Below are 55,168 nucleotides of genomic sequence, written 5' to 3' on the forward strand. Positions count from 1 at the left end.
TATTTAGCCCCTGAAAGGACACCTCTACCTGTTATTTTAACAGGTTGTGGAGTCATCGTTCTGAATCCACCTTCAACAAAAGCTCCTGGTGCCAGGTATACGTGACGTATAGTTTCGTTTATATGTAGTTGACGACCAAGATAATGCACCCCTGGGCCGTAGAATAAAACACCTGGATCATTTGCATCAGGCACATTCTCTTCTGGAGGATCAGCAAAAATTAGTAATTTATCTACAATGTCCGATTTAATACTACCGTAGTCGTAGTCGAATTCCACAGACATCATCTTAGTATTTTCTCGAATAGTAAAAACAGCGGTTTTGCTGTTAGCTTTATGACAGTTAATCCCATATTGTTTCGGGCGGACTATACACCGTGTAAAATCTTTCGGAGCTAAGACAACTGCTTTAACTTGGGATCCTGTAAATGCAAAGGATGTCCAAGATACGGTTCTGTTTGGTTTGACCGATCTATCCTGGCCCATGCGATTGTTTGATCGGCTGATGTAAACAAATGAGTTTATCGATGGTTGACGGTCTTGCTGGAGATGGACCTGGAATTTCTCAGACGGTTCTACTCCTTCTGGTGATGGATAAATTATCAAATCACATCCGCTATAGCCGATTAATAAAACAATGGTTATTAAATAAAACACCATCTTGACTCTGTATCTCATTCTATTTTGATATTATTTATCTTGGGGATCAAAGTTCAAATATGATCGATAACAGTAAACCACACATTAATACGACTAGTAGATAAAAATTATTTAAAACTTCATACCCCATTTGTACCATATACATGAGTATGCTACTTTTCTGCAGCAGCTTGGCCAGCGAAGACGAGCATACACCATACAGTGTACTACGAGAGGTATTTTGTCCGACCTGCGGTACTACGGTCTACTTCCCTGCACTGGCCTAGAACATTGTTTCCTATTACCCGAGGGGGGATGGATGGCCGAATGGTTAGCACATGCGCGCTGTATCATAAAGCCTGTCATTGAGTCAACTGGTATGGTTTCGAATCCCGGTTGTACGTGACAAGGAGTATGATCGCCTGTCCAACCTCGTGGGTTTTCTCCAGGTCCTCCCACTGCTAAAGACCCCTACGCGCAAGCATATGTTAGTCCCGAAATGACCTAGTTTGTGTTTAATGGACGTTAAACCCCATTTCTCTCTCTCTCTCTCCCTATTACCCGAAGTCGGTCATTGGAAATTATCAATACATAACATTACACATTGAAATATTTTTAGCTACGTATAATCTCCAAATAAGAAATAGTATCAGATGTTCCAGCTCAGTGCTCATTCGGTGCTCATTCATACTAATATTAAATTCTTAAAACAAGGCTAGTAATATAATTATGTTTAAAACCAGATTAATAAAATATATTGTCCAAAATCATCGATCTCAGACACTGGGTTTATAACTCTTTAAGAACAGATACATGTGATAAAACAATCCAAGTCCAGTGTAATCAAACTTCTCTTCTTCAAGTAAAGATCCTACGAATCCTACCAATTATCGCCCGATGGCTTTAACTAGCTGCATTTGCAAAACCATGGAGACATTGATCAATCGAAGGCTTGTTTGGTACCTTGAGTCCCAACAACCTCATTACAGATCTCAAATGTGGATTTCGGTCCCAAAGGAGCACCCTTGATCATCTCGTTAGATTTAAAACGTTTGTCAGGGATGCTTTCATCCAGAAACAACATTTAGTTGCTATATTTTTCGATCTGGAAAAAGCTTATGATATGGAAATATGGTATTATGCGCGACCTGCATAACCTCGGTCTGCGGGGTCGCTTACCTATCTTCATTAAAAACTTCTTAGAAGATAGGTCGTTTAAGGTACGCTTGGGATCAATTTTCTCTGACCATTTCCCCAAGAAATGGGAGTCCCTCAGGCAGGGAAGTATATTATCGTGCCTTAAAGGTGGATTCGACGGCTTTCTTTATGTTGATGACTTTCAGATGTGTTACGGATCGACAAGTATGCAGACAACCGAACGTCTGTTGCAGCTTTGCTTGAATTCATTTTCAACGATGGGCAACTGACAATGGATTTCGAAAGACTGTGTGCATGCACTTCTGTCAAAGAAGAGGTTTACATCCTGATCCGGAACTTACGCTGGATTGTAGTCCCATTCCAGTTGTAGATGAAACGAAATTTTTGGGTTTGACATTTGATAAGAAATTACCATTTATCCCTCATATTAAAACTCTGAAGAAGATATGTCTGAAAGCCCTCAACATATTGAGAGTCTTATCAAACACTAACTGGGTGGGGGGGGGCAGACCGTAAGGTCTTGCTCAGATTATATCGAACACTGATAAGATCTTACCTCGATCATGGGTGTATTGTGTATTTGTGTATCGGTCAGCCCACGAGTCTTATCTCAAAGAGCTTGACACCATACACAACCAAGGACTTAGAATCATTTTAGGGGTATTCCGAACATCTCCAGTGCACAGTTTATTCGTCGACGCTCACGAGCCATCATTGCACGACATACGTGATAAACTTGCACTGCAGTATGCTACAAAAATTGCATCACTGCCTCATATTTCATTTAACACCATATTTGGACCCTATCAGGAACATCTATATTTACTGAGAACTAATGTTATTTCATCATTTGGTATTCGCATTCAACCCCTTTTGTCTCCGGCTGGTATCCGTCATGACAGTATTGCGAATACCTCTTTCTTTGAGACACCGCCATGGTCTATTTTTGGGTTTGACATTTGATAAGAAATTACCATTTATCCCTCATATTAAAACTCTGAAGAAGATATGTCTGAAAGCCCTCAACATATTGTACCGCAGTGTTTCAGTCTCTCTTTAAAGACCGCAGTGTTTCAGTCTCTCTTTAAAGACTAAATATGGTGATTATGCTCCAATTTATACAGATGGTTCTAAAGATGGCGATCGGGTAGCTTCGGCTACTGTCACACCATCTGAGACCATTTCTGTTCGACTTCCTCCTGCTGCTTCTATATTTACTGCTGAACTCATCTTTCAGGCTTTGGAGTTCATTAAATCCTCTTCATCTTTCAAACACATTACATTTGCTGATTCTTTGTCCTCTTTACAGGCAATAAACAATAAGCAGCTTGTACACCACCCTTTAGTAGCAGACATTTATCGTCTGCTCCTATCACACGAGTTTAACGGCAAGGACTCCGTCCTTTGTTGGCTCCCCCGTTATGTTGATATTAAAGGGAATGATCAAGCAGACTAAGCTGCCAAGTCTGCTTCAGATCTTTCCATATCACAATTTCTTTTACCTTTCACAGATTTTAAAACGCCCATTAATTTTTTCTATATATGACCGCTGGGAACTGTCTTAGGATCTTGCAGACACAAACAAACTTCATCACATCAAGCCGCTCTTAGGAGACCGGCCAAGCTTCTATAGAACCAACAGGAGGGATGAAGTTGTATTGTGTCGCTCATGCATTGGTCATACCTTTTTAACTCATATTTTCATTTTGAAACGAGAGCCTCAACCAGAGTGTGTTCACTGTCATGTTCCCTTGACAATAAAACACAGCTTGATTGAGTGCAATCATCTCAAGTATATTAGATCTAAATATTACCGTTGCCAGTCAGCACGTCAGCTATTTGCTCAACCGGAGTTACATAAATTGTTAGCATTTTTAAAAGAGACAAACTTTTTTATTCAAAATTTTAATTGTATATATTTATCATATATTGTTTTTTAAATATTTATATACATGTATGTAAAGGAATTGATATATTTATTTTTAATGAAATTTTCTATATTTGTTTTTATTTACATATATGAATAAATCTCTGTGGTATTGTTTTAATTTGTCTCGTTAAATTCACCATATGTTTGGCGCAATATAGCCCGATTGGAGCTGATGTGTCATTAAACAACATTTCATATAATTGCTCTTCTTATCTTTGTAAATCGTTATATAATGTAGCTCAAGGGAATATCCTTGGAAATCAATTCGGTCAATTTTAATCAATTTAGATCACGATAAAATATAATACAAGACAAGGTTATTAAAGTAGACGCAATAGGTTTCAGATCCCCAATAAAACTGTATTTATGATGTGGTTAATACTACATGTACTTCTATTGACCCTTTATAATATGCTAAACTGTTCACGCCAAGAATTAGCTCTTCCAGTGTGCAAAATTGCGAGTCTCGTAAAGGTAGCAGCCCCCCCCCCCCCCCACACACACACACACCACACCCGAAGACTAGGAATTTTACATTATTATGTTATAGAATAACTTAAATAGATTACAGTGAAAATACTTATCACCATGACTTCAACTCGTACAAAGCGAAAGTGGCGCAAATATTGTTTTGGTCAGAAGCAAAGAATACGATGTTTTCTGTTTTGACTCAGTAAGCCACTGTCTCCCACTGTTAAAACTGTTGCGAACAAGCGCATTGTTTAAATAAAGATATACCAAGCCAGTCTTGGGTCGTGTTGTGTGTGAAGGAAACACCACACACAATCACCACCCCTCCCAACCGACCCGTACACATATTCGCAATTATTGTAACTAAGTCAGTCTAAGCGATACAAAACTAAAAGTGGTGTCAAAGATTCAATACATGTCTCACATTTATCTATATGGCGAATCCAATTAATATACTATCAAGGGTAGGTCAAGCACAACATATTGGAGACTTTTGGAAAGCGTAACTGTATGGCGTATCCGTACTAAATTTGTTTGTGACGTCATCAATGTGTGTATATTTCTCATACGTGGTACGGCACACGAATTAGACCCTGAAATGTTGTGCCATAGCGGTTGTACGAATTTATGTGTATCCTAGAACACGAAGGTTAAAAATATTTGATGTGATTTTAACCATAATAAAGACTGGAATTTAATCATTATTTTTGATTTCGATTCCAGTAATTTGTAGGCTAGGCACTTGACTAGTCCTGATGATGATCTGGGTAGATAACTGCCATCATGCTGTTATAGAACTGAGCTCAGCTCAGCTACTCGGCGCGAAAATCTGCCCAAACTCTAAAACTACATTGACGCATGGTGATACATGTACCTGGTGCCACAATTCCATTATAGACGCCTGTCCTATATATTGACTATTAGGTGTGGGGCATGACCAGCATAGCACTTTATTTCAGTTCGGTTGATGACACCAGTAATGTACACATAGTTACACTAGATGATATTTAGGTCAATTAATGTACGTTTACAACCGGTAATAATACAGTTTTGACCTAGGTGGTGCAATATCTCACCTGAATGGTTCACATATAGCCTACAGACCAATAGTATTAGAACAGAGTTTCACATACCCATGGGCAACATTTAAAAATACCCTAAAACTATATCAGTAAGCCTGTACAATGTGTACACGGGATCTCGGGTTTGCATGCCCTTCGAACGACTACACCACTGACAAGGGGGAACCACGCAAAGATTCCGACGAGCACTCTCGGCCAACACCGGGATCGCACAGGGGACCTCCAGGTAAGCAAACCAACATCTTACTCACTTAACCACCGCGGTTCTCCAGTTTTTCGGGTAACCAATTATACAATCAATAACCTGGTACAACTAGTTTGGTGTTTAACAGAAGAATATTGCCACCTGCAATCTGACAAAAGAGCATTGCCACCAGCAATTTAATTTATATTTTAATAACAGACACGGCATACTTATGGCGATATTGATAATGGAAACTAACAGCTAGGTAAATAATGATTCAGTATTTAATAAATGAATGGGTGTGTATTTCAATGAACATACGTTTTACACACCACATCTTATTGTATAATTTGGAGTTGGCGTGCATTGTTCATCCATTGCTATCCAGTGAAAGGGTAAATTTGAAGTTTGACATATAAGCTAACTATCTTAAGGTAATGTGGATTATTTAATTATAATATATAAACATAAATGAATAGGATTTAACGTTCTACTGTTCTTAACCGACTTGGCTAAGGACGAAGGACGTGAAGAAAATTTTGCACTGCAGTGGCACTACTGCCTACTCTTGTTTTGAATTGCAACTGTCAATGGTTATTTTACTTGCTCGCTAATGTGTACACGGCGGAACCTCGGACTTTTCTCCCATGTGAACGACTATATTTTGACCATTGTCAGGCCATCCGATCCGTCCTACCCCACTGACAAGGAGGAACCACGCCGGAAAATCCCGATGAACTGTCACCGGGATCGAACTCGAGACCTCCAAATCGCCAAAGTCTTATAGAAAAAAGTTGTTTAGTATGGCTGTCTCAAACCATGCGACTCATCAATATCATTTGATTTTTTTTCTTTTCCCAGATGAAAGTTTTTGTGATGGTGGTAATTTTAGCGTTGTTTGTAACATGTCTATGTACGACAAGAAGAAATTGGAGGGTTTATTTAAGGAAGAGACCGCGAATACCTGTTTCAAAATACACCGAACTGCACAGACATCGGGTCCAACAGGATACACTAAATGAATTTGTAAAACAACTGATTTATTGGAAGGATTTAGACTAAAGCATAAGTAAGTAAATGAGAGTAAATCCAGGGGTAAATAAATGGAAATTGGCTCCTCGGGCGAAAGGTATTCTCAAACATCAACAAATCATGTTTTAGAAAAATAAATTGGGCTTATTTTGTGTTTCAGAAATTTGATTTTGTCAAGACACAAGCCTGTGAACTAATGGTCGATACAGGTTTCGTAAGATATAATAAATGGTTAAAATTCTCCTAGTATGTAATTTAAAAAGAATTGAAATGATTGTTATGTATCAATTCTAATAAATATTATGTACCCAATTTATTAACTATTCGGTACCAATTCTAATAACTATTATGTACCAAATTTAATAACTATTCAGTACCAATTCTATTAACTATTATGGTCCAAATTTAATGACTATTACATACCAATTCTAATGACTATTACGTTCGAATTCTAATGACTATTATGAACCAATTCTAATAACTAGTGTGTACATATTTTAATAAGTATTATGTACCAAATCTAATGATTATTATGTTCCAATTCTAATAACCATTATGTACCAAATCTAAGGACTAATATGTACCAAATCTAAGGACTAATATGTACCAATTCTAATAACTATTGTGTACCAAATCTAATGATTATTATGTACCAATTCTGATAACCATTATGTACCAAATCTAATGATTATTATGCACCAATTCTAATAACTATTCTGTACCAAATCTAATGATTATTACGTACCAATTCTGATAACCATTATGTACCAAATCTATTGATTATTATGATTGTATCAATTCTAATAACTATTATACAGCAATTCTAATAACTATTATGTACCAATTCTAATTACTATAATGATTAATATGTACCAATTTTATTATTACTATTACATACCAATGACTGTATGTATTCAATCTGATGTACCAAATCTAATGCCCTTTATGTACCAACTATAATGACCATTATGTACCAAAAATGTGTATGTAAATAAACAGAATATTACAAACATTTAATTTCTTATTTCTTATACGTTTTATTATTTTGATTAAAGCTGGTGATCGTCAATAAACAGAATATTACAAACATTTAATTTCTTATTTCTTATACGTTTTATTATTTTGATTAAAGCTGGTGATCGTCATTGTGGTGATTTTAAATCCATTGCTAATCTATAAAAGCTTAAACTGTCAGTCCCAAGATGGATCATTTTCGTATTGTATTTACAAAGGTATGACGAATTAAAAATCTGTAAGCATTCTGCATCTCCTGCATATGATATAAACGGAGTATGGTTAGAATAAGTCAGTGCCAAAATCTTTCGATGGACCACCCGTATTCTTCCCTAAAGATAAGAGCTACAGTGACTTGGCCCGAGAGAGGCCGTGGTGATACCCCCCCCCCCCCTCTGTCAGTGGTGCAGAACAGAGGGTCTGACAGGGGACAACGTATAGTCCTTCGGATGGCACGAAAAACCGAGGTCCCGTCTATACAATTGGCATTGGTGTGCACGTAAAACAACACTTCACAAGTCTAGCTGGAATACGAAGTAAGAGTAGGCTCTAGCGGCGCTGCCCGGGCTCAATGACCCTCATAGCACACACTGTATGCCCGTGTTTATTAGCCGGGGGTCACGGTGACTACGTGGGTAATACGCTGAATCGTTAGTGTTCGATCCCTGCATTGGCCGAGAATGTTCATCCAGATTTTCCGGCGTGATTACCCAAGGTCCCGTGTACACTTTGGCGTGCACGTAAAAGACCCCTCTACAGTTGGAATTCAATATAAGAGTAGGCCGTAGTGCCGCTGTCCGGGCAAAATTCCCCTCATAGCACACTGTATGACGTATGCCCGTCTTCATTAGCTCAGTTCGAAGCAGACCAATAGGACGTTAAACCCCATTTCATTTCTTTATTAGCACAGTCGATGCAGAAAGGTAGGGCGTTAAACCCCGTTTCACTTATCTTCATTTCTCTAACTGGTGTATATGAAATAATTATAGATTTATTTATCGGTATATTAAATCCTATCGACAAAAAATACCTAATACTATCACATGACTTGATATTATTTTTAACAGTTATCAGATGATCTTGACCTTTATCGTAACTTCGATCCTGTTAAAACTCTGGCCATCAACACAAACGTAAAGGATATTATTTGAGTTACTGTTAATTATGTAAGTATGATACGGGAATAATCCTCAACACGTACACGTTTAATCACAATTCCTTGGTAAATTACCATGTGCTAGGCATACATGTATGTACGAATGATTAACTCAGAAGATAAGCTAGCGAGTGCAGGATTTACATGTACCCTTATAGGCTTGTCGGACTGTTGTTCAGCTCTGAACACAAGTCTTCTTACACTCGTTCACAGGAACTGACACGCGAACGTCCAAGGACAGACAACATTGGTGTCAGTCATTATCGCATATGTGATAGAACTGGTTAAACACGTTCCAAATATACTTTTAACACAGAGATCATTGCTACGGTAGATGCGTGATGGAGATTTCAAGAAACGGAAGTGACAAACGCAGACGGAAAACACGAGTCATCCTTCTGTATAACTATATAACTGACCGAAGTGACGAGTGATAACACATGCACGGGCGAAAATCTGCTCACTAATAATTTCTACAAAGACCAAACGTTGTTATATGAGACTGTGGGAGGATATCTGACAATTCAAAAAAATAATTGACCGTCACTATATAAGAGAAAAAGAGAAAAATAGAAAAAGTCCGTGCATTTCCATGTTTTTATTAAGTATAGAATGAATAAAAACAAGGGAATGTACGGTATAAGTGTATTATTATCAGCTTGTAGAAGCTTGTTATCATCAATAGGTAGAAGTTTGTTGTCATCAGTAGGTAGAAGTTTGTTACTATAAGTTGGTAGAAGTTTATGATAATCAGCTTGTAGAAATGTGTTATTATTGTAGAAGTTTATTATTATCAGTTGGTAGAAGTTTGTTATTAGCAGCGTGTAGAAGTTAGTTATTATCAGTTGGTATAAGTTTGTTATTATAAAGTTAATAGAAGTTTGTTATTATCAGTTGGTAGAAGTTTGTTATTATCAGTAGGTAAAAGTTGTTATAATCAGCTGGTAGAAGTTTGTTATTATCAGTTTGTATAAGTTTGTTATTATCAGTTGGTATAGGTGTATTATTATAAAGTTTATAGAATGTTGTTATCAGTTGGCGTGAAGTTTGTTATCATCAGTTGGTAAAAGTTTGTTATTATCAGCTTGTATAAGTTTGTTATTATCGGTTGGTATAGGTTTGTTATTTTAAAGTTAATAGAAGTGTATCATCAGATGGGGAAAGTTTGGTGTTATCAGTTGGTAAATGTTTGTTATTGGTATAAGTTTATTATCATTAGTAGGTATACGTTTGTTATTATCATTTGGTAGAAGTTTGTTATTATCAATTGATATACGTCTGTTGTCGTCAGTTGGTAGAAGTTTGTTATTATCAGTAGTTAGAACTTTGTTATTACCAGCCTGTAGTAGTTATCAGTTTGTAAAAATTGATGTAAGTTTGTTATTATCATTCGGTATACGTCTGTTATTATCAGTTAGTAGAAATTAATTATTATTGGTTAGTAGAAATTATCAGTATGTATAAGATTGTTATTACCAGTTGAAAGAAGACAGTTATTGTCAGTTGGTATAAGTTTGTTATTATCAGTTGGTATAAGTTTGTTATTATCAGTTGGTATAAGTTTGTTTTTACCAGTTGGTATAGGTTTGCTATTATCAGTAGGTAGAAGTTTGTTATTATAAATTGGTGTTTGTTATTATAAATTGGTGTTTGTTATTATAAATTGGTAGAAGTTTGTTATTATCAGTTGGTAGAAGTTTATTATTGCTGTTTGCGTTCACCTCTTGTCACAGAAGATGATTATTATACCTTGGGTAGAAGTTTATTATTACCAGTTGATGTTCTCCTGTTACAGAAGATGGTCACTATACTCTGGGTAGAAGTTTGTTATTGCGCAGGGATTTGTTATTGTTAATTGTTTCCCCTTGTCTAATACAGAAAGAGGATCATTATGAATCTGGTAGTATTGTATGTTACAAGAAGATGTTCAGTATAATGAATCTGGTAGTATTGTATGTTACAGGAAGATGTTAAATATTATAAATCTGGTATTATTGTATGTTACAGGAAGATGTTCAGTATTATAAATATAGTATTATTGTCTGGTATAATCCACTGTGTTTCCAGTAAACAACCCAACATTCTTCTGGTAGTAGCTGATGATTATGGTTTTCATGATATTGGTTACCATAATTCAGAGATTAAAACACCAACATTAAATAGATTGGCAGGAGAGGGGATTAAACTAGAGAATTACTATGTTCAACCGATCTGTACCCCAACTAGAAGTCAATTATTATCAGGGCGATATCAGGTATTATTCGGGGTAGATTCTATGAAAGAATTAGAAAGGTTGTCCATCATTATAATGTTACACTGTAGAATGAAAATGCATGGTTAATTAATACATTGTTTTACCGCTCATTCTGTCTTTTTTGGGTAATACATCCATTTCGATTGTTATGAATGAGAGAGAGCGAGAGAGAGAGAGAGAGAGAGAGAGAAATGGGGTTTAACGTCCACTCGACACAAACTAGGTCATTTCGGGAATAATGTATGGTTTAATTTTATTTCAATAATTCGTTAGCGCGTAGGATTCTTTAGCAGTGCGAGGAAACCGGAGGACGCGGAGAAAACCCACGAGGTTGGACAGGCGACTCTACTCCTTGTCACGTACAACCGGGGATTCGAAACCACGCCAGCTGACTCATTGACAAACCTTATGATACAGCTGTTATGAATTAACATCGCTATTTTTGAAATATAAGCCCGCTAACAACGGCTGTCGGAATGTATGACTGTGGGATATACACACACAGGTTTACAAAACGGCAGTATAAACAATACACCTAATCATAACACAGTTTTTATGGGAAACAATCACTGGTTTCGACTTATGTCAGGCGCATGGCATAATACTTTCGTAATATAGAAGGCAATGACTCATCCATCTCCTCAGGTAGCGATGTGTTAAAATTCCACATCTGATTGTTGTCAAATATAAACATTGTATGTTGACATTCTTTAAGAACCTTCATAAGCTTCCCGTGTGTAAAGACATTTTATCACCCAATAATACATTCTACAGTAGATATCGCTTGTGTGATATATTTCATAATCTACTGCGATATCTCCTTAGGTCAGTTGAAAAGGAACTACTTTTTTTATTTTCAAAGAACAGTTCATTTCTTATTAAAAGTAACCTTTTTTTTAAATTAAAAATGAACTATTGTTATTCAATTGACCTTGATGGAAACACTGGGTCAATATAAAGGACTTTGCAATGTTTGAATTGCTGTCAAAAAATGATGTATCACTACGCCGAAATGTTCAGTAAAGTGAAATCTACAGCAAAGAATTATATTTATCTATTTGTGCATGTAAGAAGGGATTGGGTGATAAATAAAATCTCCTACTCGTCTTTTTTGATATCAAAAAATATCAACACTCGTTGATAAAGTAAAAAAAAAAACTCGGCAGAGCCTCGTTGTTTGTTACTTTATCAACTTGTGTTGATATTTTTTGATATCAAAAAAGACTGGTAGGAGATTCTCTATATAATTAACAATAGACATGAATACCATGAATATCATGTATATTGACCCCAAGTTTACTAAATGGCATTGTGCTTGATAACGATAAGAGGATACTTGTCGAAACGTCGTGCTTTTAGAATAAAACCAGTAATTGTTTCACATAAAAAATTGTGTTATGTTTATGTGTTTCCCAATCGCTAAATGCCATTCAAAGATTAACCTAATATAGGTTTATAACATGGTATAATATGGTGGTCTCAAATGTTATAATATTTCGAGATACACACAGGTTTACAAAATGGTATAATATAATATTTCGAGATACAAGACGGTATAATATAATTTTTATAGATACACTCAGGTTTACAGTATGGTTTAATATGGTGGTTTCAAACTAATATAATAATATTTCTAGATTCACACAACATGGTATAATATGGTGTTTTCAACCAAATATAATAATATTTCTAGATACACACAGGTTTACAGCATAGTATAATATGGTGGTCTCAACCAAATGGTCTACCATTGGACAGCCCAACTATTGCTGATAAACTAAAAGAAGTAGGTTATTCAACCCATGCTGTAGGTAAATGGCATCTTGGATTTTATAAAAAGGAATATTTACCAACAAGTAGAGGTTTTGATTCATACTTTGGTAAGTTATCAATCAATGATATTGTATTATATCCCGTGGCTCGAGCACCATACGGGCTCCAATGCCCTCTCGGGTTCTTTTTGTCTCTCCATTTGACTAGAAACCACGGATTGTTCTAGACGGACTGTCACTGAGTCACGTGGCGAGGTTTCGATTCCCGACTTGTACCTGAAAGGGGTTCTCTGATTTTCCCCACTGCTAAAGACCCCTAGGCGCAAGCGAAGTATTGAAATGTAATTGAACTATATATGTTGTTATTCCCGAAATTACCTAGTTTGAGTCGAGTGGACATAAAACCCTATGCCTCTGGACACTCGTTATTTTATATTTGTTACGTTTTAATATTGATCTATTAAGCTCAATCAGGTAACAATATGGCGATAATGGCCCAGGTCTCTCTCTCCCTCTCTCTCTCTCATACTTATACATGGAAATTTCTTTTCTGTGTCGTGAAATAAGGCCATAACCTCATTGTCTCTATTATTGATCATCATCCTTTCTGTAGGTTACCTCGGTGGTAGTGAGCAGTACTATTTGCATACTTTATGCGACAACCACCAATATTCGAATTCAACTCTACCCAAGTACTGTGGTTACGACTTGCGAGATAATCTGACGGTAACCAATCAAACTGGTCGATATTCAACACATTTATTTACAGAACGAGCCGTTGATATAGTTAAACAACATGACCAGAATAAGGTACGTTACTGATATAGTTAAACAACATGACCAGAATAAGTAAGTTACTGATAATATAGTTAAAGATAGTTACAGCATGACCAGGGTAAGGTTTGTTACTGGTATAAGTTAAAGGACAATATTGTCAGATATCCTCCCACAATCTCACATAACAACTTGTGGTCTTCAAAGGAATTGTTAGTGAGCAGAAATTCGCCCGTGTAACTGTTATCATTCGTCACTCCAGAGAGTTATATAGAAGGATAACTCGTGTTTTCCTTTTGTGTTTGTCACTTCCTTTTGTAGAAACCGTCATTACTCATCTATCGTAGCAACAATCTCTGTGTTGAAATTATATATGGAACGTGTTTAGCGAGTTCTATCACATATGTGATAATGACTGACACCAATATTGTCCTTTATCCAGAATAAGGTACGTGGTCACTGGTGTTATTAAACACTGAGGCCAGAATCAGGAACGCTACAAATTAAAAGTCGATAACGTAATCTGATCTGACACAATGTGGTCTATGTTTTGTATCAGCAACATTTCAGTTTTAAACCTTTTCTATTTGTTTGATTTGATTAAGTTACAACGGCATGATTACAATAAAGTGCTTATTAAACAGTTGATATGCTTACTTACAAAGCATGATTACATTTGTCAGGTTGATATAATTAAAAGCCACCAAAATAATGAGATTTAACGACCTTTGTACAAGCTGGCCGTATGAAAACCAGTAAAACATGAAACGTATTACTATTTAAATTATTGACAATTCACATGTTGCTATTATTTTGTTTTACTTACAGCCATTGTTCCTGTATTTACCATACCAAGCTGTTCACGCTCCTCTTCAAGTTCCTGATAGTTATATAAAACAATATGATTTTATTCAAGATAAAAATAGACGAATATACGCTGGTAGGTGTTAGATGAAGTTACAAATAATTGTATGTTACGTATCATGCCCGAGAAGCTGTGTTGTCTAAACTGGTTCATGCCGGCAACTTTGGCAGTCTGAATACGAAGAAGAATAAAGACAAACTTGCTGTCCAGTAGTCTCGGTCACCCAGCACCCCCTAGTCTTCAACGTACGGAGGGTTTGGGACCGTTCTCAGTATTTGACGAAACGTTCCATTGCTCATGCGTAACCGGGAGTTTTTTTATGTGGTTGATTATCCAGTATTTTTCGCCAAATCAAGTAAGAGTTGGGCCCCTTCCCACAATAAATCCCATAGCTCTTGCATAACTATAAACAAACATGAATCGTGACGACAAATTAGGAGTGTTGGATATTGAACTGGCAATGGAATCAAATGGATTTTCTAAAATGGCATTCTTAAATTAATTTCATGGGCGTCGACTTCTTGTTTTAGGAATAGTTACCTCCCTTAGACTTTGTTTTTGATAATGTAAACGACCGGATAATCTAGCCAATGACCTATTATTCTCAAATGTTGACAACGCATCCAGACTAATATTCGTAGAATACTTTTCTGGGTGATAGAGACTAGCTTTCCAGCCACGGTTCTCTACTTTCATTACAGAAGTTAATATACAGAAATATCGACGCAACATTTAACCTTAATTATCATTACAGACCGGGGAAGGTACAGCTCAGCGGAGGCTCACGACTAGCCCCGGGATCCATTCACTTGATCTGATATACGTTTGTTGTTTATTGTTTGAAATGTATGTGTGTATTATATCCTATCCTGCTGGTATATTATGTATATTTAAATCAATGCAATGACAGGTATGGTAACTTGTATGGATGAAGGTGTAAAGAATGTTACTGATGCTTTTATGGAAGCCGGTTTATGGAATAATACAGTAATGATTTTCACAACGGGTAAGTTTTAAACAAACAATCTTCAAATTTTATTCTAACAAATAAATTACACTTAAATATTAATGAGATAATTTATTTGTAAATATAACTAATATATCTAAATCTATTTCCACTTCCTGTTGTGAGAGAAAAATGGAGTTTAGCGTCCACTCAACACAGGCTAGGTCATTTGGGGACTAACATATGGTTTAATTTTATTTCAATAATTCGGTTACTCGCCGTGGGAGGAAACCAGAGGACCCGGGGGAAAACCCAGCAGCTTGGACACTCGACCCTATTCCTTTTCACGTACAATCGGGAAATCGGAACCACGCCACTTGACTCAATGGCAGACCTTATGATCTAAAGTGCACGATTAAGGCAGATTTGTATCAAGTGCAATATATAACTAATTCACGATGTATTATGAATGATAAATCGGAGTGATGATTACCAAAAAACACTTATACCGATTAAGATCATTAGAATGTTAAAAGTGGTAACAGGACAAAGAATGGCATGGATTTCACCTTGAGGTCAATAAAGGAAAGGAGTAGTCGTCTGAGAACAATAGGGAAATGTAACTTACAATATGCGGTTACCTCCCCTGACATGTGTAATCGCCAAATTACTCAACTGTGATCATTAACTCCAATCTTATACAGAATGTATATTTTAAATCAATAGATAATGGAGGTCAAGTACATGCAGGTGGTAATAACTGGCCATTACGGGGATGGAAAGGATCATTGTGGGATGGTGGAATGCATGGAGTAGGGTTTGTACATGGTCAAGCATTAAAAAATAAAGGATCTGTGAATGATGCGTTGATCCATGTTTCTGATTGGTATCCTACTTTAGTGAAATTAGGGGGAGGTAATCTAAATGGTACACTACCTTTAGATGGCTTTGATCAATGGGCAACTATCAGGTAAGTCTTCTTAACACCCGATCATCTACAAAAAGTTCTCGGAATCACAATTTTCCGCTATGTTGTCCGTTACTAGGGGCATTTTCCAATATGATGTCTGTTACTAGGCGGATTTCATTCAGGAAACACAGACTTGACTATCATAAAATGTTTAATTAAGGGCGGTTAAATTTCTAAAATTTTGTAACAATTTTGATTCCCAAGAACGCTTGCAGTAGGTGTTTTGTTAATCGTGTGTTACCATTGTACCCCCTATAGTGAAGATGCCCCTGCAGTAAGAAAAGAACTGTTACACAACATTGATCCGATGACGACGCTGGCTGGTAACAGAATGTATCCTGGCACGTTTGATAATAGAATTAGAGCTGCTCTTAGAGTTGGTGACTGGAAAATACTCACCGGTAATCCAGGTAAGCACACTATTCTATTCTCGTACGTATAATGTACTAGACAGGGTGTGCAGACTTTTACTAACAGTACCAGTAATGTCGATGGTGATGTATTTCTTAATTCAGATATACTATCTTACGTATGGTATGCTAGGCAGACAATTTCCCCCATAGCACACTGTAAAACTGAAAAGAGCGACGCGGGAAGTGGCTGGAAAAAAACATCATAGAATATTCACTGCTGATCAGAACGTGTGAGATAAGCTTAGAACTTTTCAGCCAACCCTCGTATGTACCTATTTACACTATAGAAATACTTTTTTATCCAGATATAAAGAAATGGTTTAGAATTCAATGTCATTAGCCCAGTCGGATCAGAACAGTTGGATGTTAAACCACATTTCATTTTATTTATTTGATAATGTCCCAATTACTAAACGCCATTCAAAGAATATTCTTGTTTTATTATAATCCTGCTGTTATCTTTTAATCTGCCATTGTGTGAGTTTAGCGTGGAAATCTGGTAAACATGACATACGGATTGATCTTTAGATTGTTTTGTCTCGCCCAATTCTATATGTCTTAAACTGGTGTGAAATCGTCAGAACGGGGATTTATAGTGTTTGTACATAATGTTATTTTAGGTGAAAACCGGTGGATTTCAGAACTACATCAGAGAGATCGTCAGGACAGGGAATTATAGTTTTTGTACATAATGTCGTTTTAGGTGATAGCCACTGGTTCCCCCCACCACACCTGTGATATCGTCAGGGCGGGGATTTATATTTTCGTACATAATGTTGTTGTAGGTGATAGCCACTGGGTTCCCCCCACCACATCTGTGATATCATCTGGACGGGGATTTATAGTTTGTGTATATAATGTTGTTTTAGGTGACAGCCACTGGGTTCCCCCCACCACATCTGTGATATCATCTGGACGGGGATTTATAGTTTGTGTATATCATGTTGTTTTAGGTGATAGCCACTGGGTTCCACCACCACATCTACAAGTAGACAAGAACCTGACATTACCAAGTACCAACAGTCAAGATCAGAATCTTTGGTTATTTAATATTAAAGATGATCCAAATGAAAGAAGAGAATTATCAGCTCTATATCCTGATATAGTTAAATCCATGTTGGATAGACTGGATTATTACAGTAATACCGCCGTTCCTGTTCGTTATCCTGATCCTGACCCTCAAGCTAATCCAGACTTACACGGCGGTGTCTGGGGTCCTTGGGAATAAAGAACTTTCGAAACAAATCTGTCACTTCAATTTTCTGTATAAGTGTTTTATTTAACTTGGAAACTAAAAGGTACGTTTGTGGAGCCATTATGTCAATCACGTTTTATAAACAGACCCATACCACCTGCTCTAACAGACACGTGGTTGTTTTATGCACGTGTATTTGTGGTTGGGGTCCTTGGGAATAAAGAACTTTCGAAACAAATCTGTCACTTCAATTTTCTGTATAGGTGTTTTATTTAACTTGGAAACTAAAAAGTACGTTTGTGGCGCCATTATGTCAGTCACTTTTTATAAACAAAACCCACACCACGTGCTCTAACAGACACGTGGTTGTGTTATGCACGTGTATTTGTGTGTGTTACGTGTGTTATTTAACTGGGCAAATAGAGAGACCGGTTGTGAAGTTTTTATGAGCACTGTCTGGCCAGATTGTTACGCTCCGTAAAAGTAAACACGTGATTGTATGAACGTCGTTCCACCTTTTTTATAAACCCTGACCGACAGTTCCACTCATAACGCCAAATATGACATCTGAAGTTGCTAATTGAACCCGGAAAATGTTGAACTGTCAGTCGTGTATTTTTGAATCGGCGTCGAAATTCGCCTAGTGTGTCCACTGTCATTCGGCCGAATTTCTATTCGGCCGAATGATTCGCCCGAATCAAACATGTTTGATATATTCGGCCGAATTATATTCGCCTGGTGTGTCCGCTTCGCCGAAGCATTCGGCCGAATATAGAATTCATTAGCCAATCACCACTCATATCGAGAAGTCACGTGATAGATTGAAGCCATTTGACGTGAAAGGTGATGCAATCGACAGGTTGAATCGGGCGAAGCATTCGGCTAGTGTGTCCACCCATTCGGCCGAATAAAATTCGGCACCGATTGATTCGGCCGAACGATTCGGCTAATGTGTCCACTGCTTTAGTCTACTGTCCATTTTGTAATCAACATAACCTATATAATACATTTTCCCAGGTAGGGACTGTTCATCTTTCTTTGTCCAAATATTATGTTTATTTTCCAAAGTGATGGCTTTCAGTTTATGGTCATTTTTCTTTGTGCTTTTTACATACAACGCCCATTTTTGTCAACAAGATCAATATCTGAACTTGATTAATGAACATGATAAGCTTATGTGTAACCCCTTCCCCTGTTCGGAAAATTACCAATGTCAAGGGCAATAACTCTAATAATAATATTACCAGTGTTTCAATGGATTAGTCGATTTATATACAGTATATTTACACATAAATACATTATTACAGAATATAGAACATATAAAATACATAATATAGAAACATTGCTTATTACTATTTGAATAGGCGGAACAGTTTATGAATGTGGGCGTGGAAATAGCACACTACCTTCGATCATCGCCGACTCTCCCAGATCAGTTGGGAAAGGTGAAGATACACTATAACTGCATACAGATCTGAAAACAATCTTAGAAGAAGAGAATCCTAGACGACCCAGCACTAAGCAATGCACATCTCTAACTCTCTAAAATCAGCTGGGCAAGGCCAGGATATACGATGACTGTACATAGATCAGAAAACAATCTTCATAAAAGAGAATCCTAGATGCCTCAGCCCTAAAAAACGCACAACCATACATCATCGTCAACTCCCTACAATCAGCTTGGAAAAGTCAGGATACACGATGAATGCTCATAGATCTAAAAACAACCCCTGAATTTACGGTATTATAATTATATTGTGGCACTTTTTTTTAGATGAATGCGTTTGTCTCGTGTCATATGTTCCTGGAACAGTAGACATCTGGTGATTTCACAATCATAATTCAGGTTGGTGGTTGTCTGATATCTTACATCTAAATCAAAGGAGAATACAGGCAGATAGTGTTCGGCATATTCGAAGTTGTGAACGCAGAAGCAGACAGGATTATCATCAACGTGACCGAATATTTTATAGTCTTGTATTGTATGGTTTGTATTTTTCTGCGTCTTAATTAGTAACATGATACACGATGGCATCCAATTTATTGCCACAACAACATGGCGGCGGGCTAATTACAAAGCGATGAAATTTCAATTCAACATATCTGTGTAAGTACGGAACGGAATTGAGCCATTTTGGACAGATACTCCCTTCAGAGATTGATCTTTCACAATATTGTAGTTCGCAAGGGATTCCTATTACGCTAAAATGACGCAATGGTAATTTAAACTGTGCCCATAGACCCTGTAGTCCGTCTTGTATTTATCAATGTTCTGACTGCACCATTCACATCCGGTCGGATCAATTAGAAGACCTTAATATACCGTTTAGGGATTTCACTGGGTAAACATATTGCATTCATCCATGCATGATATTGTAATAAATTGTCATTAGAGAACGGATTTACAATCGAGACTTGAAAAGAAAGGAACGTAACCAATGTCAGTTTGTTAGTACTGATCGTCACTGTACAATTGAGAAACAGTCCTGAAGATGATTTGGTTGGGTGATTATTTATGTTAAGAGTTTTCGTGACAAATCCTAAAACGCACTCATCACATTTTTGTCGATGTGGGTGGCACTGAAAATATAATTAATAAAAAAAAATATACCAAAGTTAAACAACAAATACCACTGATCATCATCTGTATTTTGTCGGTCAATTTTTATTTGTTCACGGCATAATGTACACTAAAATCTAGTCAAATGGATTAGTTAGATCCCAAAGTAGCAATAGTAAATGATCTCGAGCTTAAAATTTGTCTATCAAAAGACTTTTGAACACCCCTCCCCTCACCCACAAAGAAGATAGTAGAGTCTGTGTCCGGAAACCTGGGTAAGTCATCAATCCACTACTAAAGAATTAGTTACTTTTACTTAGACGTTGGCTAGCTGACTAGGAGATCCCGTGTTCGATCCTGGTGTTTGCCGAGGGAGTTCATCGGGAATTTCCGGAGTGGTTCAGGACGTAGAGTCTGACAAGGGACAACACGGAGGCGTTCGGTGGGACCACCTTAAAGAACTGTATGACATATGTCCGTCTTTATTAGACGTTAAATCCTATTTCATAATTGTGAAGTACTTACCACCATTAGATATAACAGGTAATTTACTCGTTCCACTGAAACAATATAATATGTTAAAGTAACGATTTGCATTTACCTCATAATGCACTATAATCTAAACTAGCTTGATTATTTACCGTCTTTAAAACAAACCCAAAATATCAACGCTAGAAATGTAATACAATATCATTTGTGATCTAAATTTTAATATTGTATTCTGAATTCATATTTTATTTGTAACTCATTTTGGACAAATTATTAAGTGACAGAATAATTGTAAGAGTTAATCCGTAGCAGGGCCCGGTTCCTAGGAAATTCTTAGAGTAAGCACAAAGTCGTGCTTCACTTTTTCTTACGTAAGAAACTTATGAAAATACCGTCCCTGGAAAATTCTCAAGACCATTCTTACGTAAGCACAAGTCAAGTATAAGTCTAAGCACATTGTGACTGGTAAAGTCTACCATAAACTTAGACTACGATGCTCTTTAACGTCATAAAAACAACTTTGGTATGCGAATTACGTCAAAAATTTGTCGTCTGCTTCATTGACGTCATAAATATATGGTTGATTTAGATGCATTTGACATGTCCCCTATACACATATAAAATGTGCCACAAGATAAAAAACGCAGACACATACAAACTAACTGAATAATTGTGAGAGCGGCTGATCTTAAAGTAGCCTGTGTGTTTGTAGAATATTGTTTACTAATTGGCAAATAAATAAAATGGTTTCAGGGTAGAAGCGAAATTTCTATAGCATTCTTAATTTCTTTTGGAGAAGGATTTCTCTGTCTTGTAATTGTCTCTTTGGTATCAAAAGGTGTCGGAAATGCCGTCGAATAACTCTACGGTCAGCCATCTTTTTAAAGCAGAAACAGACTTAAGGTTGGTAAGCAAGCCGTATACCCTGCTTGGGACTTGTGCTTAGATTGACTATGTTTAAGAACGAAGTTCTGCTTAAGTTTTTTCTTGGAACGCATAATAACGTTCTTGTGCTTACAATGAAGTCTACTTAAAATCTAAGCACAAGAACGTTCTTAAGAATTTTCTGGGAACACAAAATAAGGTAAGTTTACTTAAATGCTAAGTCTACTTAAAATCTTCTAGGAATCGGGCCCAGGTGTGGGATTTTTGACATAGTATTATGTAAGATGTAATGGGTTGTACACACTTGTATACTCAGAGTGTCTATATGATATAAGATTTAAGCTTAACACGTATTGTCTAGAGTTAAGATGTGTTACTCTTAATAATTAGTTGTCATTGTTCTGATTACTAATGCTATTAACTATGGCATTATAAAAAACCTAGTTTAGAATCAGGATAGGGAGACCTAGAGGCCCTAGAGAGACCTAGAGGAGAGGAGGGTCTGCCCTCGGTCCCCGGGAGAATGAGGTCTTCTGAGACCTAGTAGGAGCAGCTGTATATAGACTTTATTATATCTAACCACAATGACTTTAATATGTAGAGTTGTACATGTAAATATGTTATCCAGTATTAAAATATCCTTCTAATCAAAAAGAGTTATGTATTCTATCACAGAAAATCCCCCGTCTTGGAGTCAAATGGATTAAAAACAGTCCCATGGTTCATGACAAATACAGATAGTGACCGCCTTGCTGCATAGGAGAGAGCATCAAACGTCGGTGGAATTATGCGTCATTACATCTTTGTAAATACTAAAAGGAATTGAATTATTTTCGTATTGGTAAAACTGCAACTTTTACAATATTGTAGTTGTACGTATTTGTATCAGAAATAAGTTTGATATTGCAAATACTTACATATCATATTCTTGGTCTGTCACTGAAATATAAAATCAATTAACTAAATCTAACTTCATATTAACATTCGACTGCGGGGATTCCCAAAAATGGCCTAGTCGTTCGGGTGGAACAGAAAACTGAGATCATCTTGTATGGACTATAAACGTCTCCTCACATACTAAACTTAGGCTGTCTGTCTACAGTTAGCTCCGCTTGAGAACAGACACTAAGCTATAGTTAACCGAAATTTTATTTAGTCTTTGTTTGTATGCCAGATGTGAAACGGAGTATAACCGTATTACAAGACAATATACTAAGTTTTGGATATGGCGGCCATTCAGGAGAAAGATCTATTCTCGAAGTATGATGTAGATGGATCGCTGTATTTTGAATGGTTTCCTCACTGACTTTGCATACCAAAGCCTATTAAATAACGTTAATCTCCGAATAACCACAGTATTGACAAGACGATCGAGAGAACAAGAGAGAGATATGGCCCTAATCCATGTCACATTGGGAATCGAAACCAAGCTACTTGATTCGATAAAAGGCCTTATGATCCAAGGCGCACGCGTTAACCATTAGACCTCCCACTCCCACACTAGACAAGACGAAGTGAAACTCGAATCCTTTCTGAACGTAGATAAAACAATATTTCCAAATTACCTTTAAGTTTACGTTTTTTCCAAATGGTGAAATACAGCAGAACGCCCACTAGTACTATGATTACTACCAATACCAGACCTACAGCTATACCAACTACTTCTAAATCTGAATTATCATCACCACCACCACCACCTGAATTACAAATACCCTTAAATTAAGTTCACACAAGTAATATCTATACCCTATACTGACGTTATATAACTATTTTATAGAAGCAACACAGACGTTAAAATTATTATAATTTAATATCACTAACAAAGCTACTATAGATAAACTGGGGTCAAATGAAATGGGTTTTAACGTTTTACTGTCCTTCTCCGACTGGGCTGATAAAAACGGGTATACGCCATACAGTGTGCTATGAGAAAAGTTTTACCCGGATAGAGGACAATAGTGGGATAAAACACGGGACATCCAGGTGAACGTGCCAACGTCTTACTCACTGAGCCACCGCAGCTCCCCTACTGTAATAAAATGACTCACCGTTGTAGGACCAAGCGTCGGTTCACTACTGTAAATAAAATCTTAATGTTATTATATCATGGAAAACGGTAATGGCCATCGTAACGCATGGGCATGATGGGCAAGAGGCCGGAGTCCCACGAGCATATGGGCCCTATGGATATGAATGTTGTGACTTGCTGTCAATAAATATATACTATACTAAACTACAATTTAACACCTATGGTTCTACTTGCGACAATTTAACACCCATGGTTCTACTCGCGACAACTGAACATCTATGGTTCTAATTACGACTACTTAACACCTATGGTGAACGTGCCAACGTCTTATCCACCACAGCTCCCCTACTGTAATAAAATTACTCACCACCTGGCTGCGGAACCGTTGTAGTACCAAGCGTCGGGTTCACTAATGTAAATAAAATCTTAATGTTATTATCTCATGGAAAACGGAAAAAAGTAAGTAATGACCGTCGTAACGCGTGGGCACGATGGGCAAGAGCACAGGATCCCACGTGTATATGGGTCCCATGAATATGTATGTTGTGACTTGCTGTCAATAAATATATACTATACTAAACTACAAATAATTTTTTATTGTGGATATTGACATTCGCCTCTGGTTCTACTTGCGACATCTTAACAATCATGGTTCTACTCGCGACAACTGAACATCTATGGTTCTAATTACGACAACTTAACACCTATGGTGAACGTGCCAACGTCTTAGCCACCACAGCTCCCCTACTGTAATAAAATTACTCACCACCTGGCTGCGGAACCGTTGTAGTACCAAGCGTCGGGTTCACTACTGTAAATAAAATCTTAATGTTATTATCTCATGGAAAACGGAAAAAAGTAAGTAATGACCGTCGTAACGCGTGGGCACGATGGGCAAGAGCACAGGATCCCACGTGTATATGGGTCCCATGAATATGTATGTTGTGACTTGCTGTCAATAAATATATACTATACTAAACTACAAATAATTTTTTATTGTGGATATTGACATTCGCCTCTGGTTCTACTTGCGACATCTTAACAATCATGGTTCTACTCGCGACAACTGAACATCTATGGTTCTAATTACGACAACTTAACACCTATGGTGAACGTGCCAACGTCTTAGCCACCACAGCTCCCCTACTGTAATAAAATTACTCACCACCTGGCTGCGGAACCGTTGTAGTACCAAGCGTCGGGTTCACTACTGTAAATAAAATCTTAATGTTATTATCTCATGGAAAACGGAAAAAAGTAAGTGATGACCGTCGTAACGCGTGGGCACGATGGGCAAGAGCACAGGACCCCACGTGTATATGGGTCCCACGAATATGTATGTTGTGACTTGCTGTCAATAAATATATACTATACTAAACTACAAATAATGTTTTATTGTGGATATTGACATTCGCCTCTGATTAAAGGATCTAAACCTCTTAACTCTCAATATTTTCCATGATATTTGAAATTTAAAACACGAATTAGAATTTAATATTGGTCCATTTCAATATTGGTGTCATATCTTGGCGTGAAAATATGGGATCCTAATATCCAATATTCAAGACGCCATGGACATGTTATAATCAGTACACGATTCGTGTATTCTAATGAACAAAGAAGAGCATACCCTACAAGATAATACGGAAGTAATTAGTAATTGTTGATTCACAAACGACAACATAATAATAAAACAGCGTGCAACGTGCAGAATGGACTAAGCAAGGGTAAACGACTGTAATTCAGTTTAGACTGTTCATGTATTTCATCCATCATAATTGATTGGAAATTACTAAATTTAAAAAAAAAATGAATATAAATCACTTTATATACATTCATATTACATTAATATGAGCGTTAAAATCCATCTTAGTCTATTTTTAAATTCCAGCGAATATAGCCATACGCCCTTTAAACGAATGTTGCCACCGTGACCCATTTGTATGATTAAAATACGCATTCTACTTTCTCCCGTTTGAGAGATTTCGGGACAAAAATATATCTCTCTTTACGCCTACATGCCCACCATCTTCATAACATTGCACATACTGTACTTGGTGATATGGGGTTGTGGGTTGTAGATCGGAGTGGTCTAACGCGTGCGCTATAGAGCACAGGGTCGGTCACTGAGTCGAGTGGTGGTCAAAATTGGTCAAAAGAACAGGGTCTGTCACGGAGTCTAGTGGTGTAATTTCGATTCCAAGCTTGTATATGACAAAGTGTAGGATTACCCGTAGGTTTCCTCTCACTCCTAAAGAACTTGCGACAACTGAACGCCTAGTCTCGGTCACCCAGAACCTTCTAGTCTTCGTAGAATATTTTTCTGGATGACAGAGACTACTGAACGCCTGTGGTTCTAATGGGCGTCCTTGGTGAAGGAATTCCCACCACGCGTCGCTAGTAAAAATGCTGTTCCACGTGACCTTATTGATGATATTGACGTTTCAGGATTACATTCCATATTAACGACAAAAACTAACATTTGTCCACACACCAGAGCGTAATGAATGTACAGGAAAACAATGCTATAGGGTAAACAATGAGGTCACGCTGGACCGCATCCTCTATGGTGTCTCCTATGAATTATGCCCCTTTATCACTAGCCAGGACGCCCATTGCGACAACTTAAAACCTATGGTTCTACTCACAACAACTTAACACCTATGTTTCAACTTGCGACAACTTAACACCTATGGTTCTACTCGCGACAACTTAACATATATGGTTCTAACTTAACACCTATGGTTTTACTTGCGACTAATTTAAATTATTACCTGTCGTTGTGGAGTAAACGGTCAAATTGAAACTGAATTGTTCTAGATCACCCACCATACATCTGAATTGTATACCATTTTCCCTGTCTTCCACTAAATATTTTAACGTACTTCTTGAAACGTAGCTACACCGACCATCTGGAGGTGTTATGTCTTCGTAAGTGATATTATAAGCGTCAGGGTACGGAAGCCATGTTTGGTCGGTATCATTTCTCCATTGCCATGTCCAGTCTTGTTGTTTATAGCCAACATTTCCGCTACAAACAATATTCATCACAGAGTTTACCAAGTAAATTTGTTGTTCTGGTAAGACAGCCATCGTCAAGTTTCCAAACACAGGCGCATCTTGATAATAAAAGATAATAGTAGTAATAAGCACAAAAAACGATTTATTATGACAATTCAATTAATCAATCAAATGTGTATTCAGTATTTAAGGCCTCTGGTCCATAGCCCATAGTAGTGCAGTATAATATATCAACTATAAAACATCATTATATTACAACAGATAACTAGTTTTTATGCTGTTAGCCCTAAATATATATTTTGTTACATTATTTACAATGTTTATACAAGTAAGGGTTATTACAATAAGATGAGTCGATCAATGACATAAGATGTGATCTAAGGTATTTATACATTTGACAATGAAATGCAGTTCATCTTCGATAAGCGAGCAGCCTAGATTATCCAGACAATATTTACATGTTCTGTCAGATCTATCTATATTATACCATCCTCCAGTTTCTATTGTTAAGTTGTGGTTCCCACATCTAAATCTGATTAATGCTATTCGATATATATTATCAATTCAACATAACATAATGTCTGCTGATATTATTGACGCTCCGAGTTATCACCAGTTTAAAGGGACAATAACACTCTTGCTAGCTTGAAAGCTCCAGAAAATAAATAATATTTCTATCTAAGTACTAGATGTTTAAGTGTCCTACCTGTTGTGTAAATTATCCATTACATCCTATTTTACTTGTCCAGAGGGTTCGAAAATATTTTTTAAATCGAAGTTTCATTTGAAAAGGTTTACGTTAGACGTTTCAAACCATTATGTTGAATTTTTCAAAATTTTTAAATAAGGTGTGTTAAGATGAAATTTGTATCATCAATTAATTGAAATATTCTAAAATAGTACAATTTGTTGACCAGAATAAAGATTGGGACATATTATTCAGTTACAACAAGAGTGGTATTGAGCCTTTAAGGTAGAGCTAGGTCTACTGATATTTTATGGACGCTCTGGTTTGTTATCAGTTTAACATAAAGCCACTGATACTTATGGACCCTCTGCTTTATTATCAATTTAACATAAAGGCACTGATCTGTATGGCCACCCCGATTTATTAACCATTTAATATAAAGCTAAGTCTACTCGCTCAAATCTGTTATTGGTTTAACTGAAATTGATGGACGCTCCGATTTTTTAAAAATTAATTTAACTCATACTGATGGACGCTCCGATTTTTTAAAAAATAATTTAACTGATATTTATGAACGCTCAAACTTGTTATTAATTTAACTGATATCTATGGACGCTCAACCTTATGATTAATTTAACTGATATTTATGGACGTTCAACCTTATGATTAATTTAACTGTGGATGTTCAACCTTATGATTCGGGGGGGTTGGAGGGCTGAATGGTTAGTGTGCGCGCGCTGTATCATAAAGTCTGTCATTCAGTCGACTGGCGTGGTTTCGAATCCCCGGTTGTACGTGGCAAGGAGTAGGGTCGCCTGTCCAACCTCGTGGGTTTTCTCCGGGTTCTCCGGTTTCCTCCCACTGCTAAAGACCCCTACGCGCAAGCGAATTATGTAAATTAAATTAAACCATATGTTAGTCCCGAAATGACCTAGTTTGTGTCGAGTGGACGTTAAACCCCATCTCTCTCTCTCTCTCTCTCTCTCTCTCTCTCTCAACCTTATGATTAATTTAACTGATATTTATGAACGTTCAACCTTATGATTAATTTAAAGGGCCAATCCCGAGAATAAAAGTGCTTAATTTTGTGTTAAAATCCTCTAAAATCCCCTACCTTAGAGCCGAGCAACTAACTCAATATATGTGATACGTTTTCAAACAATTTAAACCCGTCAGTCTTCATTTACAAATGGAGACCGACGTCCCGAGCTGTATTATACTGTTTTTGGATAAAACCAGACATTTTTTTATATAAAAGGTGAAATTTACCTTTCGTTATCAAGTACAGCACATGGGTCATTTATTGTATAGACCTCTAAAGGAACGGGAATCGAATATTAGGTCACCCAACGAAAAAATTGACCCGAAATCTTAAAAGGGTTACGTGTCCGGATAAGCAGTTTTGACGTTCACGTCCAAACGACTCAATATTTTGAGCTGAGATTTTAAGACAAGGTAAATACGCCATTCCTCTATATTTTGGCGCTTAACTTCTATACGTACTCAGACTTTTATTTTTTAGACGCTGTTCAAATCGGGATAGTCCCTTTAACTGATATTTATGAACGTTCAACCTTATGATTAATTTAACTGATATTTATGAACGTTCAACCTTATTATTAATTTAACTGATATTTATGGACGTTCAAATTTGTTATTAATTAAACAGATATATATTTACCTCTGATTATGACATTGTCTCCACTGGAAGGAGTTTTGACAGCTCCTTGATTGTTAGATCCAGAATTATAACATTCATACGTTCCTTCGTCATTGCAGTTTGGATCTGTAACCTCTAATTGTAAATAGGATGAGGGCAAGTCGTCTCTAATAACTTGTCCAGAAGCATGATATCTAGAGGTTGATATTCCTGAACCATACACTGGTTTCGTTCTACCGAACGAGAGTTCTGCGTATGTTAAAAGTACAGACGGGTTATATTCTCTTTTTCTAATTGCCAGTGTTGTTATATACAGCATATTAAACGTTGGATCAATTGTGCAATTTAATGTCAGTTTTGGGGCTCCAATTGTTAAAGTTTTCGATGGATAAAAATCAAGCTTTGCTCCGTCAGAACCTGGAATATAAAGGGAGGTTATTTATACACATGGAATGCAGAAACAAACAAAACAACCATATACCTCCAATCACAACCAAGAAAAACACCTATACCAAGTTTGAACATTCTACCTCAATTTGAAGCTGAGTAATCGCGTCGCAAAAGGTGTAAGGGACAGACAGACAGAAAAATACAGATCATACCCTGATTAAAGACAAAAACAACCATTCAAATGAGCAACAACAGTCCTCTAAATTTTAAACATAAAGTGTTTATCGATATTGTACATTTTTATGGGAATTCTTTCTTTCGCGATTTTTGACGGCCATTTTTTGGTTTTAATGACTCAATAACCGAAGAAAACAATTTTGAGATAATGAGATAAAACGTTGCTCTCTTTCGATGTAGCTCGCTTAGCAACTGTTTTTGACATTTTTTTATAAAGGGATGTCACTCTATTTCATTTTAAACATACAAATAAAATTGGTATGTCAGAGTGTGTTTTTTTATGCAGGCCTACTTTTTTAATGATTTCCAACTCTATCAATGACTATATTCGAAATTGCATATATTTTTGCTTGATTGATGTCTATTATACAGTCTTGTGATTGTGTAGATATATGCTAGGTAGCGTAATGAGCCAGTTGTTACGCTGATTTGAAAACTGTCATTTGGACGGTGTGATATTTTTCTTCGCCTAACTGTGACGTGTTAAAAATTAGTCTCTGTCCTCACTCCTCAGTCATATCAATATCAGTCCCAATCTGTTTCACAGAGGTATTGCGAAAAGTCTTCTATTGCTCTGTAAAAGATGACTGATTTTAACCTATGACTTCACATCATCAATGGTGCGTGTATTGTAAACACAAGACGTTACTGGTCCAGGCAAAATGGCGACTTTTATTCGTTTTACATACCCATTTACACTAAATAGGAAATAATTTTTACCTACACATACTCCAAACGTGTTTATTTAATTTTCTAATACTTAAAAATAATGTTTAAAAATTTAATTTGCGTAGGAAAAAAAAGTTAATATTTGGGGTTCATTAAGCCACATCGATGTCATCATTATCATTGATTGTAGCGTCCTAGAGAATATTCACTCCTGATCAGTGTTTATATCAGTCCGTCTTGTACTTTTTTTTAGAATATATCACCATCACCATCGATATTCTAGCATATTCCAATAAACCACATACACACAACTCCACTTCCACCACATATTAAAAAGAAACGACCACAGAAGACAATAAAACACATAAAAAGAACACACAATAAACAAAAACGTGCGAGGGACAGACAGGTAGACAGAATTGTACAGATCATACCCTAATTAAAACTCGAAAACGACCATGCCATAATAAAAACATGATAATACTCTAATAAAACAGTGGATACCACCCATAATATAAAAAACCAAAACAAACAAAAAACAACTACAAACAACAAGAAAAACAAACAAAAAGCACACAATATAAAAATGTGAGGAACAGATGGACTAATAGAAAAGTACAGATCATACCCTAATTAAAAACAAAAAAAAAACAAACAAAAAGCACACAATAAAAAAGTGTGGGGGACCGACGGACTAACAGAAAAGTACAGATCATACCCTAATTAAAAGCTTAATAACAAACAAAAAGCACACAATAAAAAAGTGTGAGGGACCGACGGACTAACAGGAAAGTACAGATCATACCCTAATTAAAAAAAACAAACCCCAAAAACAAACCAATAAGCACACAATAACACCCCCACCCTCCCCAATAATTCCCCAATAAAGCAATGTAATACCGCCACGACCATGTAACTATAAATAGGTCAATAACCAATATATGTGAGCAGTGTATCGTTTATTTATAACCAATATCATATGAGTGAGCGCTGTATTGTTAAGAAACCTGATTTCAGCTTTCTATACGCCACTATCTCTATTAATAATAAAATTGGCAACCCTTTCTGTTTATTATTCCGTATTGTCCTACATAGTTCTATATATAACTCACGGACAAAATTCTACTTAATAATTTTCATTACAGTCAATATTATTTATTGGTATGGCTCGTCAGTGATGTATGAGCCAGGGCTTCCTCTGAAAAGGTTTTGAGTATTGTAAAGGAATGTGATTTTGTAATTTAAGAAAGGAAAGGCAAACCTCCTTAGTTCATTACACCATGTCATGAAATAGTTAATAAGAGAGGTATTTACATTGTCACTGGTTTATTGAATATATTGGTTCCATATCATTGTCGGTCAAATTCTGTCTTGATTTATAGCCATTCAAAGTTTAATCAAACATAATATGAGGTTTAAGTGATAAACGCGATCTTTGTAACATCGAGAGAGAGAGAGAGAGAGAGAGATTGCGTTTAGCGTCCTGTCAGGACTAATGTACAAACTCCTCTAATATAATACAAAATAAGAGTAATAATAACATAATATGTATCAACCCTAAAATAATGGGTATAATGAACACGACATGAAACACGTCTTTACATCTAACTCACAAAATACTTAAAAATAAATCCTGTCAAAAATGGAATAGTTAATTGTATATTAAAATAATACCTTTTAATAATATTCTGTAATAAAAAATAGATATGATACACTAACACATGGTTTAATTTTATTTTAATGTTTCGCTTGCACGTAGGGGTCTTTAACAGTGGGAGAAAACCGGGGGACCCGGAGAAAACATACGAGGTTTGACACTCTACTCCTTGTCACGTACAACCGGGGAATCGAAACCACGCCAGTTGGCTCAATGACAGACCTTATGATACCCATTAACCATTTGGCCACCCAACCCCCCCGCGCGTATGTGTCTCTCGCATTAGGAGTGGGGGAGGGGTTTAACGTCCACTCAGAAAACTACAGAAAACTCGCGAGATTCTACTCATGGTCACGTACCGGCTTGGGATCGTACTCACGCCACTTTACTCTAAATCTCTCTCGTTGTATTACAAGGGTCGCTTTTATCGTCGTTAATTTTTCTACTGGCTGACATGACCCGTGTAAATTGTAATAATGTACAATAGTTAACGACAATATGATATCAGGAATGTTCACTGTAAATTCAATATACTAGTTATGTTCAACACACCACTCCTTTTACAGTTTTATAATGACTTTCTTTAACCTATATATTTCTTGTCTGTACAGTCCATTATGTAGTTTTTATTGCCATTGAATCTATTAAGTAGACAGATAATCCTATATCTGTTTTTTACTATGCTCTATTTTCAGGTTATGATAATGTTTGACATAGTTTTATGTCAAATAATCCATCTGTCATGGGCTGTTTTGCCTGCACCACAATATTTACCTCGGTGTTTTGTCCACCAAATGCTAGTCTCGGATAAAACCAGGGGATCTTTCTCGGCTAATACCGAGAGCAAACCCAAAGACCTCCTGATTGGAGCTAATCCCTCTGCCCAGTACTCACACCGGGTGATATTTTTTCCCGCCACATTTTCATTTAAATTTCCCGCAATATAATTCTTTTCCACCAACAAAAAAAAATATCTGCTTGTATTTTGATTTTTACATTTTTGAATACAAAATGATTATGTAATATAGGCCTTCACATTTATATAATATAGGCCTACATAATTCTTCTTCTGCTATATATATGTCTTGCTATGTTTTCAACTTTTTCAACATTTTGACTCTAGTTATCTATTAAATTTTAATTTTTGTAATTGTATTATAAATATTCAGATCCTTATTTAAAATATTTAGACAATGTCCTTTTTCATAAGGCTTACCCCAGACTACAATGTATTCAAATTTAATATTAACATTTAATTATGACTAATCGGGATTAAATTGGATGACAAAGGGGTGTATCAATTGACCTTAGCAAAGATTATAGTCGGTGCTGGTGTGTTTTGATTTTATCTCATTCATATCGTCTACAGAGGATGATATTTTTTCAATTCAACGTATCTGTGTATATATTGAACGGAATTGAACTATTTTTAGATCGATATTCCTTTTAGAGAATCAAACTTAAAAACAATGTAGATTACAAATCCCTTGTTACTTCCTTATTTGAAATAGTCTAGATTTGTTATAAATACCTAAAAAATATCTTGTTTCGACTGTATACAATTTTTAAATGAATATGGCCGTATGCTTCCATATTTTGAATGGCCGAACGGTCTAATGTGGGTACTTTATATCATCAGGTCTGTCGAGTCGTCAGGAGGCGTTGTTTTGATACCCAACTTGTGGGGTCGCTTGTACTAATTCGTGAGTTTTCTCCGGGTACGCCAGTGTCTGTCCACTGCATTGTCATAATATTAGAATTAAGTTCCGCAAATCAGGTGAAGCGGAGCAATATCCTATATAGTATTAGAAATGAAATTGGGTTTAACGACCTATGTCTCTTCTATGAGGGAAATTTTTCCTGGGCAGTAACACTAGGGTCTACTCTTATATCGAACTCCAAATGTCACCGGTCCCTTTATGTGCACAATGTGTACATGGGAACCAAATTAAACGGTTATTCGATATGCTTGGTGACATCAATTATTATAATACCACACGCGACACCGAAGGAAGACCACCAGCGCCACGAACACCAAAAAACCCCCAGCGAAATCAACTTTGTATATAAATTTAATGTATTGTATGGATTTTTAATAAAACTAGGAAATATCACGAACCAAATTTTCATCATCCTAGGTCAGTGCTTATGTGGAGACTTAACCTCCCCCCAAAAGTCTTAAACCTAAACCTAACTTTTAGGGGGCGAAAATGTCCAACATTGATAACAACACCTTTTGGATGGAAATCAATTCAAAGGATTATATCATTTTATTTGTTATTGAGCACATACAGCCAAACCCAACAAGTGAATTTTGGACACGTCTTAAAGGGTCAATCCCGATAATATTTTGAGAATAAAACTGCTTAAGTTTGTGCTAAAATCCCTTAAAATTCTCTTTCTCAGGACCGAGCAACTACGTGATACGTTTTCAAACAACCTAAACCGGTCAGTCTTCATATGGAAATGGAGGCCGGTGTCTTAAGCTGTATTATGCGGTGTCTGGATAAAACCAGACTTTTATTTTATAAAAATAATTTGTATGTGAAATATACCTTTCGTTATCAAGTACAGCACATGGAACGGGAATTGAGTTTTAGGTCAAACAACGAAAAAAGTGACCCGAAATCTTAAAAGGGTTACGTTTCCGGATAAGCAATTTTTACGTTCACGTCCAATTTGAGCTGAAATTTTGAGAAAAGGTAAATACACCATTCCTCTATATGTTGGCGCTTAAATTTCATACGTACTAGGAATTTTATTTTTAAGACCCTGTTCAAATTGGGATGGGTCCTTTAACGCATCGAATGAAATTGACTACGAACAAAATTATAATTTTGGATGATATAATTGATACACCTTTTATTAACTCCACAACATGTCTGACATTTATGGCCACGACTAGTAAAGTTCTACGTGCGACATCACAACATATGGCGTCGATAAAACGTGTGTTGTTACATCGGACGAAGTAAAAATTGTTTTAGAATTTCATTTTCAGAAGAAAAAAAGTTAATATTGAGAGTTAATCGGTGATATTTACTAAGCGAATATATAGTATTATCCACCCCTCCCACCTACCCACACTACACACTAGGCTAACTGTCTAGTCTTAAATCCTATTAGATGGAAATCTTACAATCACTCTTGGTACTATCCTTAACACCCCGATTAGAGTTTCGGCCTCGAGTGGTCTACAGCGTGCGCTTTAGATCATTGGGTCTGTCTTTTAGTCAAATAGCGTGATTTCGATCCCACACTTGCAGGCTAACGTGACAAGATGTAGGGTCCCTGGCATTACCTCGAGGGTTTTCTATGGGAACCCCTCTTGCTAAAGATCCTAAGGCAAGCGAATTATTGCAAAATGTATGTTATCCCCGTCTGACTGGCTGTCTGTCTCTCTCTCTGGTTTAAAGATATCATCATCCACTGGCACTAACCCATAACCGTCCATTTACTAACCTGATGTGAAGAACAAACTGAAGAAGAGACACAGTAAAAATACGTTGACTTTATCCATACTGATTGATAGAATGTTTATACGCATATCAGTTAACCAATATCTTCTACAAAGATTATAGTCTTCTTTTCTTCTTTATACTAACGCATTCATTTGTTTGTCATGTGACTGCTGAATGATATTCACGCGCCGTGTTTTTATATTTCTGTATGTTATTAAATCGGCTGTGTCATGAATGAATTATAATAAAAAAGGGAGATAAAGAAAGGAGAACAAGAGACAGAGTGAACGATTGCTGGATATCTGTTAATCGAAACCATGGCACTTGACTAGCGCTGGATTAACCATCGTGGGGTCCTGGGGCCTTGGGCATGTGGGGGCTCCCAATCTAACACAAGTGGCCCGAACTTAGGTAGTATTATTCCACACATATGAATGTAACTACATCAAACCTATATATAATTTGGAGTCGTTCAGTGATAAATAACGGGGAGACCTTGATACGGAGAGTCATATGCGCGAAGGTCGTAACGGTAACCGACCGGAGTCGATTTTTGATGAACGTCAAACACTGTAAAGCCCGGCCCATACCGCTACGACTACACACAAGCCGACAGGACTCAGCGTCTTGGGTAGTTGTAAAAAAAAATCGGGTCGCGCCTTTACTTCACTTACCTACGAGGGTACCAGTCCACACAGGCCCGACTCTCACAGATTATGCGCCGTGAGTTACGCCACTAAATGCTACTCTCTGATTGGCTAAACATCAGTAAGACAATTTATCGTGTCGTGTGAGTGTCCACACAAACACGATAAGTTACGACTACAACCAACTGCATCCGACTACGATTGAACATGTTCAATCGGGCTTTTTTCTGGTTATTCATTAATTTAGTGTAAGCCAAAATATGAATAAATAGGCTGACTAGATGAATATTTATCATTAACTTGAAAACGTGACCTGTATGTGTTACGAAACGTCGTTATTAAATAATAGAGAGTGTGTGGGATAGAGAAGTAGTTATATCCATATATACCCATACTCCCTGTAGTGTTTCCCACTAAACACTGCTTTAATGGAAGCAATTTTCTGTTCCAAATTATGACTGGTCAATAGTCCGATTAACAACCAATAGCTAACTGCGTAACAATGTGATTAGGCTTCAAACAAAGTTCCAAATTGGACCAAATATGTTTACATAACCTTACGTCATGACTTACGATTTTATTATGCCCAATTAACCAGTATATAGCAGAATATTGCAGAAAAACTAACTGCGTGACAAACGAGGATATCAACACAGATACAATGTAAACAATACTGTATGTAGACGAACAAGACTTTCACCGTTTTTAATACTGTAATTCACTGTCCAAAGTTTTAGGGAAGACCCCAGATTAAACGAAGGACTGTAATGTTGCTGTACTTCGGATAGACACACTCCCTCAAAAGCTCAAGTATCAGAAGCCAATCCAGCAATCGGCAAAAACGGATTCCTCGGGTCATTGCTTCAGGAATATGACATATACCTTGTGGTGTGTTTTGTTATGAATAGTTAATCGTGCTTCTAGGTGTAATTTAAAGATTTGATATTAAAATTGTCCCATAAAGAATTAATTTTAAAATTGTCTCTTAAAGAATTAATATTAAAATTGTCTGTAACTCAGATATACAAACTGTAGGTGACAATGTGTGTGTGGGTGGGTGTGTGGGTGTGTGCGCAGGTTATCTCGAGCGCGTTAGATCACAAGGTCTGTCAATGAGTCAAGTGGCATGGTTTCGATTTCCCGATTGTACGTGACAAGGAGTGAGTCGCCTGTCTAACCTCGTGGGTTTTTCCGGGTCCTTCGGGTCCTACGGTTTACTCCCACAGCTAAAGACCCCCCAGTGCAAGAGAATTATTGAAATAAAAATTAACCGGAAATTACTTAGTTTGTGTTGAGTGGACGTTAAACTCTCTCTCTCTCTTTGGTGTTGCTCTAGCATTCAAGTTCTCCCCGACTTGCCCTATAGCACTAATGGCGTATAAATATAAGGAAATGAAGCTTAACGACTGGACTAATGACGTATAAATGTAATGCAGCTTAAAGACTGGGTTAATGAAGACGGGAACACGGCAGGACACAAATGGCGTATACAGGTCGTATTTCGTCAATACTTTGCGAATGGGATAAACCTTTGCATTTATATGAGTGCCATATGAATGGAAGACACCTCGCAGGTCTACACACTGGCAGGATGTTTATACATAACTGGCCCCTCCCCCAAGTGGCTGAGGGGGGTTAGATGGTTAGCGCTTGTGCGTTGTATCATAAGGTCTGTTATTTAGTCACCTGGCGTTGTTTCGATTCTTTGATTGTACGTGACAAGGTTTCTTTCCACTGCTACGCGCAAGCGAATTATTGAAATAAAGTTAAACCATGTGTTAGTCCTGGAATGACCTAGTTTGTGTCGAGTGGACGTTACCCCCTCTCTCTCTCTCTCTCTCTCTCTCTCTCTTTCTCTCTCTCGAATTGAAACATACGATATTATTCATTTTATCAGGCAACGCAACAAATATCATCAGTCGCTTTGTTGTCGGGGTAATTTTTTTGTATGTCTGGAAGGGTTCATAACTAATAAAATAAAATACGCATATAACCCATGTTAGGTGTTATATATAATTATAAAATTGTTACGGCTGTAACACTTACATTAAAACTGTTAGTAGTGGCCGTCGAATACATATAAAATATCTGATTTTCTGTCAAATTTCTTGTTCGCATCCTGTTTGTTTAATAAAATGTTGAATTAAAAAAGAAAATACAATCTGTTACACAAATATTCCCTCACACAGTTGCAAAACAAACAAGAAACTTGTGATATGTTGTTTTGTTTTCAAAATTAAAACAGTAATTATTTATCAACTTGTGATCTATATAAGATCACCTGAAATCGTTCATTTTAAAGCAGTTACCTTATCGTACAAAGAGAGAAGAAACTATCTGCATATTAAGGTAGGCTAACATTATATATTCTCCATTCTGATGTGTTGATTCGTTGATATGTAGTCGCGGTGGCTCAGTGAGTAAGGCACTGACTCACTAACCAGGATGTCCGAGGATCGATCCCGGTGTTGCTCGAGACTGTTCCCAGGGATTTTCATGCTTCCCCAGACAAATGTTTGAATCTAGAATCCCAGAAATGTCATTTCCCGCGCTTTGGGAGAAGATTTTGCAGAATTCTAATGGTCAGAAAACACTTATAACATGAGTAAAATTGAGTACTAAGCATGGGAATTCATGTTATTTATTAAGAATTTTCTAAAAAAAAAAAAGGTATAAAGTACTGTGAATATGTGACAACTTAAGAAAGTGATAATAATTATATCTTTTAAATGGAACTATATCTTCGATATATTATTGTTGTGAATTTACACAAATTAGCAAAGATATGACTATGTCCTTAAATTTTCATTAATCGTGCGCGCTTAGTCAAGTTTGACCACCGATCGGGGATTTTGTAAAGATTGAGCGTGTCCGTCAGGTCACATCCACACGCAAGCGTCAGTAGTTCATTGAGGCGTTCCAGTTTCATTACTGAATGCTTAACAGTTTTTACTGATTTGAGCTTTGAAAAATTGGCCCGTATTGTGATATTCAATCAAAGCAATCATACGTATACAAAGATATATTCATTTATATGTAGTAGTTATTAGCACCCTTTCCGAGGTGTATCGGTGAATATCAGGACAGTTTTGGTCGAGGGGCCCAGCCGAGGCGAAGCCGAGGCGGCCCCCGACCAAAACTGTCCTGATATTCACCGATACACCGAGGAAAGGTGCTAATAAGTTACTTACATCACATTTCTATCGAGTATTGTGAACCAACATGTGAAAAATAGTATTTATCATCGAGTCGTTTCAACCGAAAAGTGACAAATACTTTCTGCTCTTTCATTATTTATCCCTTTCTGAGCCTCACGTTACATTTCATGGTAGAATGATTTCGCTGTGGAGAGACGACCTGAGTAGTATTTACGCGTGCGTCTTGCTATGATACTCTGAGCGTAAAACAATCACGTGTTTGTTTAGACCACACCGTCAAAACATCTTATCTATGGCGTAGAGGACTGCGATATTATTAAATGTAGTGTAAAGGAAATGCGAAACGTGGGTCATTCCTGGTGAAAGTATGCATCGGCGGATGGTTCTTCCGTTGAAATTTATTTGTAATAAAGTTTATGACTTTCTAGGCGTTTTTTTCATCCTGCTTATTATCAATGCCTGTGAAGTGTCCAGCAAGACAACTGCGCCTTCTATCATCACAATTAATTAAAATAATTATTCAATATTCTAATATATATATTTTGCATATTAATATAAATCAAACCAAATTATAAAATAGATGCCAATTGATATGTATAATAATTGATTTTTGTAATATGTTGTTATGTTAATTTAATGTCATTGTATATGTTTTTGAACTGCCATGTAGTTCCCCCCATTTTGTTTTGTTACTATGATTTTGACTAGTTGTTTCATGTACATTGGTTAGAGCCATCGTCTTCATTTGCGATCTGGATCGGACTAAACGTCCGCTACTGATTGCTTGATAGGTATCTAAAACGGTTTAAAAGTATCCGTGTATCAGAAATGATCAGTACTCTCTCTGTACATTACTGATACACGGATACTTTTAAGCATGTATTGCGATTAAACCGGACAGTTTTATCAAAGGTTACCAGTGGCAACGAGTAGAAGTGGGATGTAAATTAAAGATACATTATGGGAGATTAGATAAAGAGCTGGCAGTTCTCACTATAATAGTTAAAAAACTAAATAATGTAACATCGCAGGCTAGAGGAGCCATCGATAGGTTATTATGGTCTGGATAAGTTAATTAATGGCTAATTAATAATTTAGATAACATTTCAGGCCTAAAGAAAGACCTGCAATAGGCAGATTTAGCACTATCATAATGTATGTTTAAGTAAGGGGTGGTGTTATTTTACAGATGTTGATGTTAAAATTTGGGGCTCCCGTCATAAGTTGTAGTTACCCTACCCATATATGAACATATTTTTTTATTCATTTCTGACCCCTCTAACCGCCCTGTACACCCCCACCCCTGTAGATAGTAGGGGTTAAACTGAGGGTGATAATTTAGATTTCATTAAAAATCTTCATTATATTTCCTTGTATAAATCTCATCTTGACTCTATGTTAGGGTTTTCGGGTTCGCGTATTCCATTGGTGATATTAAATTTAAGATTTGAAAATCCAAAATAGCATTAATCCAAAATGGCGGCAATATTTCCACAAATTTCATACGAGTTGATATGTTTTCAGTTGTTAGCGACCTGTCTAACACTTACCGTTACATTTTCTTGTCTATAAAACATACATGTGTATGTATCTACATACTCACCTATATTTGTCTATGATATCTTTGTTGAAAGGTAAGCGTCCACTGGCAAATCCAGTTGTTTCTATATACAATTCCTCCCCTAATTGTTTTCGCACCAAAGAGCGAGTTGCTTTAGGTTTTGGCGAGGTCATTACGGTATTACTTTAGTTTGCAAGCAGACAATAAGTACAAATATGTGTGAATATAGACAAACATAGGTGAAAAAATAGACAAATATAAGTGAGTATGTAGATACATACACATAAAATGTTTTATAGACAAGAAAATGTAACGGTAAGTGTTAGACAGGTCGCTAACAACTGAAAACATATCAACTCGTATGAAATTTGTGGAAATATTGCCACCATCTTGGATTTAAGCTATTGAACTCAGCGACCCCGAAAACCCTAATATAGAGTCAAGATGAGGTTTGTACTGGGGGGAAACAAAAAATAAATCTAAATTATCACCCTCAGCTTAATCCCCACTATCTTCAGGGGTGTGTATAGGGGGGTTAGGGGGTCAAAAAAATAAATTAAAAAAATATGTTCATACATGGGTAGGGTAACTACAACTTTTGGAGGGGGGACCAAAAAAATTCATATTTAACACCACCCCCTAGTTTAAGTATTTAGGATTTTTCCCTTCTATTTTGGCTGATGTGGCCTATTAAAGATGCATTGTGTAAGGTTTAGATAGAGCCGACAGTTCTCGCTAAAATAGTTTAAAAATAGATAATGTAAAAGGGATATATTGAAAATTTCAGTCAAATTACTTTATTCTGAGAGAAGATGTTACCGTTTGTAGTTTTGATAAGAATAGTGTAGTCTCGTTTTTCTTTACTATCATTGTTACGATATTAAAAAAGTTTTAACTAAATTATTAAATGGCGTTCTCGCGTTTCAGTCCTCTAAAAACCACGACAATCCGATGTTCTATAGAGTTGATTATGTGAATAAATGTCTAATGAATAATTTATATGACATTTTGGGCAAAAGATAAAACTGCAATAGGCAGAATTGGCTCTTACATAATGTACCTTTAAATATAACGGTCAGCCATTACAACCACCATTGCAAAACAAGCGACACTGAGCACCTATTTATGACTCTTTTCTAGAAATATGTATTAGAGCTGACGTTCTTGGAATATGAGCTCTAAATCTTGCTATGTTTGCTATTTTTAAAATTGACTGAAATGTTGATATCGATTTTTAGTTAATTTATAGTGTGTAATTTGATCAGTATTGGTCAACATATTGTTGACCCGGGTACTTCTGGTTACAAAAGACAACGAGAAGTGGGGTTTAACGTCCACTAGACACAAACAAGGTCATTTCGGGACTAACATATCGTTCAATTTTATTTCAATAATTCGCTTGCGCATAGGGAAGCTTTAGCTGGAGGACCCGGATAAAACGCACGAGATTGGACGGATGACCCTACACCTTTTTGGCAACTCTACAAGGTTTTGGGGTTTAACTTCCATTCGATACGACCTAGCACATTTCGGGACTAATACATGGTACTTATTTGTTATATCAATAATTTTCTTTCATATAGGGGTCTGTAGCGGCGGGTGGGGGGGGCGTTAATCTTTTCACATACAGGATTGGGGTAGAAATCACGTCACTCGATTATGTGGAATGCGTTAAGATTTATAATAGCAAAGTGCTTTTTGTTTTCTTCTTAATTTAAATACATCTGGGACAATGTTCACGTTTGAAACTGGCAATATGTTTATATCTCTACTTCTTTTGTTTCATTTTCCCAGATGAAGTTAGTATTTGTCTTACTAATAGTTGTTGTGACAGCACTGATAGTACCTACTGAGAGCTGGCGTGGGCGGCGAGTATGGAGACGATACGTTAAGCCAGCGGTTATCAAAACCGCTATAGTCTCGGCGGTTGGTCGACAGGCCGACGTTGATCTTATTGACTTGGCCGATTCATTGGGATTGGATCCCGAGTCTCAAGAATTTAAAGATATAGTTAAAGAGTTGGACACTGATGGTAAGTCACTGATCAAGACTGTAGAAAGTGTTATCTTGTCTTTTGGATAGATCTATCATACTCCTGTTTCGTGAACACCCATACGTTCCAGTAGAAAAATTCTTTAAAAATCATTTTTAATTTAATATTTTAACTTTAATAACATATTAAATATGTTTCATTAATCACGTTCGCGGTCCAGCCGTTGGTCCGACGGGGAAGGAAGATTTTTGAATTTATATTGTCAATGTAACAGTATTAAATATTTTATTAATCACGTTTACTCACGGTGATATAAATCCAATAAGGAAAGACTTTTAATTTAATAATTTTAATGAAGATTAAATAATTAAGTAACGACGTTTAGTGTCTACCTATTGGTTCGGGGCTTGTTGGTCCGAAGGTATTTGGGGTCGGATATTCTGTTTCCACATTGTCAGAATAAAAGAGCGTCTAGATAATCTTCGAAATAATTAACTTAATGCTGAACTCCGATTACAAAACTACAGAAATAATTAAATAAAATAATGCCATCGCCCGAAACAATCGCCATATTTGTTTTCAATTTGTAGAACAAACATGGTGATTGTACGGCGTACAAAAGCAGAGGCCTGCCACGTCCACATCTGGTATACGCTTTGTCAACCACAGTGTCCAAAGACGGCTAGATATATAATTAATTTCAACTACATACCTCCTGACTGATTATCAGTTTACTGAAAATATTATTGCTACACAATTATTGTGTCGGATCGGGTACATATTTTTTTACTAATTAGACGAAATAAGTCAACCACGATGTACCATTGCTCTAAAAATAAGAGAAAACTGACTCTGTGTAGTTTTGTAAACGGAGTTCAGCTTTAAGCAGTGGTTTTAATTAAAAAAAAACAACAACTGTCTGAATATAATGACTGCAGATTTATTGGGAAGGCAAGCTCAGTTTAATTTCTGGAAATATCAATTAATGCCGTTTCTCAGTTGCTTAATATTCCAATATCCTATCACAGATGTCCTTGGAAACCATGTCAATATATCCTAGAGTAGACGCTAGGCTGAATTAGTTTGTATGTGAGGCGGAGGTGTATACTGTAGATATAATGTTGAAAAACATAAAACAAAAGAGTCAAAGGATGATGTAAAAGCATAACATACGTTTAGTATTTTTAAAAGTGGGCTAGAAAATAAAATATATTTCCCATACCCTGCTGTTATATGTTGAACTGAACTCTAATCTAAACTATTTTCTTACAGGAGACGGTATAATCAGTCAAGACGAGCTAGCAAAAATCGAAATATTAAAGTCCTTATAGTAAGTGCTTTTGGAATAACCTTAGATTGATTGTGTGAAACAGCTTCATTTATTTAGCTGCCAGAATAAAATGATATCGTTTGTATGCCCTAAACACGATAAATTCATTTCATTTTTAGGCAGATTTCTACTTTCATGGACAAGATTTTTACTTTATTACTATCAATTTTTGACATCCGACTTTCAACTGTTAACTTTTCAATTTCAACTTTCAACTTCAGAATTTCTACTCAAGATTTTCTAATGTAGATATTCAAAACCCGACAACACGATATCACGTTAATATTATAACGAGCATACGACAAACTAGACTTGGATATTATTGAGTAATTGTTGTCTTAACGTAACGTGAAAGACATAAAAATACATACTAATTTTACTAGTTAATTTATTCGCAGTCGTGTCAATCATCATCTATGCCAATTTATTAACTCAAATGTTATAGGCCTAAACCGGTGGGAGCCGGTGAGAAAGTGAGACGCTAGCTCGCTAGCCTGGAGGTATCGAGTCCGCCCCTGCTGTTTGTAGAGAGATTTAAAGCGTCGTTTCCCTTGTCAGTGATGCAGGATGGAGGGTCTGACAGATACATTTGTCTAGTCTTTCGGATGGGACGAAAACCGAGGTCCCGTGTACACATTGACGTGTACATAAAAGAACCCTTGGCAGTTGGAATTTGATGAAAGAGAAGACTGTAGCGAAGCTGTCCCGGCAATATTTCTCTCATAGCACACTGCCAATCTTTGTCGGTTTCGGATTAATAACTCCACCAATAAAACAGTTTGTATGTGCACATGAACGAGGCGATGACTATACCCTGATGACATCACTCGAACTCATCCTCTAATAAGTCTCAAAAGTGTTACCTAGTTTTTTGTCTTAAAACTTAATGATAATGAAGCATTTCATTTTAGATCCCCAATTAAAGATGTATTATGTAAGAACCAACCCTGCCTATTACAGATATTTATGTTGGCCTCCTATGTTACATAAATTATTAATTAGACATACATTCATATAACAAACTTACAATCAGCTACCTAGACCATCGGATGTTGTAATTTTGAACGGATTGAAACACGATCACCATTTAATAATTTAATTCAAAATGGATAATCGAGACTGTTCATTATCGTAACAACGGTAGTATTGAAAATCGAGATTACGCTATTCTACAAACGCCGATAACTTCGCCCCGAATGAAGTAAAGTCACTGAAATCTCCAATATATTCATATCTTCCTTTTTTATTATTATCTATTTTAAACGAGTACTGTTGGCTTTGTATTTAAATCTTACATGATGCATCTTTAATAGGCTACATTTTTATTAGAACTTAGACGTGTTATATATATTATTACAGACAAAGGCATCAAGATCATCACTGACAAAAACGTGAAAACACCAACCCATGGATCCATGAGCTATACGTATTTTAATAAATAATCGAGCATTCCCTTAAAGTTTTATTTTATTATGTTCGGCACACTGATCCAGCAAAGTATTTCACCAAAGGGATTTGTATAAAATGCCCCCCCCCCTCCAAGACTTGATATTATAGAGTCATTATTGTGTACCGATAAAGTCCCACTCGAGAAATTTCTCGAGATATTCCAGCCCGGTCATCCTTATCAGCTGTGCACCACGGAAGGCAAGGAATCACATCTAGTAGCTCGAATGGGTCGAAAACTCAAGATCCTGATTATACATTGACATTTGAAAACCCAAGATCCTAATTATACCTTATGATTATACGTTGACAGTTGAAATTCAACTAAAGGTACGCGGAAACACCGATGTCCGGAAAAATTTTCCCCAAGACACACTGCATGGCGTATTCCCGTCTGCATATTTATAATGACGTGGGGTGTAAACAGCTGCATAAGGGACTTTATCTACCGGGATAAAATATGGGCCTATTAGAAAATTAGTCAAATTTTCGTTAGAATAATAATACTGTAGATTACTGTTGATGGCTGGAATCGAAACCAGGAACTGTCTTGTTATTTATAACAAATGACATTTTAATGAAGTTTTCTATTCAGGTAGCAAGGCACATCAATGGCTTTTGGTGTAGGATCGGCCGATGTCTGACTGTCTTCTGTGACAGCACAACGTGCATAAGCTACATCGTCCTTGTTCCTTCGAAGCATCAGGGATACTCTATTAAATGTTCCGCAGTTGAATTATCGCAATCCCAACAATAGTGACAATCGAGTGAAAACGGGGGTTTCAGGTTACAATGCTTGCTTCAACTGCATAAGAAAATATCTCAAACAACCATGACGGCTGAAACAGTGTTTTTAATTACGTAAAGATTCTACTCCCACCACCTCCGTTTCGGGACTAACCGAACAGTGAGAGGGCGTTATTTCGCGTCACTTGATTGAATTTCTGTCAATTCGGAACGTTCCGGACTTTCCAAGACTTTCTCTTGTTATGACTTGATGCATTCGACTCAAGATTTCACCTACCTTACTCGGTGACCTATTGATTAATCGATAACATACCAATCTATTTTATATACATGCAAGGGCTTTTAATCAAATATACTGATTGGGGATACTAGATTGTCAGTCCGGAACGTCCCGAATTGACAGAATTCCAATCGAGAGTCTCGCAATTTACATTTCTGTCAGACCGGACAACGAAGGTAGTATTGGTAGAATCGTGACGTAATTAAACACAACGAATATGATTCAGCGGTCATGGTTGGTCGTTTACAGTCAGCTTATGCTGTGTTGCTCGAAATACCATTCAATTCCGGGAGGCTCAATCGAGTATATCAATATAAATTCAAGGGAGATAATCGGATATAAATTATTCTACCGTGCCCAGTCGATGATCGGGGCTTATAACATGCTTCAATAAAGTCATTCAAATAAAGAAAAAAACTTTAAAGTTCCAGAAAAATGTTATGACTTTAACATTATAAAATACAATATAGGACTAAAATGTACTAAAATAATAGTTGAAATATGAAATAGTAACCATGGTAACGCATGAAATGTACCAAAATTTCGCCTCAAAATGATACAACTGATTAAACTAATTATTCATCACTAAACTTCAATTCAAAGTCTATGATCCCATTAAAGCTATCAATGTCTTTTCTTATAGTTTTGTCACCATCAAAGCCAGTATAAAACTGTGTGCTATTACCAGTAATAATGTGCATCAAATTTTAGATATCCTACGCACAAAAATTAAATAGAGTTTGGTGAGGTTGTGGTGAAATGCGGAAAACCCTCTTAAGTGTGAAGCAAGAAGTTTTGTTGAACTGGAGACGGCATGGCGTCATTTTACCATTATGACGATTGAGGCCAGTGACGCCATTTTGGTTAACCCAAAACATTAAAAATAATTGGATGCGGGGGGGGGGGGGGGGTACACGGTGAAATGAACTGAAATAAAATGGGGTTTAACGCCCTACTGTTTTGCTCCGAACTGGGCTAATGAAGACGGGCATACGCCATACAGTGTGCTATGAGGGAAATTTTGCCCAGACAGCGGCACTACGGTCTACTCTTATATCGAATTACAGCTGTCAAGGGATCTTTTACGTGCACGTCTCATCCGAATGACTAGACAGCTGTCCTTGTCAGGCCCTCCGTCTTGCATCACTGACAAGGGGAAACCACGCCGGAAAATCTGGATGAACTTTCTCGGCCAATGCAGGGATCGAACACCCGACCTCCAGGCTAGCGAGCCAGCGCCTTACCCACTTAGCCACCGTGATCCCCAAGGGAATATTCAGAATCAATACAAAAAAAGCGGGAGTGCACTAAGGGCAGCTTATCTGACGGCCCCATTTCACTCGCAAAAAGATACACTGTCAAAAGTGAAAATGAACGTTTTTAATTTTTGTCTTAATAATGAGTAATTGCTCCACCAATCCTCAGACATTCAGCAATTAATCAACCGTCCAATCACGATTGGGTGCAATCTGACTCACTGCTCTTGCAGTGCCATGACCATTTCTTGCAATGTTGTCAATTGACGTTGACGTCGACGAACACGTCTCCTGGTTATGTTCCAGGCATGCTCTATAAGGGAAAGATCAGGACTCATGGCTGGCCAAGGCAACTGGAAAATATGGTGACGCTGGAGGTAGTCATTCACGAAACGAGCGCGGTGGGCACGGGAATTATCATCTTGAATGTGGTCACGGTAGTACACACTAGTGACCTTTCCTTGAACAATATACACGTCCATTCTGCCAGTCATGGCGATTCCTCCCCACACTATAACAAACCCACGCCCGAATTTGGCATGCTGTCTGACGTTAACGTTAGCATGACACTCATTTACACGCCTCCAAACGGTGAAATCCAGAGTAAATCTGGACTCAGCTGAGAGCATTACACGCCCCCATCGACGATTGCCCCAACTTCTACGCTGCCTACACCATTGACGCCTGTAGCCGATTTCTAATCGTTTGGGGGGGGGGGGGTGTAACTCGGATCCCTGTAACTTGGTACAAGTTTACACAAAGCTGATTGGCCGTTTGTCCTTGATTTCGCAGGACCTGTGTAGGAATGTATCGATTCGGGGGCTTTTGTAATGGCTCTAAGACGACCTGAACGAGGTCTATCATCAACATTGTGTGTTTGTTGGTACCGGATCACAGACTGGGACACATTAAGCATTTTGGCTACTGCTCGCTGTGTAGAACCCATTTTAAGCATGCCAGTAGCACGTAGACGTTCATCATGTTGAAGACGTCTCATTGCTAATTAAACGTAACACGTACACTAAAGCAAAGATATGCTAAACAGTAAATCTTATGCAAGAACCGATAGAAAAGAAAACATGGATATGATAAACTTGCACGCGGTTGTTTTGATCAACCCTTCCTTGAAGTGTCAAATTTGACCATGAACCCCTCCCACGTGTATGGCGCTATTGCGTGTCACGCGTGCAGCTCAGAGGTTCTGTTGGAGCGATAAGTTCTTCATCTGTGAACATACTCTCAAAGCATGTGAAGTGTCCATGACTATTAATCATATCACAAACTGCATAGGTATTTGCATTTCAATATCCCCTACTTGTATAGATTTATGAAAATTACATTTTATTTACACAATGAAAGGCAAGACATATATAGTTATAATAAATAAAGTTATGAAATTAAAAATATTAGCTAAAACCGGGTAGCCTATCCTATACAACAGATTGTATAGATTTATGAAATTTTGAATACCTGTAATATATTTCATATGCAATAAAATAAAATGAATGATTAATATATTATTAGAATATTATGTAAGAGACGTTTTATCAGGGGCTTCATTAGAGGCGTACTGGGTGGGTGGGCAGGGTAGGTGATGTTTGAAAAAACAAAAGAAACTGGAAATGGTTGATAGAGAGAGGGAAATGGGGTTTAACGTCCACTCGACACACACTAGGTCATTTCGGGACTAACATATGGTTTAATTTTATTTCAATAATTCGGTTGCGCGTATGGGTCTTTAGCAGTGGGAGGAAACCGGGGGACCCGGAGAAAACCCACGAGGTTGGACAGGCGACCCTACTCCTTATCACGTACAACCGGGGATTCGAAACCACGCCAGTTGACTCAATTACAGGTTATATGATCAAGCACGCACGTGCTAACCATTCGACCATCCAACCCCCCGGAAATGGTTGATAACAATCGGATCCGGTGAGATTCCCAGCTAGGGTATAGGGATTGGTGTGGCTATGTGCTCTCTGTTCCGAAAAAAGCGCCCTCTCGAAACCACGCCAGTTGATTCAATTACAGGTTATATGATCAAGCACGCACGTGCTAACCATTCGACCATCCAACCCCCCGGAAATGGTTGATAACAATCGGATCCGGTGAGATTCCCAGCTAGGGTATAGGGATTGGTGTGGCTATGTGCTCTCTGTTCCGAAAAAAGCGCCCTCTCAATGTACGTGCATGCACCATTGATCAATCAATCATCCTTGTTCGTTGGCTTTAATCCTCAGTTGGACAGGAAACCTATTGTATAGCTGGTATCTAATTTCCTCTGATATTTCGATTTTAAAAAGTTTGTTGTTTGCAACCATTTATGATCATAATTCCGCATTTACCCCCGGATTAAAATTGTCAGGGGCGGACTGGATAGCTCTATGCACTCCGACCAACTGATTTCGTCTCCCCCAACCCCTCGCGGCGATGAATAAGTGACATGACGAGAAAACGAAACTAGTTTGATTCACTATTCCTGCACCTCACTCAAAATATGTCAAATTAGATTTTTTTCTAGAGAGGTGTAATCTTCAGTTGACTATTCATTGTCTGATCAGATAAGGGCGTTGTAGCTTATGCACGCTGTGCTATCACAGAAGACATGAAATGAAATGAAATAGGGTTTAACGTCCTACTGTTCTGCTCCGAACTGGGCTAATGAGGACGGGCATCGCCATACAGTGTGCTATGAGGGAAATTTTGCCTGGACAGCGGCACTATGGCCTACTCTTATATCGAATTCCAACTGTCAAGGGATCTTTTACGTGCACGCCAATATGTACACGAGACCTCGGTTTTTCGTCCCATCCGAACGACTACACAGCTGTCTTTGTCAGGCCCTCCGTCCTGCATCATTGACAAGGGGAAACCGCGCCGGAAAATCTGGATGAACTTTCTCGGCCAATGCAGGGATCGAACACCCGACCTCCAGGCTAGCGACAGTCAGACATCGGCTGATCCTACACCAAAAGCCATTGATGTGCCTTGCTACCTGAATAAAAAAACTTCATTACAATACACTTCTGCTGGATCATCAAGTTTAGTATGAAATTAAATAATCAACATTCAACAGTCAATTGCAATTTGGAGTGTTTGAATGGATAATCGCTGAAATTGGGCACCCCCAACCTGTTCAATATGGCGTCGAATATAATAAATATAGTGGATTTAACACTGAAGTCAATAGGGAGAGTATTACTAGTCTATTGTAACAATTCTTAATGTACGTATAGATTGCTTCTAAGATATGATTGTCGATGGGATTAGTTTGGCTGGGCAGGGCTGTCCTTACAACATTATCGGCCCACGGGTAAAACAGTGCACTGCGACCCCTACATACACAACAAGGAATAAAAATGTAAATTGTTGATAAAATTAAACACATATTTATTGTATCGGTACCTTCAACCAACAACCAGTGTTTAAAATTTGAAAAAAAACCATCATGATCAGCAGAGATTATGATCCCTATGTTCGTGGGGCTCCATGGCAACCGCCCTGCGTGCCCGTGCGTTAAGACTGCCCTGGGGCTGGGAGTACAATGACATAGCCCCAACAGAGTTGCACATACTCTTGATGATTTAACCCTCGAGACAATGCATAAGTTAGGAAACCAAGTGGATGTTATCTGTCTCCTATAATAAATGGGGGGGGGGGGGGCGACTGAATGGTTAGCACGTGCGCGCTGTATCATAAAGTCTGCCATTGAGTCAACTGGCATGGTTTCGAATCCCCGGATGTACGTGACAAAGAGTAGGATCGCCTTCCAACCTCGTGGGTTTTCTCCGGGTCCTCCGATTCCTCCCACTGCTAAAGAACCCTACGCGCAAGCACATTATGGACATAAAATTGAACCATATGTTAGTCCCAAAATCACCTAGTTTGTGTGTCGAGTGGACGTTAAACCCCATTCTCTCTCTCTCTCTCTCTCTCTCTCTCTCTTTTCTCTCTCTCTCCCTTTAATGAATAACGGGGCCACGGTGACTCTGTAAGTAAGACGTTAGCTCGCTAACTTGGAGGAGTCGTTTTCGATCCGTGCGTTGGCCGAGAAAGGTCATCGGAAATTTCCGGCGTGATTACCCTCTTGTCAGTGGCGCAAGGACAGAAGGTCTGCAAAGGAACAACGTAGCGTCGTTCAAATGGGACGAATATCCGAGGTCAAAGTTGGAATTTCCCTCATAGCACACTGTTTCATTTTATTTCACTTGTTATGAATAACAAATTCCCCTAACAAGGCAATCCCTGGTTTCGATTTCATCCATCAACAGTAATCAATGTTGTATTATTATTTTAACGAAGACACGGTGAGTGATAATTTCGTATGTTTCATTTGACTAATTTTCAAATAGGCCCATATTTTATCCCGGTATATAGAAAGTGCCTTATGCAGCTGTTTACAGTCCTCGTCATTATAGATATGAAGATGGGAATACGTCATGCAGTGTGTCCTGCGGAAATTTTTTCCGGACATCGGTGTTTCCGCGTACTTTTTGTTGAATTTAAACTGTCAACATATAATCAGGATCTGGGGTTTTCGTCCATTTCGAGCTACTAGATGTGATTCATTGCCGTCCGTGGTGCACAGCTGATAAGGATGACCGGACTGGAATATCTCGAGAAATTTCTCGAGTGGGACTTTATCGGTACACAATAATGACTTGGAGGGGGAATTGAGGAGTTGGGGTCGGGGGGGGGGCATTTTATGCAAATCCCTTTGGTAAAATACGTTGCTGGATCAGTGTGCCGTACATAATAAAATAACACTTTAAGAGAACGCTCGATTATTTATTAAAATCAGTATAGCTCATGGATCCATGGGTTTGTGTTTTCACGTTTTTGTCAGTGATGATCTTGATGCTTTTGTCTGTAATAATATATATAACATGATATAAACACGTCTAAGTTATAATAAAAATGTAGCCTATTAAAGATGCATCATGTAAGATTTAAATACAGAGCCAACAATACTCGTTTAAAATAGATAATAAAAAAAGGAAGATATTATGAATATATTGGAAATTTCAGTGACTTTAGTTCATTCTGGGCGAAGTTATCGGCGTTTGAAGAATAGCGTAATCTCGATTTTCAATACTACCGTTGTTACGATAATGAACAGTCTCGATTTTCCATTTTGAATTAAATTATTAAATGGTGGTCTTGTTTCAATCCGTTCAAAATTACAACATCCGATGGTCTAGGTAGCTGATTATAAGTTTGTTATATGAATGTATGTCTAATTAATAATTTATGTAACATAGGAGGCCAACAGAAATATCTGCAATAGGCATGGTTGGTTCTTACATAATACATCTTTAACTGGGGATCTAAAATGAAATGCTTCATTATCATTAAGTTTAAAGACAAAAAACTAGGTAACACCTTTGAGACTTATTAGAGGATGACTTCGAGTGATGTCATCAGGGTATAGTCATCGCCTCGTTCATGTGCACATAAAAACTGTTTTATTGGTGTACACGGGACCTCGTTTTTCGTCCCATCCGAAAGACTAGACAAATGTGTCTGTCAGACCCTACATCTTGCATCACTGACAAGGGAAATCACGCCTTAGATCTTTCTACAAACAGCGGCGGGGAACTCGAGACCCCCAGGCTAGCGAGCCAGTGTCTTACTTACTCACCGGCTGCCACCGGTTTAGTGTTTGCACGTTACTCCCATAGTAGACTGGATAACCAGCTCTAATACGTCAGACTCGCTCCTACGTCACTCCTTTTCTGACTTGCATAATATAGAACCAGTCTGACGTCATTTAGAGCAGGTTGTCCAGTCAACTCCCATAGTGGTAGGAGGCCTCTTGTTGTATTTATTCCGTTTGCTGCCATAACTAATGAGATCGATGCCTAGTCAAAGACAGCTATAACCTTTGTTCTACTGCTGTTTTTCTAGATTACTTGAATAATATCAGTTTTCCTGTATGATCCCGTCTTCATTAACCCGGATGGTGCAAGAACAGTAGGATATTAAACCCCCATTTCATTCATTCCTGCATGATGTAATGAGACCTACCACGGGGCTAGTAAAATTAGTATGTATGTTATGTCTTTCACGTTACGTTAAGACAACAATTACTCGGTAATATCCAAGTCTAGTTTGTCGTATTCTCGCTCTAATACTAACGTGATATCGTGTTGTCGGGTTTTGAATATCTACATTAGAAAATCTTGAGTAGAAATTGAAAAGTTAACAGTCGAATGTCAAAAATTGATAGTAATAAAGTAAAAATCTTGTCCATGAAAGTAAAATTCTGACTAAAAATGAAATGAATTTATCGTGTTTAGGGCATACAAACGATATCACTTTATTCTGGCAGCTAAATAAATCAAGCTGTTTAACACAATCAATCTAAGGTTATTCCAAAAGCACTTACTATAAGGACTTTAATATTTCTAATTCTGCTAGCTCGTCCTGGCTGATTTTGCCGTCTCCTGTAAGAAAATAGTTTAGATTAGAGTTAAGTTCAACATATAACAGCAGGGTATGGGAAATATATTTTATTTTCTAGCCCACTTTTAAAAATACTAAACGTATGTTATGCTTTTACATCATCCTTTGACTCTTTTGTTTTATGTTTTTCAACATTATATCTACAGTATACACCTCCGCCTCACATACAAACTAATTCAGCCTAGCGTCTACTCTAGGATATATTGACATGGTTTCCAAGAACATTGTTGATAGGATATTGAAATATTAAACAACTGACAAACGGCATTAATTGATATTTCCAGAAATTAAACTGAGCTTGCCTTCCCAATAAATCTACAGTCATTATATTCAGACAGTTGGTAGATTTGTTATTATTTGGGGTAAGGCAGTTTTTCTCATATTTTTAGAGCAAAAGTACTTCGTGGTTCACTATTTAGTAAAATAGTATGTACCTGATCAGATATATTAATTGTGTAGCAATAATATTTTCAGTAAACTGATAGTGAAAAAACGTCAATTAGTCTGGTGGTAATTGGTAGTTGAAATATTGCTAGCCGGATGTGGACACTGTGGTTGACAAGGCATATACTGGACGTGGGCATGGCCTGTCTCTGCTTTTGTAAGCCGCACAATCGCCATGTTCTACAAATTGAAAACAAGTATGGCGATTGTTTCGGGCGATGGGATTATTTTATTTAATTAT

At 37.3% G+C, this 55,168-nt stretch overlaps 2 protein-coding genes and 3 long non-coding RNA genes across 6 annotated transcripts in view; 3 read left to right on the forward strand and 2 right to left on the reverse strand.

Annotated features, from left to right (window-relative positions):
- Positions 1-5,784: 5,784 nt before the first annotated feature.
- Positions 5,785-7,550, forward strand: LOC126829759 (uncharacterized). Its single transcript, XR_007683513.2, has 3 exons — positions 5,785-5,897; positions 6,325-6,532; positions 6,656-7,550. It is a non-coding gene; the product is annotated as an uncharacterized LOC126829759 (long non-coding RNA).
- Positions 7,551-10,669: 3,119 nt separating this feature from the next.
- On the forward strand, positions 10,670-17,914 carry LOC126829941 (arylsulfatase J). Its single transcript, XM_050560140.2, has 8 exons — positions 10,670-10,919; positions 12,613-12,799; positions 13,305-13,501; positions 14,294-14,405; positions 15,241-15,336; positions 16,003-16,246; positions 16,505-16,656; positions 17,613-17,914. The coding sequence occupies exons 1-8, from the start codon at positions 10,677-10,679 to the stop codon at positions 17,885-17,887; spliced, it is 1,506 nt and encodes a 501-aa protein (XP_050416097.2). The 5' UTR covers positions 10,670-10,676; the 3' UTR covers positions 17,888-17,914.
- Positions 17,915-19,103: 1,189 nt separating this feature from the next.
- On the reverse strand, positions 19,104-35,750 carry LOC126829939 (uncharacterized). 2 transcript variants are annotated; one of them, XM_056103021.1, is made up of 10 exons: positions 35,602-35,750; positions 29,208-29,603; positions 26,592-26,936; positions 24,983-25,027; positions 24,584-24,628; positions 24,188-24,226; positions 23,354-23,485; positions 22,706-22,727; positions 20,940-20,974; positions 19,104-20,434 (listed from the first exon to the last, which is right to left on the reverse strand). In XM_056103021.1, the coding sequence occupies exons 1-10, from the start codon at positions 35,684-35,686 to the stop codon at positions 20,409-20,411; spliced, it is 1,170 nt and encodes a 389-aa protein (XP_055958996.1). In that variant the 5' UTR covers positions 35,687-35,750; the 3' UTR covers positions 19,104-20,408. The 2 variants fall into 2 exon arrangements, with proteins under 2 accessions (XP_055958996.1, XP_055958995.1); XM_056103020.1 differs by having other exon boundaries at positions 24,185-24,226.
- A 2,701-nt stretch (positions 35,751-38,451) lies between these two features.
- LOC126830279 (uncharacterized) lies at positions 38,452-45,741 on the forward strand. The gene is made up of 4 exons (XR_007683787.2): positions 38,452-38,596; positions 42,761-42,998; positions 44,232-44,289; positions 45,649-45,741. It is a non-coding gene; the product is annotated as an uncharacterized LOC126830279 (long non-coding RNA).
- Positions 45,742-52,792: 7,051 nt separating this feature from the next.
- LOC126830119 (uncharacterized) overlaps positions 52,793-55,168 on the reverse strand; it is a 6,982-nt gene continuing 4,606 nt past the window's right edge. Inside the window, exons 3-4 of the long non-coding RNA XR_007683722.2 lie at positions 54,407-54,464; positions 52,793-52,885 (exon numbers count right to left, since the gene is read on the reverse strand). This is a non-coding gene — a long non-coding RNA (uncharacterized LOC126830119). The remainder of the gene's footprint in view (positions 52,886-54,406; positions 54,465-55,168) is intronic.

This window comes from Patella vulgata, chromosome 8, assembly GCF_932274485.2.
Source record: "Patella vulgata chromosome 8, xgPatVulg1.2, whole genome shotgun sequence".
NCBI lineage: Eukaryota > Metazoa > Mollusca > Gastropoda > Patellidae > Patella > Patella vulgata.

What these genes read in the sequence shown, in the direction of transcription:
- LOC126829941 (XM_050560140.2), top strand. Translation starts at nt 10,677, where the DNA reads ATGTTCAGTATTATAAATATAGTATTATTGTCTGGTATAATCCACTGT. An exon ending in AGGTTTTGATTCATACTTTG is followed by an intron (nt 12,800 to 13,304) that starts GTAAGTTATCAA and finishes TCCTTTCTGTAG; the next exon opens with GTTACCTCGGTGGTAGTGAG. An exon ending in AACAACATGACCAGAATAAG is followed by an intron (nt 13,502 to 14,293) that starts GTACGTTACTGA and finishes TTTTACTTACAG; the next exon opens with CCATTGTTCCTGTATTTACC.
- LOC126829939 (XM_056103020.1), bottom strand. Translation starts at nt 35,686, where the DNA reads ATGCGTATAAACATTCTATCAATCAGTATGGATAAAGTCAACGTATTT. An exon ending in AGACAATGTCATAATCAGAG is followed by an intron (nt 26,937 to 29,207) that starts GTAAATATATAT and finishes TTTATTATCAAG; the next exon opens with ATGCGCCTGTGTTTGGAAAC. An exon ending in ACCTGTTATATCTAATGGTG is followed by an intron (nt 20,435 to 20,939) that starts GTAAGTACTTCA and finishes TTATATTTTCAG; the next exon opens with TGCCACCCACATCGACAAAA.